The sequence below is a fragment of the Nomascus leucogenys genome, chromosome 3, assembly GCF_006542625.1.
Source record: "Nomascus leucogenys isolate Asia chromosome 3, Asia_NLE_v1, whole genome shotgun sequence".
Taxonomy (NCBI): domain Eukaryota; kingdom Metazoa; phylum Chordata; class Mammalia; order Primates; family Hylobatidae; genus Nomascus; species Nomascus leucogenys.
The window spans coordinates 123,527,832-123,599,920 of NC_044383.1; the positions used below are offsets into that span (position 1 = coordinate 123,527,832).

The following is a 72,089-nucleotide window of genomic DNA, read 5'->3' on the forward strand; positions in this document are numbered from 1 at the left end:
TGTGATGCATATGATGGCCCCACAAGAACCAAAAATTGACCCCAAATGCCAATAGTGCTGAGGTTAAGAAATCCTACTCTAGAGAATTGAATGAGCTAATGAGAAATTATGTTGTATTTTTTGCGAAAGCTCTCTTTCTCTCACTCACTCGACAAATATCAGTGAAGTTTCAAATACTGCCAGGTACTACGTTAGCGCTTTAGAAATAAAGACGTCAAACATCACCAAATATGGTCATTGAATGCAATAGGTGTTATACTTTATAAAGAGCTGAAACAGGGCAAAGGAAAGAGTCATCAACTTTGCTTATGTTTTTATCCACTACAGAGTTAACATAAAGTCTTGTATAGAGATGAGTAAAAAGGAAAATAAAGGAAGGAAAACAAACAAACAAAATCAAGGCAAAACCAGAGGAATTGGAAGAAAAAGCTTTTTGAAAGAAAAGAAAGACAATACACTAATTTGATAGACAGGGCAGGAAATTGAAAAGTAAGGCAGAGTGAGATGGAATCTAAGTAATATGTGGAGAAAACATAAGAATGGCCGGTGACATTATCCACTGCTGTCCATATTCAAATATTCAAATATTGCCCACTGTTTTCCCTCTCCTTTCCCGGTGGACGTTCCTAAAGGACCCTCTCAGAAGCTACCTCCAACAGTGAGTGTTCTATTTCTTTTTTCCTTTGAGAGTAAAAAGAGCTGATTTTCTGGAAGTATGTCAAGTTGCTCTACACTGGGATTGGAAGGCAGGCCGATTGGAGATACAACGGGGTCAGTGTCTGGACAGCAATCTGTCATGAAGCAAAGCCTGTCATAGACAGCCCTGGAGATGCAGACAAAGACGCTGGACTATTATTTTCCAGAGACAGCCTTTAAAGCACCTTGGGGCCAAAGCTCTGCACAGCCCTGGGCTTCCACGTTGGACCACCTGCCAGGAACTGTGCGTCAGGCTGACCTCTCCCACCCAATGTGAATAACTTCCGAGAGGTAGTCCCCACATAAGGGCAGGGGCTACAAGCTGGCGAAGAAAGAGAAGAGATTTATAGCTCTAGAATATCTCTCCCTTTTGAAAATGAAATGGCACATTAGCGGGGGAGAGGGGCTTGGCTGAAAGGGCCTATCCCCAGGCATGACCAGTTCAACCTTCATTACCCAGTGCAAAAGCTTGGGTCGGTCCAGGCCAGTCTGCAGAGGAAAGAAAGGATTGGTGTGTTTACTAACAGATGAGAAGAGGCTCCCTCAAGACTTATTTGATCCATTTTTTAAAAGCCTTATCTCATGTGATTTTTTCCCAAAAGATGGTGTTTGCCTGGGGGCCATCACCACCACAGGCCAGAAATCATACCAGCATGGAACACTCCTGTTATGGTCTACTCTACAGTATACTAGAATTGGGAAAAGAACTCTATATACCATTTAAAAATCTCCTCCCAGTAAAGAGAGAACAAGTTTTTGTGTCTTTTGCAGTCTTTTTGATTCTTCCAATTTTGAAGAAATTGCTTAGAATCTTGAAAACCCTGATTATTCTTTTAACTACTAAAAAGATCAGCTATTTAAAAAAAAATAGGATAATGATGGCCTCTTTGATGTGGTTCCTGCATGAACATGGTTTACTTCCTGTCAAGTCATCTCTGCTTTTTGATGACTAGCAGGAAAGTTTCGCCATCAGAAAATACAGCATTCTTGGCGGATGGTGCCTTCTCTGAAGTTTTGAGGGACAAAGAGGAGCTCTAGGCAGAAAGACGGAGGTTAAATTCCAGAGTTCTACCACGACGCGGCTGGACCAGGAAAATCCATACACAATGAAAACACAGACACAGGAGATTTGCACAGCTTTTAACTTAGGTCAAAAAAACTTGTAATTTGTTAAGTAAGAGGGCACTAACACGTGCCATGTCACGCTAGATTTTCTTGAAAAATAAAAAAAATAACAAAGTTAAACTTTCAGTCAACCTGAAAATATTAGCTTTCTATGGGGGCAGGGCGGAACGAATGGAACAGCAGCGCCTTTTTTTTTTGGATTGCCCATTTTCCAAATCTTCTCAGAGAAACACTGATAGGGGAATCAGGAAGACAGGAAATAGAAATAGGAAAACAAATATTGGAAACGTACTTATGAAAGATATGGCACAAGGAGAAAAGATAGGCCTCTGTTACTGGTGACTAAGGTATACAGTAGGGCATAGTGATTGATAAATGTTTTTCTGAGATTGAAATTTGCAATGTTTTAATTGAAGGAAAAAAGTGCAAATGAATGAGAAGCATATGGTATGTTATACGCAAAGCAGACTGAAGCAATATTTTATCATTTTTAACTCTGCAATGGCAAATACTTTTCAGGAAGTATACATCACATGGGTTTGGGAAAAAAGAGGTTCTAATTATAGGAAATTTCACTCTTTAAACCGTAAAACAATATTTTGAAGAAAAAAGAAAAGAAATCCTTGCCCACAAGCATGATAAGATCAAAGATCAGGATCCAGTAGACAAGATTCTTTGTGTTGGCCAAAATTTTATCCAAAAGTGTACATAAGACATTGTGAAAGATTTATTTATTTATTTTAGCATTATAAAATTACTTTATTATTTAGAATACTTGTCATATACAGCACATAATTTCTCAAAGGTGTTCCAAAAAAATCTGAATCCTGTGTAATGTTACATGGTTAAAAAACTATGCAAATGAAATTGTTACATTCTATATTCTATTTTTGAAGTGTCACTATGCATTAAATACCCGATAAACATTTAAATACCTTAATAAAGATCTAGATGAATGTGACAATAAAGAACTGCATTGATCAACTATGGCTGTATTTTATCCAGCATTTCCCAGATGTATTTGATTATGTGAATCTGTGTTTTTTTTCCCACCCACTGTGAGAAGTTTAAGAATGAGTTTCATACCTGGATGTAATTACTCATTGCTTAGTACATGCTTTTGATTGAAATGTTTTCCTTTCTTTTATTAAATAAAAACGGCATCATAAAATTTTAAATGTTCCTTACCTGGTATTAAATTGTTCTGACTTCTTCCTTGTTATTGACCAGGATTTTGTCAGAATAGGAAAGTCCTTTCTCCTCTGTGCATCTCCTTTCTGACCTTCAGCCAACAATCATCATGCTTTTTTAAAAAATTGATTTTTAAATGATGATGATAATAAAAACAAGGCCGAAGAAGTTGATAGGATATTTAATGTCTTGTTTTCTGAGGTTGGTGGCTGCTGATTTAAATCTGAAACAAACTCTAATTGTCTATCATTCATTCCTTCAATCACAATTTCCAATGTTCTATCTGGTCTCTGAACAGAAAAATAGGTCTCAAAAAACGTCAGTTCTACTGATGTCCTTGGTTTTATATTGAGACATAAAAGGTGGGGAAATGGGAGACCCACTAATAATCCTACATTTTTACCCACCTGAGGGTCCAGGGATTGTTTACTGTACTTAGCCTCGAACCTCTTCTCTCCCATGGTCTAGGCAGGAATGCAGAGAGAGTGCTGACCCCAGCGTCACACAAAGGGCCTTGGACAATAAAGAAGGTCGCCTCTTTCTATACAGACCTGCCTTTGTGCTCCATGTGGGGCTTGATCTTTGCGGCCCAGAGCTCAGTAGATGCCAGGGAGATAGATGTGATGTGCTCGCCTCATCCCGGGCAGCAGCTGAGCAACTTTCACACAGGCAGGCAGGTACAGCCAGCCTAGTAACAGATGAGAACCCCTGGGGAGTCCTTGACTATGGAGGATGAAAAATCAAAAGAAACCATATTGGACACAGATACAAAGGGAGTCCCCTGCTCCTTTTCTCTCCTCTCTTGTTTGCTTTCTGTCCTTCCTTAGGAAACAGCAGTGAATGTGGAAAGCTGGCTTCCCCCTGGAAGCGTTGTTCCTTGGAGGGCAGGGCCTCCAGATGCTGTTCTGTGCAAATGGTTCCTCCCTTTCCCTCCTGGGGAACAACGAGCTGTTCTTTACCCCATCTGCAAGTCCATCTTCTGTCTTTTCTGGATGGGAAAGGCAAATGAAGGGATTAAAAAAATGTTCCAGAGAACGATTTCCTCTGCCTCACTCTGAGTGAGCGGAGGTGCCATGGGGTTGCTGTCCCTGCCCACATCAGGATATCACTGTCCTGGGTTTTGGGAGCAAGGCTCAGAAGTGAGTGCATAAAGTACTAATGAAAAGTTTTCAAAACACTAGATGTTTTCCGCAAATGTGAAAGTAGGTGGTGAAGGCATTTGAAAGGACTTAGGCACCAAAATTATGTAACCACTTTTAAAGTAATGTAACAAAATTGTGTATTTCACTGTTAAGGATGGCCCACCTCCCCTTTTCCTATTTGCTTTAAAAATACTGCAATACGGTTTACAGTGATTTTTTTCTTTTTTTTGTATTACCTTTTTGTGAGGTAAAATCAATTTTGTACAGCCTAGTCATATGACAAATAAATAAATAAATAACAAAGAATGATAGCTCATTACCAGCATTCTAAGATAAGTAGTAATTGTGTGAACTCTTTTGGTGAGGTCAAACCGTGGCTAAAATCTGTATCAATGAGAGATCCTGGAATTTCCGTGTTGAGCATCTCAGTGCTCCTCATGCCTTCAGCCCACATTGACGTAAAAGAAAATTAGAACTAAAGCTCAGATAATATTAGTAAATTTGATCTATGCCAGAATGTGTAAGAAGTATTTTTATAGTATTACATGGCAATCATATATATTGCCTTATTACATACAAGTCTAATATTCTGATGAAGCAGGACACATGGGTATTATATTTTTAAATGTAGGATGATCATACAGGTTTCTGATACTTCTGGTAGTATTATTAGTCCGCCATTTTATGCAGATGTTTCTTAAGAGGAGTCAATAACTCACCATTTAGAAATAAATTAATTCTTTAAAAGGAATCAACGCTTCCTTGTTCTAAAGTGAAAACACAAATAACGCTGTCACTATGGGTTGGCCTATATGCCCATCCACATGTGCATATGATCCTGTAATTAACACAGCAGTATAGTGTTTTTTTGGGGATTTTTTTTTCCTTCTTAGAGAACAAACAACTCTAGTTAAGAAAAGAGCATTTAAGATAGTGGTAAATAAATCTCAATTCAGCTCCTGAATGCAATTAGGTAATAGTGGATGAATTTAGAAATACAAAGCATGGATTACATGTACTCCCTCCCACATTCATGACAGGCATCATAATCAATCCTGACATTTTGTAGCTGGCTACAACTCAGAATCCATCTCAATAATACTCCAAGGAATCACCACTATGTAATCAAGCTGCCGTATAGGATGACCTTCTATTTGCCACCCTTGGACTAGTTTCTTAATCTACTTGTGCCTTAGTTTCTTTATTAGAGAAATGATCACAAAGATTGAGTCCTGTTCACAGGATTGTGAATTTCTGGAATAGATTATCTAGGGATGATGATATATATCTTTTTTTGGAAAGTAAAAATAAAACATAATATCAATAGAGAAGAGTTTCAGTTAAGTCCATCTAAAAATAAGTTAAATTGCACATAATATCTGAGGACCTATCCATTTTTAGAATTCTATCATGGCTGCCTCGCCTCTTCAAGAAACTATTACTCCTAATATCATTGGTAATTAAAATGTATAATAAGTCAGAGATTTAATAAAAGTGGAGTTTCGTAGGCAAAGAATACTTCTCTACATACATTTATTTCATGAAGACAAGGTAAAGATATTATTGAGTCTCTTATTCAATGTTTTTCCTAAATAGCATATTCCTCTGTAAGTCAAAATATGACTACTGGGATATCTAACACCTAGAATACTCTTCCTTTCTCCTCTCAGGTTTGCTCTTGTCTTATTTCAAGTCTTTGCTGAAGTATCAGCTCCTCAAAGACGCTTCCATATTGCCTGATTTGAAGTAAATTGACAACATTCCTGTAATTTTATCTCATAGCATCCTATTCTTTCTCTTTACATTTACCACAAAAACTCCTATCTATCTACCTATCTGTCATCTATCTGTCTATCTATCTATCTATCTGTCTCTCTATCTATCTATCTACCTATCATCTATCTGTCTATCTATCATCTATCTATCTATCTATCATCTATCTATCATCTATCATCTATCTATCTACCTACCTTTCTTTCTATCCCTCTCATCTATTTCAGCTATCTTAACTTGTTTAGTAAGTTGTTTCTTTCCAAAAGGGTAGGGACTATATTTTTGTTCACCACCTAAGGCCCTAATATATTCTAGAAACCCTGGTTGTGCACTAGACTCACCTATGAAATTTTTAGAAATCTCCGTGCACAGACCAACCCCCCCCAAAATTATTAATACATCAGAGAGGATGTGTATTAGTCTACTCATGCTTCCAGAACAAAATACCACAGACTGGGTTGCTTAAACACCAAAATGTATCTTCTCATAGTTCTGGAGGCTAGAAATCCAGGATCAAATGTACCATCAGGGCTGGTTTCTGGTGAGGCCTATCTCCTTGGCCGGTAGACAGCCATTGTCTCACTGTGTCCTCACACAGCCTCTTCTCTGTGCACTCACACAGACAGCAATAGAGAACAAGCTCTGGTGGCTCTCTTTTTATAAGGACACAAATCTTACTGGATCAAGGCCCCACCCTTATGACTTCATTTAAATGTATTATCTCCTTAAGACCCTATCTCCAAATACAGGCACCTTGAGGGTTAGGGCTTCAACATAGGAATTTTGCAAAAGGGACACAATTCCATCTACAACAGGATGAAACCAGGCATGTCTGTGTTTTAAAGCTCTGTTCCAATGGCCAACCGTCTTAGTCCTTTTTGTATTGCTGTAATAGAAGACCTAAAGCAGGGTAACTGAGAAAGAAAAGAGGTTTATTTGACACACAATTCTGGTGGCTAAAAAATCCAAGATTGTGCAGCTACATCTGGTGAGGGCTTCATGCTGCTTCCACTCACAGAAGAGGGCAGAGGGCTGGGGGAGCAGACGTGTGCAAAGACAGAGGAAGAAAGAGAGGGAAACTGAGGAAGCCAGATTCTTTCAAACAACCTACTCTCTTGAGAACAATTTCATTCCTGGAGTGAAGGAGCCAAAACTCATTGACTCCAGCAGGCAGGCAGTAACATATTCATGAAAGATCCTCCCCTATGACCCAAACACCTCTCACTAGGCTCCATCTCCCAACACTGCCACACTGGAAATTCAATTTCAGCTAAGTGTTGGCAGGGACAACCCACATCCAAACTGTAGCACCAGCTAAAACTGAAAAACCACTATCATGCAGGGAGAAATATCAATATCAATTTTCACTGCAAGCCTTAGCTTTTTTCATGTAACCTTGTTAGCAGCAGCACTGTAAGTTATGACATCCACAGAAAAAATATGATGTAATCCAGCACCATCAAAAAGGAATGGAGAGGATGGAGATGGACACACTGACTGTGCAGAATGACGCCATTGCTGTGGTGCCACATTCACAGGCCTGTGAATGGACTGAATTCAGAAACAAAACACAAAGCACTCTCCTTTTCAATAAGCCTAGCAGTTTGCAGTGGTGAGTACAAAAGCTGGGAAAAGGTTTTATGCTCATTCACAATTGGGGCTAAGCTGGTGGGATCATATCTCTCCTAAGTGTGGCTAGAAGCGATTAAAAACAAGAGGAAGATTTAAAGCTTGATGCCTCCTAAATTTAATTGGAAGGGAGAGAGGGAGTCCATGCAAATACAGCCACCTGCCTGGAAGACATGTATTTAGAGAAAGGATTTGTGCAAAGCATCTGATTGTCTTTTGCTGTGGATACCCACTGAGTCTCCGAAGCAAGAAACTGGTGAGCTTTGGGTGGGCAGCCCAGAGTTTGGGCACAGTACTTCGTGTAGGAAGCAACTGTTTGGGGTGGAGGCCACAGATCTGGAGTCAGAAGAGACCAATTTGAGACACTGCTGTGCCATTTACCCTCTTTGTAACCACAGGGCAAGTTACCCATCCTCTGAGTCTCTGTCTCCTCAGTTTTGTAACTAATAACACATACCTAAAAGGATTGTTGTGAGGGTCATCTGTAAAGCCCAGGATAAAGCCTGGTCAGTATTATTACCATGCGCTTTACAGCAGTCATCACTCTGAAACTCCAATTTTCCTTTCATACAATGAGGGTCAGACCCACCTGCATTAGCTAATTTATGGGACTATTATGTTAACGGCGATGTACTGTTTTTGGAAAAACCTTTAGAGACACTCGATTTTGTCAAATTATTCAATAAAGATCCTTTGTGATTGGATCAAAATCATAAACTAAGCACAAGCTCCAGACACCCTTTCCTTCCTAAAACCCTAAAAATAACAAATTTAAGAAAATTTTTTTAACAAATCTGAGAAACAAGAAATGATGTCCGAGGTGGATCAGAAATTCTGTAGAGTCCTTGAAATAATTGGAAATTTTAAAATTAATTTGGACTTAAGGAGAAAAGCAAAGGCTGAAATACATATAGGAAGGCATCTGTCTGTAATGTAGGAGCAGCCTTGGAGGTGTTCCAAGTTTGGACCCAGCAGATATGGGGAGCAGACTGGGGCCCTTGCATGGCTGGCTGTGGAACACAGTGTAAGCAGCCAGGCAAACCAGTGTTAAAAGAAAAGAAACCTTAGACAAATCAAATTGAACAGAGTTCAATTAAGCAAAGAATGATTTGTGAATCAGGCATAGCCAAGAACCAGAACAGGTTCAGGAGGCTCCAGCACAGCCACATGGACAGAAAAAGGGAAATGAGGTACAGAAAACGGAAGTGAGAAACAGAAACAGCTAGATTGGCTGTAGGGTGGAGCTTGACTTCTTTGAACCCAGTTTCAACAGTTGGCCGACTTTGGCCGAAACATGAGTGTTTCGAAAGGTTACAGTCTGTTTAGACATCCAATTAGGTTACAGTTCACTATGTACAGAGAAACCAAAAAGGCAGTTTTAGGCTGGACTGAATTTAAAAATTCCCACCTTTTGGTCATCCTCTCAATTTTGAGAGATAGACCAAAACTTTAGGCATTGATATCACTCTGTCACCATGATAAATGTACTTATTTTGTCTCAAATCCCACTGGGAAATAGCAAAACAGTAGGTTTTGTGAGGTGGAAATAAGGACTTTGGTTTACTGTTTTTTAGAGGGCAAGAGTAGAGGGGACCTCCTTGTGTTGGAATCTCTTGTTTATAGGAGAAAACAAAACCTGGTTTGTTTTAGGATTTATCTCTTTCCCTAACATTTTAGTTTATGTTACATTTAGCATGAGTGACTCCATTTTGGTTTGGTCTGGTCTGTCGGGGCCTAGTACACATGCTCAGTTCAAAACAATGACCTTCCAAAATTTTGTTTAAAAAGCGCCCCCTTTTGGTCAGGTTCTCATTTAGGCGAATGTGTGACTAAAACTTAGGGCCTTAGCACCACTCTCATTTACCATCATTTTGGGTTTCTAGTCTTAGCATGTCATTCATAGGTTATGATATCCTCATGGTCACACAATTCCTTGAGTTTTTGTCATTCCAGTCAGTGAAAGACTATTTGACATTCTAGAGATGGCTGCATGCAAACATTTAAAACATTTGAGAGAATACAGTGTACCAGGGAAACTACCATTATGTTTATCAGGAGGACAATGCCAAGAGTTTGGAGTCTGCCCCTTAGCCAGGATCCCCTTGATCCAACTAAAATGAAATAGATCAAAGAATGAGCTAGATAAAGAGTCTACTTGTTTTAAACAAGCCTCTTGTTCTGTTTATTAATTTTTTACAACTGAATCTCTGTGATACTCAACGTATTCCTTTATGTGCAACTAGAAGTGTCAGGAATTGCATAGATACTTCTCTGGTTAGCCAGTAAATACTTTAGAACAAATCTATTATTTAGCACAACTTTCACAAAAGAATTTAAAGTCTGTTGTGTAATCATAGCCTTTGCAGTAGAATTTGCTATAGAGCCTATTATGAGGGTTGTATTTCTAACCATTGCTTCATTTATTCCAAACCATGGAAAAAGCAACCTAACAAATGATGCCCATCTAGAAAACTGAAGGCCTCCTGCCAATGTTCCCTTTAATGTATGCTGGCAATGTTCTCTTTAACCTATGATGTAAGTTAAAAAAGAGTGGGCCAATATTCTGTTTCTGACCGACTACGAAGCAACAAATGTACAACTAAAAGTTTTCACCTAAAGTGGCCCCTCTTCCCCCATCTATCAAGGCGTAAGTTTGTTCATGTATAAGGTTAGCTGAGAAATCCTCCATGACTAAAAGTATACCCCATGATTGCACACAAAAGACCCCTTTTCAGTTCATTGCTCATAGAGGCATAAGCAAGGAGAACAATGAGAGGTAAGAGTCTTATGATAGCAGAAAAATTTTGATCTGTGATCTTGGAGAAAAGCTGTCCACGTCTGGGATGCCACCTCTTTCTGGGGAGAAACTTCCCTGGTTAGCTTTATCTTAAGGTCTGCAAAGTGTGTACAGTTTCAACAGTCTGCAGTGGCCCTTCTGAGTGAGATTATGAACTCAATGTTCCAGGCCCCAAAGTTTTCCTGCAGTGTGAGTAATAAGGGCAGTGTTTGATGTTCTCAGAAGACCCAATCTCCAGGTTCTAGATTGTGAAAGGGTTGATTGTTTGGACAGTCAGTGGCACATGAAAAGCTTTCTTTACCAGATGAAAATACACTTTGGCATAATGAATTAAAACCTCGCAGCATTTAGTCATATCAGAGTCTAGTAGCAGAAGATACATGAGGTACTATTATTAGGTGCATGGGTCTTCCAGTGATCATTTAGGGCCAAACTTTTGTCTTCCACTGGAAATGGATCTGATTGTCATCAATCGGCAATACCTTTCTCCAAGGCAACCCAGTTAATTCAGCTAGTTTTGCCTAATGCTATTGTATCTGTAATACCTTATTTAACTATTTTATAATTTGTCCACTGAAACAAATGCCTTTATTACTAGAGATTTCTCTAAGAATGTCCCATGAGAAACACCTTTTCAAAAAACTTTTAGCTACTTTTATAACATCAACCCTCTTGTATGAGAAAGCTTTTATACAATCAGAAAACATGCATTGAAAATGACAATTGAATGAAAACTCTCTATAATGTTTAAATGGCACATCAGGTAGCAGAAATGTAACTCAAGTTGTGAGTGTCTTCCCAGGATTGTAGGGTTGACACACCAAATATTGGTCTTGAACCATTTTAGCAATTTACAGCAGTCAATATATATTTACTTTGAATTATTTTATTTCTTCCATGATGAGTCACAGAGTGCAGAGCTTTCACTAATGGAAGGTATAAGGACTCAGGAAGTGCCAGGCGGCTGTCCAGGCTCTCCATGTGTCCACACTTAACATTGGACTTATGTCTTCCTAAATACCCATTTTATTTCTTCAATTTAGGTGCATAGCACTGTTTACTAGATGGATTATCGTAGGTAACTTGACTTGAACCATGGGGTTTATTCAAATTGCATATCCAAAGAATTTAAGTACTGCCTGATTTAACATGAAAACCTGGCAATGTACAGGAAAGCTTGATATTTATTTAATTTTTGTCCTGCTTGAGTTAGCAGTTTTATAAGCCAGTCAGTCTTTTCATTAGAGTTTTGAGAATTCTTACCCCGTCCAAATGATATGATCCTAAAGTAATCAGAAACCGCCATTCAAGAGTGCTTGTCAAGGTCCTTTCCATCCTTTGATGAACCTCCTTGAAAACACAGACTCTAGGATTTTGTATGCTTGTGAAGAGTTTTCAGAAACTGTGTCAGAACTAAGCAATCAACTGTGGAGATGACTTAAAATGGTCATAAAAACACAATTGAAAAGAAAATTTAGTTATTTCTGTGTCCTACAATAATTTAATATAATAACCATAATTATGAGTGATACTATATATCCAGACATATCAGAATTATAGAAAACCCATACAATTTTGGAGCATATATTAATAATATATTCATAAAAACATAACTGGAGGGTTAAACATCATCTCTTATTTGACATTGCTTCACCTGTTATTTAACATATCAAATAATCCTGTTAATCTCTCCTTTGGATGCTACAGGGGCTGCAGGGGCTCTCTGCAGCATTCCACAGTTAGAGGTTAAAAAGAAAAAAAAAAGTTAATTTTGAAGTTCAAATTTGATTTTGAGAAGCTCGTCAAATATGTCAGAGGTTTAAACACTCTAGAACAAAATAAGATCACAGGTCACTATAAAAAAGTCATTTATTTAGACAAAGTAATAACCAAAAGATTTTAAAAAGCAAAAACCTTTACTCTTCAACAGAGAGGAGACAATTTTCCAAACAATCAAAAGACCTAAGAGAGACAGCATGAGAGAAAATCTCTGTCCTCTCCTCTCTTCTTTGTTTTGCAGTTTACTCAAAAGGTGAACAAAAATATTTGCTGTCTTAGTAATACTACATGAAACTTTTGTTCAAAAGAAAAAAAATAAATTTTATATTAGTGTATTATCAATATTAAAGAGCAAAATTATAAAGAAATTTGTCACCTTTTGACCACACAAGATTTCCAAAAAGTTTTATATCTTACATTTTTCCCCAACTTTATATTCATTTAGTCCTATCTATTTTTTATTCCTTCAATTTAAAACAACATTTAAGTAACTTCTAAACTAGACAAAATTATTTTTCTCAACACACATATTGCCATACCTATACCATCTTTTCACCAAAAGCATATCTTCCTTTTGTTTATGCCCTGTATACAGAATTGTTTTTCTCATATCTAGTAGTTTTAATATTAACTATAATTTTAACTTTTAGTAACCCTAATTTCTAGTGAAAACTCTAGGGAGAAATTTTGTTTTATATCAGTATTTGCAGATGAAAACCATTTATAAATTTTTAGAAAGATGTTTCCTTAAATTATTGTTTATTAAGAGATCTAAATACATTTAGCTTTTCTATACCATATAAAAATGACATGTGGCCGGGCGCGGTGGCTCACGCTTGTAATCCCAGCACTTTGGGAGGCCGAGGCGGGTGGATCACGAGGTCAGGAGATTGAGACCACGGTGAAACCCCATCTCTACCAAAAATACAAAAAATTAGCCGGGCGTGGTGGCGGGCGCCTGTAGTCCCAGCTACTCGGAGAGGCTGAGGCAGGAGAATGGCGTGAACCCAGGAGGTGGAGCTTGCAGTGAGCCGAGATTGTGCCACTGCACTCCAGCCTGGGCGACAGAGTGAGACTCCGTCTCAAAAAAATAAATAATAAATAAATAAATAAATAAATCCATTAAAATTTTTTTGAGACAGGGTCTCATTCTGTCACCCAGGATGAAGTGCAGTGGTGCAATCATAGCTCATTGAAGCTGGCAACTACTAGGCTCAAATGATCCTCCTTCCTCAGCCTCCTGAATATCTAGGACTACAGGTGCATGTCAACAGCCCAGCTAATTTTTTAATGTTTTTGTAGAGATAGGGTCTTGTTGTGTTGCCCAGGCTGGTCTTGAACTCCTGGTCTCCTCAAGTGATCCTCCTCCCATGGCCTCCCAAAGCACTGGAATTATAGGCATGTGACACTGAGCCTAGCTGATTCATTTTTTCTTTCTTTCTCTTTTCTTTCTTCTTTCTTTCTTTCTTTCTTTCTTCTTTCTCTTTCTTTCCTTCTTTTTCTTTCTTTCTTTTTTTTTTTTTTCAGAGTTTTGCTCTTGTCGCCCAGGCTGGAGTGCAATGGCAGGATCATGGCTCACTATAACCTCTGCTTCCCGTGTTCAAGCGATTCTCCTGCCTCAGCCTCCTGAGTAGCTGGGATTACAGGCGCCTGCCATCCCGCCTGGCTAATCTTTTGTATTTTTAGTAGAGATGGGGTTTCACCATGTTGGCCATGCTGGTCTTGAACTCCTGACCTCAGCTGATCCACCCGCCTCAGCCTCCCGAAGTGCTGGGATTACAGGCATGAGCCACCGTGCCCAGCCCCCTATTAATTTTTTCTAACATATTTTGTAATTATTTATAAGATACTTCTAATCTTTTGGGAAGAAGAAAAATGTATGAACATTTATTTATTAACATAAAGTTTTTACCTAAGTCGCTGGGCAGAAGCCAGAGTCTCAGGTATCTTTTGTGATCATTGGCATAAATCCAACAAATTGGACTGCTGTCCACTTGCAGAAAGAAAGTAGATTGTAGTTTCAGAGACAAATGATTTTGAATGCTGCCTCCTTGATGTGTGAGTCTGGAAGCACTTGTCCTCTCGTTGGTTAATGGACATAATATAAAGCATGGGTAAAATGATGCACCTATAAATAAAAATAAATTTTGAAATATTGATTTGTTGATATCCTCAGAATTTTCTTACTAATCTTGCCCTCCCCTCTCCAGCACCTATCAGCACTGATGATGTTTCTTATTTACTTCTTTTAGGGAAATTTCGTGCCAAAATGGACAGATAAAGTAGATTCAACTCTCTGTCTCTTTTTTTTTTTTTTTTTGACAGCATTTTACTCTGTTGCTCACACTGGAGTGCAGTGATGTGATCATAGCTCACTGCAGCCTCAAATTCCTGGGCTCAAGTGATTATCCTGCCTCAGCCTTCTGAGTAGCTGAGACCACAGGTGCATGCCACCACACCTGGCTAATTTGTTTAATTTTTATTTTATTTATTTTTATTTTTTGCAGTGATGAGATCTTGCTATGTTGCCCAGGCTGGTCTTGAACTCCTGGTTGCAAGCAATCTTCCTGCCTTAGCCTCCCCAAATCTTGGGATTATAGGCATGAGCCACTGCATCTGGCCAACTCTCAGCTTTTGAGTTTCAGTATGAACTTCTGAAACTCATAACAGAAGCAAGAATAAGAGAGAAAAGGATTTGGAGACACAAAAACCAAGGCCATAAAGAGCCAGTACTTAAATTTTTTCCATCAATAATGGATCAGACAAATGTAAATGATGTGATCATGAGTCTTCCCTTGGGAGAAGAGATGAAGATCGTCAGGGCTGGAGGAGAGAGAGAAGCAGAGTGGCAAAGCAAGATTGAAGCCATCATGAGCGTCCTTCATATAATGCCTTGAACTCAACTCTGGACAAGTCAACTACCATGGTGAAGGTAAACTGAGCCTCCATGTCTGAAATCAGAAGAACCCAAGCTGGTAAGCATAGCAGAGTCCCTCTACGTTGCCATGGTGCTATAGCAGGAAGGCAGAGAAGCTATGTCTAGATAGACAGAGCCTGAGACAGCCAACTGAGGGCATTGAAAAGATCCTTATGTCCCTTTGAGAGGAGGCTGAAGTAGCTGATGAAAGCTGGTTGACCTGGAAAAGTCTCGTGGACAAGGCCCAGGGTGATCTCTTCTCACTATGCATTTTATGTTATTACTATGCCCACACTACCTTGGGACTCCTGCTGGCTCAAGATACGCAAGTAATAATAGGCTGTGTAGTGTAATGATTAAAAGAATCAGTGTGGAGTCAATCTGTCTGGTCTAATTCCTAGCCTTACCTTGTACTAGCTGGGGAATGTTAGAAAACATTCTTTACCTCTCTGTGCCTTGGCTTTTTTAAAAATCATAATGGGAAAGATGATAGCACCTATCTCCTATGGAAGGATTAAATAAATGAATCTAAAAACTTAGAAAAATGCCTGGCCCAGAATAAATACCTTATGTGTTGGCAAAAATAACAATGATTAGGATTATTAGTAGTAGTGCTATTATTTTGTGATTTCTCTTATAACAACCTTCCTTTCTTTCCTGCCTTCCTTGCTTGTTAAACTCCGATATATCCTTCCAAACTATCAATTGTGTCCGCCCAAATTGGCAGCTCTCATCAGAGCCACATGACCAGAAGAGATCCAGGTCTCTAAAAGAAGAAAGGAGAGACTGTGGGTCAGGGCGGACACAATTTAGAGTTGTGGTCCAGGGGTGAGCGAAGGACTAGGGTTGGGCCAATCATGGGACTTCTTTAACTCTAAAATGCTCATAGTTCAGAAGCATGGAGGTTTGTGGAGATTTTATTTGTAAGAGCAGTTTTACTCTCTGAGGACTGAATGGGAGGGAAGTCTGTGGAAACAGCACAGATAGAATCCTTATTCAAGTTGTGTAGCTGTGAAGGAAGGGGAGATTAGGTCTTTGCCATTGAGGAGAAAGAGGAATTGGGAAACTGTGATTTTAAATGGGCCACACACATGGAAGTTGAACTGACCCTGGGTGATAAAAATGAGCCAAAGTCCTGAAGAATATGTGAAAATATCCAGGACATCAGTGGTCCAACCAGCTGAAAAGATCTGTAAAAGAGAAAGAATTTTTGCATAAAAATAAAGTAACAGTGACCTGAAGTAGTGGAGTTTACACTTCCAGTTGCAGGTTCTTGAGGAAGAGCCTCAGAGCTCTGTCCAGCTGGCATAGTGTAGTCGGTCCAAGTGAGTGGGCTGAACTGTGCCCCTCCAAAATCTGTATTTTGATGCCCTAACTCCCCAGTACCTCTCCTATATTCAGAGATCAGGCCATAAGAAGATGATTAAGTTAAAAATGCATTCATTAAGCATCGAGTAAGACACAGACAGAGGGATGACCATGTGAGGGAGGACATGGTGAGAAGGCGGCCGTCTGCAAGCCAAGGGCAGTCTTCAGAAGAAACCAAACCTATTGATGTCTTGATCTTGGACTTTTACCATCCAGAATTGCGAGTGTATCAGTCTGTTTTCACACTGCTGATAAAGACATACCCAAGACTGGGTAATTTATAAAGAAAAAGAAGTTTAATGGGCTCACAGTTCCACATGGCTGAGGAGGCCTCACAATCATGGTGAAAGGCAAAAGGCATGTCTCACATGGTGGCGGACAAGAGAAGAGAGCTTGTGCAAAGAAACTCCCCTTATAAAACCATCAGATCTTGTGAGACTTATTCACTATCATGAGAATGGCACAGGAAAGACCTGCCCCCATGATTCAATTACATCCCACCGGGTCCCTCCCACAGCACATGGGAATTGTGGGAGCTACAATTCAAGATGAGATTCGGGTGGGGACACAGCCAAACCATATCAGTGTGAAAATAAATTTCTGTTGTTTAAACCACCAGTCTGGTATTTTGTTATGGCAGTGTTCTCCCAAAAATAAACATAGATAGAGTTAGCCAAGGATAGGGAGTTTGGCTAGAACAGAAGAATTGAAGGATGTAAAATCCATCTCATGGAAGGCAGGCCCACACAAAAAGCCACCAGGTGGACTGATAGTCCCAAGCCAGACTTCTCTATGTCCTTTTGTAAAGGGAGCATGCTCTGTGGGAGGAAGAGGCCAAGCAGGACTGAGCTGCTCCATTGTAGGCACTGGTCCGAGTAACAGAAGGCTAGTTCCTTGGGTGGCGCTTCTGAGTATTTAGAGAAATATCCTAATTCTCAGGAGACACAGGATTGCATAATTTGCAAAGCTTTCTGAGACTCAGAGTAAGATATTTCGTCCAAATGGGAAGACTAACCAGTGAGGATAAAAGCCTCTCTGATTCAGGAGACTTAGGGTTCTTGCCAAAGCTGTGCTGGTTCCTGTAGTTCCTGCCCTGCCTAGAATCTTGCCAACATGGAATTGCCTGATGGTAGACTTTGAGCTCTAAACCAGGGGTCTCTAACCCCTGGGCCACAGCCACCGTTACCTCCTGCTGTGCAGCGGGGTTCCTAACAGGCTGCACAGCGGGAGGTAAGCAGCGGGCGAGCAAGAGAAGCTTCATCTGTATTTACAGCCACTCCCCATTGCTCACATTACTGCCTGAGCTCCGCCCCTGTCAGATCAGAGGAGGCATTAGATTATCATAGGAGCATGAACCCTATTGTGAACTGCACATGCGAGGGATCTAGGTTGCAGGCTGTTTATGAGAATCTAATACTTGATGATCTGTCACTGTCTCCCATCACCCCCAGATGGGACCGTCTAGTTTCAAGAAAACAAGCTCATGGCTCCCACTGATTCTAGATTAGGGTGAGTTGTATGATCATTTCATTATATATTACAATGCAATAATAATAGAAATGAAGTGCACAATAAACGTAGTGTGCTTGGATCATCCCGAAACCATCCCCCTCGCCCTGGTCCGTGGAAAAATTGTCTTCCATGAAACAGGTCCCCGATCCCTGGTGCCAAAGGGATAGGGACCCTGCTCTAAACCATGACCCGAAATGCCCCTGAGCACCTATGCTTACCCGACCATAAAGGTGCCAAGCCTGGTCCAGGACCCTGACCCACGGTGACCTATATCCCAGCAGGGAGGAGGAGCACTTACTACACGTCACCTTCATAAGAACCTAACCCAGAAGACTTGCATTGGACGGGTCACTGCCCTCACTTGGTGACCCCTTGCCAGCTCTCCTACAAATACATAGCATGTTAAGCAGAAACTCCTTGGATTTCCTCCCTTACAATTGCCCTGACATAAAAGGTATTGAACGGGGTTTAATTAATAGGGGAAATATAACTACCAATGATGACAGTCTTGTAAGTATCACACTCAGGGTATCCATATCATTATGAAAGCTCAATCCCAGGAGAGGAAAGGGAGGCACATGAGAGATTTCCTAATGTCAGGAATGTCTAGGTCTCTGTGTTTTTCAGTATTGATCCATGACTTATTCCAAGCGGGTTTTTAAAGTATTTTTCTTCTGGCAGTTGTCTCATTGTCATGTACTCTTGGTTCCTGGTTGAAAAACTCTTGGGTTTTTTCCCCACTTCAGCTTTTTTGGTTCTTAATTTGGTTAAATTGTTTTAAACCTTCCTCATCAGTACTGCGTATAATATCTAACAGTTTATACACTAATTAATATGCTTGTAATCTTTCCAGTACTTCTAACAAATCAGTAAATCAGCAAAAAAGAGGGTCAGGCCAGACATGGTGGCTCATGCCTGTAATCCCAGCATGTTGGGACACCAAGGCAGGTGGATTGCCTGAGTCCAGGAGTTCAAGACCAGCCTGGGCAACGTGATGAGATCCCATCTCTACAAAAATTTAAAAAATTAGCCAGTCATGGCTAATGCCTGTAGTTCCCAGCTAATCAGGATGCTGAGGTGGGAGGATCGCTTGAGCCTGGGAGACTGAAGATATAGGGAGCCAAGACTGTGCCGCTGTACTCTAGCCTGGGCAACAGAGTGAGACCCTGTCTCAAAAAAAAAAAAAAAAAAAGGAGGGTCAGATTTGTCTTCAACTTTAAAAATGTTTGTCCTTTGAGCTGGAGCTGCAAGTTAAAATTTTAAGAAACGTTTAGAGTAAAATGGAACAATTCTCCCTGGTGAGAGAATTCACTTCTTCTTCATTGCTGGTGCTATTTCTTTACAGAGTTTTGCAATAGGGATTAGGAGGAAGTGTGAATCAGAGCCCCTGCTCGTGGTTTCACTGTCTTATTTATCTCCTCGACTTGCTGAGACAGAAGGAGAAATCCGGGGAGGGGTTGGGTGGAGAACACAAAAGAGGTGAGAAGAGGAGAAACAGAGAAAGAAACACAGAAAAAGAGAGCAGATAAATGGAGAGAGAATACACATATTATAAGGCAGTAACAAATGAGAACAAAAAGAGGCAGAAGTTAGGCATTAACACTTTTATGTCATCTTGTATTTACTTGCTAGAATATAAGCATAGAGATTAGATGGTTTAATGGGTGTATGTGTTTGTGCACGTACACACGGATGCATGCTATTTTCAGCAGGGATAGTATAAGTCCTTGGAGCACTTAGCAGCAGGCTAAACAAATTGTCTGAACTGCCTTGAATGCTCTAAGCAAACTTGCCATTTTTATTCATGGGCCTCTGAGCCATGGCTCCCAGTGGATACATGAAGATTAAATAAATTATCTTTCTGATCATTAGTGAGCCCACTCTGTTTTTCATGGCAAAGGTGGCGCCTGCAGTAATTCTGTGGACAGAACCTTAGCTTTATGTTGGGCAAGAAAAGGTTTTGTCTTTACCCCTGTTTTAAGGCAAGGGGGCTATGCAGAGGATAAACAGGTGCATAGGCCCAACCCTAGCCCACCCAGCTGGTGGGGCAGGGCCAGGGCATGGAAAAGGGGATGAGGGGCCATCTTGCCAGCTGGGGTCTGATCACTGAAAGAGTGGCTTCAAGCAGTAATGCTCATTCTCCTCTAGCGGCAAGGCTCTGCTTCAGTGCAAAGAGAGGGAGACATGGAGGGAGGCTGTTGTGTGTTCCTCATGGAATATGTATTCCTACAAGACAAGAAGAACAAAGGCTTGCTCAATGTGACCAGGAAAGATGTGCATCCCCTGCAAGGCCCCAAAGTGCCTTTTCTTGCTCTGAATCTACAGCTTTTTATATCCCTCCAGGCCAAGACCTTCTGTGCCTCTGCTTCTTCCCTTCCATCTGATGATGACCTCCAGCCCGGACCCATAAGCGGGGTCAGCAGGGAAATGGAAGATCTATTCTGCAAACTGCCTCTTTCCCCTGCTGTCTCCCCCAACTCGGTCCTCTCCCAAAGGTTTGTTCTCCTGCTAGATGTTAAGTTGATGATTCTAAATCCCAGATGTGTCATGCTCAGTTAGTGAATAACAGCCTGTCAAATAGAGCAATAAATCTTCTCGCTCAGTGACTGCTGCGCAGAGCTGCTATGCCACAGCACTCACATACCCACTAATTCTGTGTGATGAGTGAGGCTGGCGGCAGCCCTGTGTCCTCCAGGGACTGGTATCAAGGTGCAAACATATTGAGATGGGATGATTGCTGGATCCATCCTTCTTTCCCAGCCCCTCAGTTCATGACTAGAAATCCAAAGGCAGCCTGCCAGGTAAGCTCTGTTAATTACGTTGGCTGAATGCCTCTTTGGAATCTCTATCCCTCCTGAGATTCTGACAACTTTTTCAGAGAATAGCCCGGTCCAGGCAAACTGCTGGTTTGGATTGTTGTATGAGGTTGTTTTCTATTGCAGGGATTCTTTTATTTTTCTTTATTAAGTGATAAGAAATGGAGCTTTTCTTTGGTATCTCTCCCTTAGGCAGACACCATTCAGAACATTGGGGATTCCTCTTCTCTCCTACTAGGTTTGACCCCTTAGCCAATCTTCTGGAGAGAAAGCACTGAGTTGGTTTTCGTAAGGTCTAGGGAATGGAATAAAATGGATTCATGGAATCCAGACAAATACATTCCTAGCTTCACAGCCCTTCTATGAATATACAGTTGCATTTTCCTAAGTGAGACTATCTCCAGCAAAGAGAGGCCTGAGTCATCAATTGCCATATTTGCCGCTAAGTGAATATGGCCACCGTGGTGACAGAATTCTGTGCATATCTGTGCTGTCAGGAATATTTGGAGCCCTGTATGAACATCCCTAAGACTGTAATGTAATGTCTCCCACTCAGTGACTAAGAGCAAGGAATTCTAGACAGACTGCTGTGGCTTGAATCTTGACTCTGCTATGCTGTGTCTTCCTCATGGAAAATGCATTCTTGGGGAGGAATTCCTACAAGAGGCACTCTGAGCCTCAGTTTTCATGGCATAATATTAGTTCTTACTACATAAAGCCAAATCACATATCAAATGACATAATGCATGTAAAGTGTTTAGTACCAAGTAAGTGTTTGGGATGTGATTGGAATTATTAGTATAATAACATTGATGATCAGGATTTCAGTGTGTAATGCTTACTGTCGCATTACAACTTATTCTTCTGCCATTAACAATCATTTACTACTTCTCTATGTGTGTATGTGGGAGGGGGAGTGTTTTGTAAAATCAGCATTTCTATCAGAATTATGAAATGTAAAATTGGGATTTGATTGTGCTGTTTTGGAGAAACTGAATGATTTTAACATTCAGCTTGTCTGGGTGTTATTTAGCTGGATGCAAGTATGAAGAAATCCCTTTATACCCTTACAGTATATTTGATATTTTGTTTTTTCTTCAGTTCCTAGAAGAAGAGACACACATCATGGGAAGGATATACACGTAGGGATCTTTAGAAATGGCATTACCATATTAATATTTATGTTCTCTAGTAAGATATAGGTTTCTGTGCAGGTAGGGAATAGAACATCCAAATATAGACTTTTCTAATCATGGATTTCACAATTTATTTGTGTCCCACAGAAGCTACTACAAATGAAGAAAAAAAAAATTTTTTTTTTGGATAGGAGTTCCCTCTGTCACCCAGGCTGGAGTGCAGTGGCCTGATCACAACTCACTGCAGCCTCAATCTCCCAGGCTCAAGCAATCTTCCCATCTCAGCCTCCCAAGTAGCTGGGACCACAGGCACATGCCATCATGCACCGCTAATTTTTGTATTTTTTATAGAGACCAGGTTTCTGCATGTTGACCAGGCCAGTCTCAAAATCCTGGGCTCAAGTGATTTGCCCACCTTGGCCTCCCAAAGTATGAGGATTAGAGGCACAAAATGTGTTTTAATCTTCCCAGTTTGACTTTCTGACAAATCTTTTGTGATTCATTCACTATGTATGTGGGTCCAGAATTTGTCCTCTTTAGGTAAAAGTCTTCAGTTTTCACACAGAAACTGTTAGATAGCCAACATACCCCCTCCCTAGCTCAACTATTAAATGTGTTGCTTCTGAAAGCATAGACTACTTGCTCCATGCCAAATTTTATTTGCCCCCATAAGCTCCTCTATAGTTAACAATCCAAAATATGCCTCCTGTAGGTTCCATAATGAACTGACTACTCAACGGAAACTGAGAATTTCCATTTCAAATGCAAAATCCCAAAGACATCCATGTATTTTGTGTTTTTCTTGAAAGTCTATCCTCTCCTACCTTCTGATGTTCTATTATGACAGCCTATGTTAAAGTAATTTTTCAAAAAGATGCATTAGCTCAGGCCACATTTTCACTGTGTGCCAAAGGGAAGCCAGTGCTGGTGCTTGTCCATGAGTGGCTTCTGCTTATAGAATTATGGAATTCTTAACCCAAAGAGCGACCAGTGTGACTTCTTCTAGAGGAGGCCTGAGATAGTAACAGGAAAGAGTTTTGACTCTTACTTATTGCTCTGTGTCTCTAGGAGCTCACTTAAACTCTCTGAATCTCAGTTTCCACCTCCGTGAAATGAGAAGATGGTGAAAATATGGTGATAAGCTGATTGAATATGCATCCCTTCTGGGCATGTGGTAGTAGTTCAACAACAATAGCTATTATGAGGGTTATCACTCAGTGAACCATAGTTACTTTGGAGACAGAAAAAGTTACACCAAGGCAATGACTTACTTGTAAGCAATTCATTCATTCATTCGTTCAGTTATTCAGTGTTCAAGTAAGCATGTGTAGATCACTTATTTCATGCGGTTACAAGGTTTGTGTTGAGTAGGGACCCTGGCTTGAACATATTTGATCAGGGTGAAAAGGCATTAAAAAACAGAAGTGTTTCATTTAGCAACATACCTTTTTTCAAGGTCAGGATCCCCAAGTCTTTAGAAGCTACTTATTTGAAGACAGGGACTTGTTAATGAGTTTACTTCTTGTCTCAAAACCAGAATCTTAAGATAATAACAAAATATCAGAAGCAACATGAATGTCCACCAGCAAAAAAGATGAAAAGCTAAATTATGGTTGATAATATAGTATAATAATACAGAGCAGTTAAAAGTGAACAAACTAAGGCAGGGCACGGTGGCTCATGCTTGTAATCCCGGCACTTTGGGAGGCCAAGGTGAGTGGATCACTTGAGGTCAGGAGTTTGAGATCAGCCTGGCCAACATGGTGAAATCTTGTCTCTACTAAATACAAAAAAATTAGCCAGGTATGGTGGTACGTGCCTGTAATCCCAGCTATTTGGGAGGCAGAGGAAAGAGAATCACTTGAACCCAGGAGGCAGAGGTTGCAGTGAGCCAAGATTGCACCATTGCACTCCAGTCTGGGCAACTGGAGTGCAATGGTGCAATCTTGTAACACTTTAGGCAGAGTGAAAACTCTGTGTAAAAAAAAAAAAGATGAATGAACTAGATCTACGTGTATCATTCAGAGATATGTTGAGTGAATAGAGCAAGTTGCATAATACTAGGTAAAGAAAACTACAGTTCATATGGAGGTTAAAAGAGAGAAGGTTGTGTATTATTTATGGATGCATAATTATGTAGTAAAGAGAAAATCCACACCTTGATGGATGTAGTAAAAGTATGAAAACACCAGGGAAGGGCATCCCCCAAATTCAGGAGACTGGATAACACTGGACAGGGAGGAAGGACTGTCATAGAGACTGTGATTAATCAGGCCTTGCTGATATTTCCAGTATCTTGTTTATTTAAAGAAAAGGTTTGATGCGCAAATAAATGTACAAACTAAGGACTTGAAGTAAAAGAAATAATTTTTAGAAACAGTTTTTAGGTTATTTTTGAAGATTTGTTTTAGAGATTGAAATAACACCCTATTTCTGCTTAAAGCTGTTATATTCTGTTTAATCCTGCTTTAGACATTTAAATTTCAGGTGCATCTTTAAGTCCATGATAAGGATATGGCCATGCAAGAAACACTCATTCCCTGCCTCATCCCATGTGATGGACAGCTGGTTTCACAGCAGCTGGATGGGAACATTTGCTCTGCTTTCACTCTTATTCTTTCCATCCCTCTCAATTCTGGTCTATTCTCAGCTCCTGGCTTTTCTCCTGGGGGTTGCCATTTTCAAATGAAGACACGTTTGTTATTTTGTTTTTGTGTTTTTGACCCTCAGCATCGCTTCTAGATATCACCGGAGCTCTTACTTGCCATTGGAGAGCTTCCTGTCCTTGTCCTTCTAGGGCAGCACTCCTAGCTCCAGGACCACAGAAGTCCCCATTCGCTAGGACTCCACATTCCCCTTTCCCTCAGATCTCTACTGGACCAGTAGTGAGATCATTCCTGGTGAATAGGTTCAAGGAAATCAGTCACCCATATAAGCAGATCAATTTACAAGCCACTTATAAAGAATATGAATTAGAAAAAGATAATTGTTACATTTCCTCACTGACCAGACCCGCTTAACTTCTACTTTCTGCTTTTTAGACCATCGGAGGTAGGGGACAGAGTGACATAGGAAAAACACTGACCACCTTCGGATGAAAGAGACAATTAAAAGCTAGAGAAATGTCCATTTCAAAACCACCTTGTGCAGAGCTAACTTAAGCTCTGAGGCCAAAAATGAGTCCTGAACACAAAACAAAAGTTTTAGGTCCAGGCAGAGTGGCTCATGCCTATAATTCCAGTACTTTGGGAGGCAGAGGTGGGAGGATCACTTGAGCCCAGGAGTTCGAGACCAGCCTGGGCAACATAGTGAGACCCCGTCTCTATTAAAAAGGAAAAAAGAAAGAAAGAAAAGAAAAGCTTTACAGGGAATTATTGTTATGTATTCTACTTAAGAAGGGATTTTTTCTCAAAATTCAAGAAAAAATGGTATTTAGGAACTTCTACATATTTTAAAATTTTATTCTAAATCGTGTGTCTTTTTTAGAATACATTAATTGGTGATTAGTACAACTTTAAACAGAGGTGCTTAAAGACTTCTATTGCTGGAACAAACTGTCCAACACTAACAATTAACTGTGTCTATGAATAACTGAGCTGTGCAGTCCATGAGGACATGATCGAAGTGCCGATATTGGCTTGGTGGGAGTGTGCCCCAATTATACATCAGTCTCACCAACACTGTTACTCTTATAAATTAAAACCAACAGAGAAACTGGCAGACACAATCGATGAGTCTTTACAACTGAGGTGGAAGAGCGAACATCAGCCAGTGTGAGTCCACTAAACCACCTGACCCATGTTATTACCCTGAGCTTAGTCTGGCTGGCTTTTGTTGTCTGTTCTTGACTGTAAGTTTCTTGAGGATGAAGAAGCCCCGACTCAAGTTAGCATAAACTGTAGTCATTATCTCAACAATTTCCATTTTAAAATCCAGACCCAGTTAAAGGATATCTACTGCTCCACTCTTCACAGAGGTAAAATTTCTTTTCTTTTTTTTTTTAGAGACAGGGTCTTGTTTTGTCACCCAAACTGGAGTGCAGTGAGTGGTAGGATCATAGGTCACTGCAGCCTTGACTTCCCAGGCTCCAGCGATCCTACCACCTCAGCCTCCCAAGTAGCTGGGACTAGAGTTGTGTGCCACTATGCCCAATTAATTTTTGTATTTTTGCTAGAGACGGGGTTTCACCACGTTGCCCAGGCTGGTCTCGAACTCCTGAGCTCAGGCAATACACCTGCCTCTGCCTCCCAAAGTGTTGGGATTACAGGCGTGAGTCACTGCGTCTGGCCAAAATTTCTTGTTTTTTTGTCTTTTTTTCCCTGCCCCACAAGAGTACTCCACCACTTCACGGTGTGAGATGACAAGCTATCCCAGCATTGTGGCATGGTGAATTCTCACCCACTGGTGATATACAATAAAGTCAATGGGAATTTTCTTTAAAGAAAGATCAGATTTTGGGTGATATGTAAATTTTCAGATTTCGATTCAGGTTTCAGCAAACTTGTAGAGACCAGAGTCCTGTTGATCTACAATTCCTTGTGAAATTCCATGGACAAGTTTATAATATTAAATTTACAAAAAGATTTTCAGAGCCTAAGAGTCCATAAAGAATAATGCATAGTTCTCTTATTTAAAATGTAAAAGACATTAAAATTAGAATCATTTTATCTTCTCCTGCATGCTTGTTTCTTCAGAGGGTAGAAATAAAGAGAGAAAATCTCCGTATATTCAATATCATTCCTTTGGAAATTTAACTTGGAACCATGCAACAACCCACAAGTCACTTAATTTCAAATTCTGGTTCCAGTTCAGCCTTGATGGCTTGCCCAGACTTGTATAACTTTATGGACTCTCGTTTCTTCCACACTGTGTCCTCTTCTTGTCTTTGGAGAAAATCAGAAGTAAAAGAAAGATATACTCTCAGGAAGTGGCAAGCTTAGATGGAGAACGCCACCTCTCCATGTAAGAGACAAAAGCAATTATCTTTCCAAATTCTGATTGCAACCAGTGTTCATAACCTTCTTTCCCTTTAAGTCTGTTACTAAATCTAAATATAGCAAAACTGGTTTGCTTAATTCTAGTCTTCTCTTAGTTCCCCCTGACCTTAAAAGGCAACTGGAATAAGAGAATTCATCTAATTATTATTTGTGAAAGTAAATAACGGAGGGAAAAGTAAATAAATGGAAGGGAATGAGGTGGCTGAGGAGCACAGAGTTCAGGCACTAATAGGAGAGGCCATTTCACAAATAATTTTCTGCAATGTCGTGTTAAAATTCCATGGACAAGTTCATAATATTAAATTTAAAAAAGAATTTCAGATTCCAGGAGTCTAGAAAGAGTAATGCATAGCCCCGTCAATTGTTTGTAAAAGTGAATAATTATTTGTGAAAGTAAATAATGGGAAACTAAGACATCCCATTTTCCCTTAAGAGAAAATTCACCAAATATGAGTTTTGGCTATTATTTAATGCTATTAAAAAATGTGACTTATTTCTCTAGGTTCTGTCACTGAAGGTGACTGTAAGAATTTTTTTTTTTTTTTTTTTTTTTTTTTGAGACAGAGTCTCTGTTGCCCAGGCTGGAGCGTAATGGCGCAATCTCGGCTCACTGCAACCTCTGCCTCCTGGGTTCAAACGATTCTCCTACCTCAGCCTCCTGAGTAGCTGGGACTACAGGCGCATGCCACCACGCCCAGCTAATTTTTTTTATTTTTAGTAGAGACAGGGTTTCACTGTGTTAGCCAGGATGATCTCGATCTCCTGACCAGGAGGCCTGCCTTGGCTTCCCAAAGTGCTGAGATTACAGGCGTGAGCCACCACATCTAGCCGACTGTAAGATATTTTTAACATCTGACCTCATCTTGCATCACACTGTCCATCACTCAGGGTGCTTCAGTCATGTTGGTCTTCCTTAGGTCACTTTAACATGCTGCACTTGTGCTACCCCCAGCCTTTGCATCTGCTCTTCCCTTGCTTGGGACACCATCCCCCAAGATGTCACACGGTTGCTTCTTCCTCACCATTCTGATATCTCTCAGGGAGGCCTTCCCTAACAACCTATGTAAAGTATCTGGTCCCCTTCAACCCCTTCCCAGCAATCTCGTTAGCTTTCTACACTCTCTTCACAGCATTTGCTTTTCCGAAATGGCTTCATATGTATGTTTATGTATAAGCTGCATTGTCTGGGTTCTGCCTTTATAATATGTTATCTGGGGTCAGAGCCTTGGTCAGCTTTGTCCACCTCTTTATCCCCAGTGCTTGGTAAAACCACCCAACAGGGAGCAGGCTCTGGATCAATACTTGTGAATAAACTAACAAAAGAATGAATGAATAAAACCCCGGGCAGGTTGCTTAAGCTTCTTCAGTTTCCTCATTGGTAAAACAAGGATAAATAGCACTGACTTCATGGTGGTATCGTACAAATGAAAGAAGAAAATGGCTATAAAATCTAGAACAGTGTGTAACACATAGCAGCTGTTCAATAAATGTTTGTTTCTTTCCCACCTTCTCTCTTGATTTTTCCCACAGTGGCCCTCATAGCTTAGCATGGAATGGAAGTATTCCTTCCTCACCACAGCCCAAAGTTGCTCTGGTAGTAAATATAAACCTCATTCCACAAGTTTCAGTATGCAAGGATATAACCGTAGTTTTACAATTCAATTTAATTTTTACCGTGAGCCTATTCTAGGTAACAGAATTATCTCAGTCAACTGAGGTTTTAAACTCTCCTTTTCCCCTGGGCTGTCTGTAAATTCCAAAGGACTTACAGAGTGCAAAAACTGGCAGAGGGCAGACTGAAGTCTGTTATGCTAGGCCCTCTTCAAAGGGGTAAATCAGGAATTATCCTCCACACATGTTCTCCGAAGGTCAAAGTGAGAAGAAAATGGAGGGAACCTCTGAACCCCCAGGGCCTGGCTCCCCTCAAGAGTTAAACTCAGAAAAATCCTCCTGATAGCCCACAGCAGAAGGTCAAAAACTGTCCCACTCAGTTGAAACCTGTAGGTCAAAGAAATGGGCTGGTTGTGCATAAACTAAGAAACATGCATATATGATGGGTGGCCTAAGAGTCTCTGGATCGTAACAAACTGGGTCCTCAGACAAAGCCATTGTGGCCTTTTCCAGGTCATATGACCCTGCCCCTTTCTAAAAGAAGCGACACCACCTTCCTGGACTTACTTGGGACAATAGAGTGACCCAGGTTTGTGCCCTGGTAAGTACTACAAATGGAATCCTAGTGCCAAGAGTACATAGGTGAGCATTTGTCTTCTAATCTGTCCCAGCAGATAAACCTAAGATGAGAATTATAAAAAATGGAAGACAAAATACATTGGTTTACAGTCAATTCAGATGCAGTCTGTTAGTATAAATAATGGCTACAATGTGGTGGAAAAGCCATCTGTCACTTTAAGGCAAAAATGCAGTTACTTTTAAGAAAAGAAGCTCAGGAAGAGTAAATTTATCCCAAGGCTCTTGAGCTTGGAATGTATTTGAAGAAAAGTGGATGAGTTTTTCTCACCCAGAAAATAAATCACGTTGTCATGATTCCAGGTTTTTGCTTTGTTTTGTTTTTTATATCATGCAGCATCCTTCTGTTTAGGGCTTACACCCTGGTGATTCTTCTGGTTCCACCAGGATATTTGAGCAAGTATCATTTTTAGTGAGGCAGCATATGGCAAGGCACTTGGTTTGTTGTTGTGCACCTATGCATGTGTGTTTGCTATACGTAATACACACGCGCGCACGCACACGCTCATCTCTTCAGTTCTAAATCCAAACCCTCTTTGTAAATTAAGTGAGCCTAGAGAGTTGGAAACACAACAGCAGCAAAAGGCCGGGGCTGGCAGCCACTGCTTAAAGCTGCGTATGACACAAAACTGGATTATAATGTCATTCACTAAATGACAGATCATTTAGTGTCTTGGAAGAGCCTGTTTTCACACTGCTGAAGCTCTCGCAGGGGAATTCCGTGTGGGCTCCTTATTGTCAGAGCTATTTTTCACCCAATTTGTTTCCAAATGATGTCTAACCTGAGGTCTCCCCACTGAGAGAGGTTTAAGCCATGATTAATGAGGGGTGCTTGGCCAGGCCCACCTGGGAAATGGCCCATCTGCAAACTCAGGTAAGACGCAGAGGCCTACAAGGCATCAGCTTGTGAACGGCAGGCAGCTTCCTGCAGCTCGAGGCTCCCACACTGCAAAGGCAAGGTGTTCAGAATTAGCAGGATAATGTTTCAGGAGACGCTGGAGACAAGTGTCACTCCTGCTGTTTTTTCCCTGAGATGTTCATGGGCGAGGTGCTCTCCATCTTGGTATTAAAAGATACATTTTCTGTTCCTCAAGCTTATTTACTCTCTTCAAAGCTTTCACACATATGTGTGGCAAAACAAGCAAATAGACTTATACATGTACACAGAGACTTGGCTTTGTCTCAAAGGACGAGATCACTGAGCAAGCAGGAATTAGATTTATAACACCGTGGTCTGTTTTGACGCTGTACATGAACCTATATGATCATTTTTATTTCCAGTGCCTAAACTGCTGTTTGTTATATTCAAAGGTATCCATATTTCCGTGCATAAAATGTATGTTAAAATAAATTCTCTTTTCTGTAAATTAAATATTGGAAATATTGGAATACATTTTTTTAAATACCAGGTCCGTGAGTAGTATAGATCTTCTAATAATTTGAAATCTTTGGAAAGGGATAGCCTTTCACTAAAGGAATAGAACATTTAAAATAAGCAGAATAGAATGCCACATTTGTTCTAAGATAAAATTATATAAGCACAAATTGGATAAGGAATTCCATGTTCTTTTAAAATACCTAGCTGGAAAAAAACAAAAACAAACAAACAAACAAAACCGAGGAAACAGGTCATTCTTCATAGCAAAGTCCATTCCTTCCCTTATTCAAGATGCACATTCTAGGCTTTCTCTCTAGGCTACCACTAACGATGACATCCCACAATTCCATCTGTCAGGACTAAAACCTAACAGATCCAACTGTCTCCAAATAAAACAGATTGTTTGCTGGGAACCTTTATGACCCATAAAGAGTGAGAGTTTATCCTGGTGAAACATTTCTTCTTGTAAACAACCAACATTCCCTGAATCTCACCAGCTGACTTTGAATCCATCTATTTCTCACTTGGCATTTGGCTTCATCCGAAGCTTCTTTGATGGCATTTTGTTCCCAACTGTTGTGCAAAAGATGCTTTCCATTGAGTTGCTTCTGTATCCAGACACCAAAATGATCCCACACTTTCTTTAACTACTTCTGTTGCCAGCAACATGTTTACCATGATTTAGATGTCTATTATACGCATGAATGACTTGTCTACTTAATTTCATCAAAAAATGAACCCTCATAAGTGGCACAGATGCTGGTATGATGGTAATCAAATTAGTTTTTGGACAGGTTTATGGCCACTTGCTGTCAGTTAAGCTCTCTTTGGCTATCTTCACTCCTAATACAGTTTTGATGGTGATTAATGGCTCCATTAATACACAGTTTGTGTTATGACAGACCTAATATTACAGTCTTGTTTGCTGACCACAGATGACAATACACTTGGTAAGATTCAGGTCTGCAAAGTATTAGCTGTACATCTAGTGTTAGATTTTTACTTCCTTGGTCCTAGTGTATGTATATTTAGACCCAACCACAGTGAACACTCTATTTGTGCCAAAACTTTGTTTTAAGTTAAAGTTCCTTTCATGATCCTTTTCTTTGTTATAGGAATGCTGTTGCCTTAAATTATTCTTGCTAATGCTATGTTTCATTCACAGTCTTTGCATTCCTAGTCTTATTTGCTTCCACCTCTAAATTCTTAAAATCTTTGCTGTATACAAAGTTTTTCTGTTTTTTTTTCTTAGATTTTTCATTTATTTGACTGCTTGAATAATTTTCAAAAACATCTCTAATTATATCTTCTTATAATCTTTGTCTTTATTTTTTTCTTCCAAACAGTGCACATCATTCCATTCATGGCTATTCTATCCTATTTCTGAGACTTTTCTGAGAGTAAATTTTTAATTGAAATCTCTTGTGAGCAGCACACATTTATTTGTGTTCATTCAACAGGGCTGCTAAAAGGATGAGAACAAAATGGGAGCCTTGTAGGCTAAACTATGGTAAACACATTTGGATTGTTTACACAGCTTTTTTTATGTTTAAACAAACATGGTTTTTTTATAATGAAATTGAGCTTCCTCCTGCACATATTTGATTTTTATGTTCATCTGTGCACTTGCCTAAACTCCACCCACTTGCTGCTATGCAAATACAGATTATGCAAATTTTGGTTTTGAATTGGGTGAGCTGAGCAGATGCCCATTTTAGCATAAACAGTTCAGAAGAAAAGGCTTGAATAGACAAGCACTATTGTAAAAGTACCTAAATGGACATAAAGATGAATGTTTGTTTTCACACAGACAAAAATGTTAAAGACAGCTTTTCACTCTTATGAGAAAAATCTAAGGTCATTTTCTAATAAGGCTAAATGCTGAAATTCAATTCCTCATTTAATAGCAAGACTCCAGACTAGACCCAATCTACTGTGGTGGATCTTTGAACCTATTAATTTATTGTAATCCTCTCTTCACTTAAGTCAATATGATCCCAGCTGTCTAGTAAATTATCTTTATCTGAGGCTGGCATCTCTGCTGACTGATTTTTCTTTTATTTTCATGGATTCTTTTTTATTTTTAGTTGTTACCGCATAAATTTACTAATACATAAATGGTTTTATCTGTGTGTGTTGTTAACACAACCCCATAAAAAGGGAAGCTTTACAAAAAGCTTAGCAAAACTTAAGGCATGCAGGGGAAACCTAAATGAAAAGGAGTTTAAAATCTAATTCTTACATACAGTTACCATTTTTCCTCGAAATTTTTAAGGAAGGCATCTGACTGAGTTGTGTCTTTGCCATCTGCTGAGCTATCTCTCTGAGAAGCAGTGCTGATTCAATATTGTGAGCGTTGCAGCCTCAAGAGTTGGTTAGAGGATTATGAGTGACTTAACAGTCAGCCAGAGTGCATCAGAAAGAAACATCTCAGCATACTATGGCAAACTTTACTTACTATATACTGTGAATCATGACGTTTTCCATTTTTTCTAATTTGTTAAAGTTATTGACAAGTTCTTGAAAAATTCTGGAAGATTGGTGCCTTTGGCACCTCCCTGATCTGGGTGGCGCATTTGGATGGCTCTATGACAATGGGCCTATATCTCTTGTATATCCATGTACGGTAGCGGACCACAGTAGATGCTCAATGAGTGCTTTGGGGTAATTCTCCAAAGGATATTTGAATATCAGAAAACACATTTGATGCACAAGGTAAAGTCTCCAGTGAGTGGAGGTCCAGGGTCCACGTCACTAACAGCAGCGACTGCTGGCATGCCAAAGATCCCTCAGGCTGTTGATATCATAGAATAGGGTGTGACACAGTCCTTGCTCATGGTCACTCAAGAGCCTCTTAAACTTTCATGACTGCCTCAGGTGGTCGATCTGGTTTGGGTACATCTTCTAGTGCCCTATTGGTCTGGAGCCAAAAGTTCTTCTCCAAGGTGACCTGGCCCTGGTTTAAGAACTTGGTCATTTATCAAGTGGAACCTATTCTGGATCCTTACAAATACATCTTCAGTCTCGTGTTCATTCAGTCATTTAGTCATCTGTTTAACTAATAACCAAGCATTAGGCACTGTGCTATGGACTGGGGATTTAAAAAGGAACAGGGCACAGTTTCTGTCCTACCAGGATTCCGTGCTGGGAGGGAACTTAACAAGCAGGCAAATATTGTAATGGGGTCAGTGTTGTACTGGAGTCGTGTGCCAGGTGCTAGGGGAAGGGAAAAAGAAACAAATTCAACTCTCCTTGGCAGTCAAGGTACTTTACCTGGGGGAGGTACCTTTGGGTGGAGAGTGAGTAGGGTAGGAGTTCTCCAAGTAAGAAAGGCAAAAAAGGATATTCCATTCCTCAGCACTCCTTTCCCCTAACCAAACTTGAAGATCTGAATTCATTCAGTCAAACAGTTGGAGATTCTGGGGAAGGGAGGGACTAGATCCAATATTAACATGTGTTCTTTACGTTGCACGATATGGTCAAAACCCACTTTTTATAGACTGCCCTTGCCTGCATCTATCTCTCTGGCCTGCCTGGGGGGTATAAGCTGATGATGCTTCACAAGCTGAGAGTAATGCTGCAAAGTGGACCAGGGAAGTGCTTGCTTACAGGCTTGCTGCCATACCATGAACCAGGTAACAACTCAAGGATGGGAACTGTGGCTTCAGTGTCTCACTTACCCTACAAATCCCTTTACTATGCCTTAATAGGAACTCACTGATTTGACTAAGAGTTCCCGATGATTCATGATTAGAATAAGCCTGTTAAAGCAACTGAACAATAGTTTACTAAATGATATCTTAGTGGCCTGAAATTGATAATGCATTTTCCAGTTTTATTTCTCTTAAATTATACAGAAGGCATAAATAAAGTAGACCCAGTGGGAATAAATTGAAAACTGAAGTGAAAAATTTCTTTTCATTTTAGAAGCCCAGTTATTTAAAGTACTATGGTTACAAGTAAGAGCTCTAATAACCTAGGGAAAAAATCATACTAGAAGAGTTAGTAGGTTGTGAATCAGTGATGAAGAAACCACTGCTTCCTTTTTAAATAAAGGGATAAATGCCATAACTTATAATATATGTGATTAACTCCATATGTTTCATCAAAAGATACAATCCTGAGGGTTAAAATAATATACCACATTTTCATCTCGCCTGGACATCAAATTGAATTCTTCTTTTTTATTTTTATTTTTTCTGAGATGGAGTTTCACTCTTGTCCCCCAGGCTGTAGTGCAGTGGCGCAATCTCTGCTCACTGCAACCTCCGCCTCCCAGGTTCAAGCCATTCTCCTGCCTCAGCCTCCCAAGTAACTGGGATTAGAGGCACGCACCACCATGCCCAGCTAATTTTGTGTGTGTGTGTGTATTTTTAGTAGAGACAGGTCTCACCATGTTGGCCAGGCTGGTCTCAAACTCCTGACCTCAGGTGATCTGCCTGCCTGGGTCTCCTGAATTCTTCTTAAAATCTGTAGTGCAGTAGAACAATCTGTCAAAATGTCATACAAATTGACTTTAGACCAATTATTCTAAGGGAAGTTGGGCAAGAGTCAGTACCAATCAAGAATGAGAAAACCTTGCCATCTTCTGATACATTCACTGGTTCCAAACACTCTGATGAGATAGCTACACTATGAAGTATTAAGGGACTGCCACTGTTGTAATCTGATGTCTCACTTAAGCTAAGGCAATGGTGAATAATGGATTAAATAATGGACTCTCATGCATTGTGCCTTTAGTGATCTAATCCAATATTTACCACTGCCTTAGCTTAAGTGAGACATCAGATTAATCTCTAACAGTGGCAGTTCCTCAACACTTTATAGTGTAGCTACCTCAGTGAAGTTTTTGGAATCAGTGAATAGCTGTGTCTGCAGGTGCTATGCAAATGTGATAAAGCTAATCTAATAATGACCTGAAAAATAAACCAACTCAGCAAGACTCCCAGGATTTCCTTGAAGAATAATCAGCAACCATCTTAAAGATGGGTGTCTAGCCTACAGGAACATAAAGGTGACAAAGGGGTTCTCTGGCCCCTAAGAGAAGCAAATAGCATCTTGCAATCTCTCAAGCACGCATGAGAGGCTTTGTGATGACAGAGCAAATATGACACCATCATGGCCTAAGATTAGAGGACAAAAAGGAGGAAATTTCCCTTATCAACGAGGAAGTGGAGAGTTCATGAGAAGCTAAAGCCTGTAAGAGGTGATGTTTCCTTTAGTTCTTCATACTTGTGGTAGTTCACCCACACCTGTGACCACCCAGTAAGGAAATCTAAGTGAAAGTAACTGGAGTAAGATAAATTTTTTAAAAACTTTTATTTTAGGTTTGGGGGTACATGTGAAGGTTTGTTATGCAGGTACACTCATGTCATGGGAGTTTGTTGTACAGATTATTTCATCACCCAGATATTAAGCCTGGTACCCAATAGTTATGTTTTCTCCTCCTCTCCCTCCTCCCACCCCCCATGCTCAAGTAGACCCCAGTGTCTTTTGTTCCTTTCTTTGTGTTCATGAGTTCTCATCAATTAGCTTCCACTTATAAGTGAGAGCATGCTGTATTTGATTTTCTGTTCCTGAATTAGTTTGCTAAGGATAATGGCCTCCAGCTCCATCCATGTTCCCACAGAAGACATGATCTCATTCTTTTTTTGAGCTGCATAGTATTCCATCATGTACATATACCACATTTTCTATATTCAATCCATCATTTATGGGCATTTAGGTTGATTCTATGTGTTTGCTACTGTGAACAGTACTGCAATGAATATTTGCATTTACGGTAGAATGATTTATATTCCTCCTGGTATATACCCAGTAATGGGATTGCTGGATCAAATGGTAGTTCTGCTTTTAGCTCTTTGAGGAATTGCCATACTGCTTTTCACAATGGTTGAACTAATTTACACTCCTGCCAACGTTGTATAAGTGTTCCCTTTTCTCTGCAACCTCAGCAGCATCTGTCATTTTTTGACTTTTTAGTAATAGCCATTGTGACTGGTTTGAGATTGTGGTTTTGATTTGCATTTCCCATTGTGGTTTTGATTTGCATTTCTCATTGTGGTTTTGATTTGCATTTCTCTAATGATCAGTGATATTGAGCTTTTTTTCACATGATTGTTAGCTACATGTATGTCTTCTTTTGAGAAGTGTCTGTTCGTGTCCTTTGCCCATTTTTTAATGGGGTGGTTTTTCTCTTGAAGATTTGTTTAAGTTCCTTATAGATGCTGGGTATTGGACCTTTGTCAGATGCATAGTTGGCAAATATTTTCTCCCATTCTGTATGTTATCTGTTCACTCTGTTGATAGCTTCTTTTGCTGAGCAGAAGCTCTTAAGTTTAATTAAATCTTATTTGTCCATTTTTTGCTTTTGTTGCTATTGCTTTTGGTGTCTTTGTCGTGAAATCTTTGCTCATTCATATGTCCAGGATGGTATTGCCTAGGTTATCTTCCAGGGTTTTTGTAGTTTGGGGTTTTACATTCTTTACAAGTCTTTAATCCATCATGAGTTGATTTTTGTATATGGTGTGAAGAAGGTGCCCAACTTCAATCTTCTGCATATGGCTAGCCATCTACTGATCTCAGCACCATCTATTGAATAGATCCTTTTCCCCATTGCTTGTTTTTGTCAGCTTTGTCAAAGAGCAGATGGTTGCAGGTGTGGCCTTCTTTCTGGGCTCTCTATTCTGTTCCATTGGTCTATGTGCCTGTTTTTGTACCATGCTCTTTTGGTTACTATAGCCCTCTAGTATAGTTTGAAGTCAGGTAACTTGATGCCTTCAGCTTTGTTCTTTTGGCTAAGGATTGCCTTGACTGTTTGGGCTCTTTTTTGGTTTCATATCAATTTTAAAATAGCCTTTTCTAGTTCTGTGAAGAATGTTGTTGGTGGTTTGATAGGAATAGCCCTTGAATCTATAGATTGCTTCGGGCAGTATGATCATTTTAATAATATTGATTCTTTCTATCCATGAGCATGGGCTGTTTTTCCAATTGTTTGTTTCTTCTCTGATTTCTTTGAGTAGTGTTTTGTAATTCACATTGTAGAGACCTTTCACCTCCCTGGTTAGCTGTATTCCTAGGTAATTTATTCTTTCTGTGGCAATTGTAAAGGGGGTTGCCTTCCTGATTTGGTTCTTGTCTCAGCTGTTGTTGTTGTATAGGAATGCTAGTAATTTTTGCACATTGATTTTGTATCCTGAAACTTTGCTGAAGTTGTTTATCAGCTGGAGGAGCATTTGAGTCAAGGCTGTGGGGTTTTCTAGATATAGAATCACGTCGTCTGCAAACAGGGATAATTTAACTTCCTCTCTTTCTATTTGGATGCCCTTTCTTTCTCTTGCCTGGAGTAAGATAAATGTTTAATTCATTATAACTTATATCAATACTCCTTCCTTGATGATGGAATAGTCCTGTCATGCTTATCACCACTCTATTTTAAAGACATCAGTATCATTATCTTTCCCAGAAGAATAATAGAGGACTGAACATATTCACCTCAAAATAATCATACTCCTGTATCAAGGGCAGCAGCTCAACCCATCCAAGAGTGTGCTTCCAAATCCCAAGACAAGGAACATGGTACAGGCACAAGCTTTATTATTCATGGGTACCTAGGGTATTGCAGAGAAATAACTCTAGTATCTTGATAGTTGGAAAGGATCTAGAATAAAAAGCAGCAAGAGCTGTTCAATTAAAAGATGCATGGATTCTAATTCACACAGTTCTTTTTTTTATTATTATTATACTTTAAGTTCTAGGGTACATGTGCACAACGTGCAGGTTTGTTACAATATGTATACATGTGCCATGTTGGTGTGCTGCACCCGTTAACTCTTCATTTACATTAGGTATATCTCCTAATGCTAACCCTCCCTGCTCCCCCAACCGCATGACAGGCTCCAATGTGTGGTGTTCCCCACCCTGTGTCCTAGTGTTCTCATTGTTCAATTCCCATCTGTGAGTGTGAACATGCAGTGTTTGGTTTTCTGTCCTTGAGATAGTTTGCTCAGAATGATGGTTTCAAGCTTCATCCATGTTCCTACAAAGGACATGAACTCATCCTTTTTTATGGCTGTATAGTATTCCATGGTGTATATGTGCCACATTTTCTTAATCCAGTCTATCATTGATGGATATTTGGGTTGGTTCCAACTCTTTGCTATTGTGAATAGTGCCACCATAAACATATGTGTGCATGTGTCTTTATAGCAGCATGATTTATAATCCTTTGGGTATATACCCAGTAATGGGATGGCTGGGTCACTTAAAGCCAGAGAGGAACCAATTATTGGTTGTTTCTGCCAATTAACATCCCATGTAGGTAGATAGCAGTGGATCTGCTTTGGAGTTGGCAAGTCCTGTGGCTTCATCCTTAGTTCTCTGCCCTTCTCTCTACATCTTGCCTATCGTCTTCCAAACAGCTCTACTCTTTCACCAGCAGGGCCCCCTATATTTCTCTACCTACCAAATCCCTTCCACCATTCAGGACCCAATTGAAACCTCATCTATTCTGTGAAGACTTCCTTGGCCCCTCTCACTAGACCTCTCACCTTTCAGAACTCATGACATGTTGTTTCTGTGCTGCCATTTGACGCTTATCATACACCCTTTGACCATTTTTATGATTTATGGTTTCTAGAGTGCCTTATGTTTTGTGCTTATTCTTCTCAACAATATGGTGAATTTTTTGAGGTCTAGACTAAATCTACTGTATCTTTTTTCCATGAGCAATGATTATCTCTTGCCACAGAACTTCCACCCTAGGCAAAGTTCAAACTACATGTTGATTGGCATTTTCTATGGCCACATGTGTATAGTTCAACTTCCAAAAGCATTTAATAACATTAGTAGATGGGTCTCTGGCAGCTTTTAAGGAAATTTGGCAGCCCAAGGAGATTGACGCAGAGCTTAAGCCTGTTCCTCCGATGATGTGCCAATTGTGTCAGAATTGATGTTCTATTTAATTCATTCTCTGTCACCAAAAATTACTTCTGGGCTATGGATTAGATTCAGTTTTATTAAATCTGTTTTACAAAGCCTGGCTCTAGACTGCAACAAGGGAGCTGGAAGCTGGAAGCTGGTATTGAACTCCTCCGGGAAAGTTCCTGGACTCTCTAAAGATCCAGTCAATAAGTCATGTTAGAGATTATAGAGAAGTTTCAAACCCAGAACTGTTATGAGCTGGTGATTCACCTAAATAAATTAGCCTGCAATTAGGGAAACCTTTATCCAATAAAAGTTTTACCTCTGGAATAGTGAACTAAACCTGTTACTTTGGCAGCACTTTGCCAAATGATGCCAATATCAACCAAGAAGTAAGAAACAGAATTCAAAGTAAGGCCATTTGGTTTGATCAAGTGCCAAAGCAACAGTTAGGGCTCAGAAAGCAATCCTCCAAAGCATGGAGCTTTACATGTTGAGTGTTTTGAAGTAAGAAGCAGCCTTACAAGCAAGGTCTCTCTCTGACCTTCTCCCAACCCCTGTCTTTCAGCCCTCTGTCTCTTCCAAAGCACAGGGAAAGTCTTTTCTCTAAAGTTTCTTTACCTATCTAAAGATTGGATCCACTAAAGAGGAACACAATAGACTTCAGTCTTCTAACTGAAATTTCATTAACCAAGGCAGATTAAATTTATATCACAGAGGAAGAGACTGAAAAATCAAATGTCATACCTGGAGCCCAGACAAATATTACCCCAGGCCATTGTCTGTTCTATGGGCCCATTCATTTCCCCTAAAAATCATTTACTACCCCTCTAAAATTGCCTACACCTCCATTTCCTTCTCTCCTATGAAGAAGGGTATATAAACTTCTAGACGTCATGGGGTTATTGGGCACTCACTTTCTTATGATGCCCCCATGCATGTAAATAAATTTATATACTTTTTCTCTTGTTAATCAATCTATTGTCAGTCTATTTCTCAAACTCAAATATCAAATGTCAAGAGGTGAAGGAGGGGGTTCTTTCACTCCTACACAAAAATAGAACAGTAAGCAATAGACTGAACAAAAAACATACCAAACAATGGCAGTGGCCTCTTTCTATTGTGGAGACCATGTCTTAGATCTACCAAAATGTCATGCATGACTGAAACTTGCAATGTGAAGGGCAAAGAATGTAATCTACCAACACTCAAGTGATGGCTGCTAACCTAAATGTGTCTAGGTAATAGCAGGAAACCCAAGGAAGTATTTTCTGGGGCCCCTAAGTGAGGAGAGGGCAAATAGGGAGGACCTTTTAGCAAACATTTTTCCAGCAACCTTATTACAAAGGACAAACTTTGTAAGATTTTGACAACTACAAAAGATCTAAGTTCTCCTCTTGGGCAAGCAGCCACCAGCCAGTTTTTAGCATTAAAACACTGCTGGTTCTAAGGTTGAATAGTGGAGTCAAGTTGATTTGGAAAAATCAAATTATAAAATGAAACTGGGGATTGGGGAAAGCAAGCAGGTACTAATGAGTGGGTAGCAGTGGGCTTGAGCCATTCCCTGAGACTCTAGAATGTAGACCCAAGCACTTTTTATGGGTACCCAGTTATGTATTCATGGATGAAAAGGAAATTATTAAAGGTACTTAGTCAATGTGGACACACGTATTGACTTTGTCATCTTACATATTTCCAATTCTCTGCTCATATCCCTTCTTTTTCTTCTGTGCAATACTCAAATTTAGAGATCCATTTGGATCCTAATTCTTTCTGTGATCTCCTTAGGGGTACATATTCCTTTATTTTCTTGTAGATGTTGCCAAGCAAAGTCACTCATAATTTAATCGTCGGGGAAAAAGACATTTTTCTTCAAATTTATCAAAATTTTTTTTTATTTTCTTAATATGTGGTTATTACTTCATTCATCTACTCTTTCCAAAGCACTTATTAAGTATCTTCTAGTTCTTATGTTTGCAGAGTAAAGTATTTTGGCAAGATCTGAAATGGATCCTTGACCAATAATACTTTAAGGAGTCTATGTGCATAGTATTTTGTAGAACATTTTGTTGGTCTTAGTCCTAAAATTTCCTCCTCCTGCATTAAAATTATGCTATATGCCACATGAGAAATTATCTATTAACTTTGTTCTCTTACAGTTTTCTTTACTATTGCTAAAATCAGTTCTTAATAATACAATTCAAACATGCAGCTCCATTGTCATTATTTAGAAATACCTCTTTAAAAACTCTGGTTCTTTCAGAACATGAATTACCTAAGTTTTCATTATTTAATCCACTATTCATTCCAGCCTTTAAAAATTGTCTTTTACTTTTAAATTCCTCTTTTTTCTTTAAGTTAACAATAACATATAATTCTGTAATCTGTCTATGATGATTTGCTTCAAAAGCATTATCAATAATGTTATTTTAATCTATATAACAGTGTTACTCTTAAAACAAGTAACTCGTTTAGAAAGCACTCCTATGGTAAATTTACTTTTAATTAAAATATTAAGCACTTCACTTACATTATGTTTACTGAGCTTTAGATTAAGAACTTTTTAATTTTTATCTATGTTCACTAGTCAGAAAAAGCGGATGTTTTTGGAAACACTGCTTGCTTGAAACATCTTTTTTCAAGCTCCCTAGGCTTCATTGTTTTGTGGTTGTTTGCCTTAAGCGGCCTAAAGTGTGACAGTCTTTCCTGAATTATTTCCAAAGATATTACTGAGAATTCTGTTGTCTTCAAAAAGCCTGCAGAAGTGTCTGCTGGTCTTTTACATTAGTTTAGTTTTCTATGGAGGAGAATCATCATCTGAGTAATATTCGGGAATGCGAATTCTCTCCAGTGTTATTAAAAAGTCGGTATGCATTGTTTTGAAGGCCTATGAGTACAGGCATGTTCTGTCAAAGCCGATCTCTTAGCAGTATCAATGATTCCCATATCTTGGTCTTGGTTCAGGAGTGGGAGCTGCTGAAGGTGGATTTAGGAAAATGTCGCAGGCTCCCTTGCTCAGACCTCACTTCCACTGGACTAATGCCCTGAAGCCAGGCTTCCAGGCTGGCTGGGGCTTGCTAGCTCAAAAAAGGAGGCAAGGAAACAGAACCAGAGGAACACGGCAGGAGAGGAAAAGTCTTCAAGTTTTTCTGGTGCCTGTTGGGGTGATCTACAAAGGACTTTTTCATTCATTTTTAGCAAAGTTTAATGTGTCCTATAATATCCATATTTGGAATGCATGTTTTAAGTTTTGCCTTTTATAAAAGCTTTCCCTTCTAATATATTTGTTTACCTTTCCAATGTCTGTAAACATACTTGAATAATGATGACCCTAAAATGAAAAAAAAAAACAAAACTTTTCTGCATCCTCTACCTGTTTTGTTCTTTTTTTAAAACAGGTCTCAAAAATTAAAGAAAGCCATTCTCCAAATGACTAAAACAGATCTCATGTTTGTTACCATCCTTTATTATTTTTCTTCTAAACATGTAATTTAACATTACATGGTCATGAACAGCAAATTATATTATCTACTCATACTTGCGGAGGTAAAAGGTGAGAGAAATTCATGTGTTTAGACTTGGGTCTTTATTGAGTTGTCTCCTGTCCTAAGGATAATGATTGCTAAGGAATCAGATTCTAAAATGTATTTTGATATACTGTCCATGTTCAGATCGGTTTATAATCATATGAAACAAAACATTTATTATTAAACTCCGAGAAAACCTCTCTCAAATTGCATCTGACAACAAAAACTTTAACTTTGGCACCCCAAATGTTAGTTTTTGCTTCTTCCATTGTTGGCCCGAGTGGTTTCTTCTGTAATATGTATACTGACTGTTTGCAGCCTGGCAACAGCTCCAAGGAGTGAGGGGGGCTAGAAAACTATAGCCCCTTGTTAGCTGCAGTCCAAACTTCAAAGTCTTTGAGAACACTGAGCAGACAGGTTTCAGCAGCCGATAAAGCAGCCAGGCAAACAAAAGGCAGCTCCCCTCTCGCCGAGGTGTCTCCTGATCCAGGGTGATTTTCAGCCCACTTTTTTCTTTTATTTGTGATGAAACTTCTGGCAATGAGAGACTCATTCTGCCCATGGTTGTGTGCCCCCTTGATTCGCCATCAGAGGGAGAGATGGGCATTTATGGCACCATAAATCAAGGGATAAACCATACACGAGCAGCTGGCACATGTGCTAATAACTATAATTATTAATCATGTCAATTTCACACCCTTCAAATTTATGCTATGTGCTTTCTGTAGGAAAGCTATCCCTGGCGCCTTGAGCTGTTTATGGTATGAAAATATGATGTGCTGATGGTCTTTGATAATTGTCTTATGACAGTATTGATCTGCCTACAATTGGGTTTGTGGGGCATCGAAGCCCTGCAAAGAGGTTGTCCTTGTCTCCTGGTATATATCATTGTCACACATCCCCCATTGTTAGTGAGTGGCGTGAATTACTTTCAGCATTTGGCCAAGTCTCTAGCTGCTAGGTCACCATTATTCTATCCTTATGTCACTGTGAGGACTTTACTTTGATGTTTCCTTTGTACCTCTTCGAAGGCAAAATCCTTTAACTTCAGGACGGGAGCCTGCAGCAGAGTTTCAGAAAGAAAAGACACTACAGGTTTGGGGTGGGCAGAGGCCAAAAAATATGGAAAAATGTGCTCCCTCAAAGAAGGGCCATTTTTTACTTGCCCTTGTCAAGGCTTGTCTATATCCGAAGAGGTGTGGCAAACGGGGAGCTGGAGATGCCAACCAATTGCCAAGTCTTGTGCTCATTCAGTAGCCCTTTCCAGAACACCCCAAAGTTGCTGCCACACACCAAATTATGCAAATTATTCTGCTTGTGGCACAGATGGTCAAGCTAAGAAATCAGACTGGCCAGGAGCAAGCAGTTACCCGTGGCCAAAGTGGCCTTTTTAACTCCAAGCGATTCATCCATTTGAAACCATAATGTCTCTTAAAGACAAACCCGTTCAAGACCAAAAGCAGAGCAGCACCTTGCTGGTTAATCTGCATGTTCATTTGACCTTGCAGCCAATCGTCTGGGAGAGGCCAGGAGAGAGCAGAGTGCATGGGACTCTGCCCACTTGTTGGGAACGCTGCACGGCCCTCACTGGGCAGTGTCAAAATCGCTCCTGCTGTCTCTACAGCTGCTCTGTTCCAATGACCCCTGGAAGGTTCTGGGGATTGTTAGAAGAGATTTCTATTAATCAACTACAAACCGACTGTTACAATTTCACACTTTTTTTCCCATCATTTCACACATTTAATGAATTTGGGTGTCTTTTACATTCAAAACATTTACAATCAGGCCAAAAAAAAAAAAAAAAACTCACCAAAAAAAAAAAAAAAAAAACCCAACCCTTCTTTAACACAATAGGCAGCAGCAAGACAGCAAACGCCACTTCAAGACTGAATTTCTGAAACTGGCCCTTTAGCTGAGAGTGGCCATCCTTGCGGGGGCGGGCGGTTTACTAGTTTACTAACATTATTACCAGGCGGCAGCCTTGGCAGCATTTTACTAAATCCTCAACAAGAAAACTCGCAACTCGTCTGAAGTTTCAGTTTGTTTGTTGTTACTAGAGTTATATCAGGGAGTTCTTTTCTATGCCAGACTGGAGTTCAGATTTAAATCTTGCCCAACTCAAAAGCAAGCGCACAGGAAACACGAACCTCGCCCCGGTGAGAGCAGCCTGAGTGAGCCAGCACTCACCAAGGAAGGGGCTGCAGGTTCGCTTGAGAGGGAGGATCAGCCGAATTCCTCACGCTTCTCACTGAGACTTCCCCTGGCTATCGGCCGACAGGAGATCTCACATCCAAGTCACAAAGACCCAGAACCTTCTTCAGCAAGAAACGTCACTTCTAACGTGTTTGCTTCTTCATCTCTAAGCTCAAAGTGCTCCGTTTCTCTACAGCAAATTAGACTCTTTGCCTACTTTGGCGCCGAGAAGCCCAAACTGCCAACCAAGGCTTTGGTTTTCTCTGAGGGCTGTCGGTACACACGAGAGGCCGGGATTGTTCTCTAGCAACCCCCGCTGGTTGACAATAAATGCCGGAAACTGACCCAGAGGCATTAGTTCATCCCCACGTTGGAGGGAAGTAAAAGATGTCAGGTTGAGGGAGAGCAGGTAGCACCTGAACACGTCGGTGATTTCGTGTCGGCTCATCTTACATTAGCAAGAAAAGTAGGGTCGAACTTGATTCATATCAATATTTGGAGTGATGAAAATAACAGCCTATCAACTGGGGAAATCTATACTGTATTCCACAAAGTCATTAGATTTTATTATTGATGACAGACTACTGAATATTTAAAGTTTGCTAATTTTCTCTCTTTTCATTTGTATATTCTTTCTGTTTTTAAACTTTGGCTTCTCTTCACATTATTACTTTGGTGGACTGTGGGCACTTTTGCCTTCGTGGGCCCCTCCCACCATAACGATAACAACATAATTTTAAATATGTCAACATTTTTTTCCTCTTTTAGATAAGATGTAATAGATTCTTGTGGGCCCTTAAAATTATCGCGGGCAGCATGCCTTGGGGCCCAGTGGAGAAGGCGGCTCTGCTCTCTTAAACGTTCCCCTAAGGGGCCTGGAATACTTTTCTTCTTCAAGTTGCCTTTGAGTTTGAAGATGTTTTAGTGTTGCTTTACTCATTAGCTAAGATACTGGTCCTAACATATCTTTACATCTATTTTCTGATATACTGTAGCATGTGTCTTTTAAACAAAACATTGCTTACTGGCAAAGAAGCCACTGAGAGGCCAGTTGTTCGTTTGTGCACAGTTGGGTTTCGTCTTGCCTCTTGAAGACCTATGCTTCATTTCCTGAGTGCATTTCACCATACCTGGAGATGTTTGGACAAAGCCGCAGACACAACTTGCACACTCACACCCAGTGCCCATACGTCACCAACTTACATTCATCTATTCATTTGTTCAGGAAAAAAAAAACACCTAGTTTATCTTTTTAAAATTTCCCCCAATTAAACTGCTACTTCTAGGACTTAAGAAACAAACGGAGGAATTTAATTTCTTGGGAATTTTTTCCAGAGGCAAATCAAGAACGCAGCCCGTCTAGTTCCCTGAGCTACTGATGTTCTAGGAGGAGGGATGGTAACAGTTGAAGGGAAAGCCTGTAAAGTGATTGTACTCCCAAGAGCCTGGATGATTCAGCAAAAGCAGGCTAAGAGGCTGTGAGTGCAGAACTATTTTGCCCCTAGAAATGAGACATCCAAATTCAACAGGGACTTTTTTTTTTTTTTTTTTTTTTTTTGTCCTTTTGAGGATGGTTCTCCCTGACAAGAAATACCGGAGAAAAGCACAGCTCCCTTCAGCTGTCCCCTTCTGTGGGTTTTCCCATACGAAACTATGCCCAGCCTGCCACCCTGCACTTTGTTATTATGACAGGAAAAAATGAATTTCTAATGTGCTACCTCTACCAGCTGCAAGGAGCTTGTGGATCTTCAGTCACTAGGCTCCCCTAGGGGAATCAGCCTGAATCAGGGTAGAAGGCCAGGACAGGGAACAGCATATCTAGGTAAAAAAAAAAAAAAAGTCTCTTTCCCTCTGATATTGGCATGAAGATGTTCTTAAGAACAAAGGCAAATTTACAAGCACATGTTGGACAGGAAGGGACAAGCATCAATGTCCCTCGCTGAGCACCTGCCTGTCACATAGATGATTTCATTAATTCTCACAATACTTTCAGAGAGTATTAGTTCCATGTTTATATACTAAGAAACCGAAGGGCAGAGGGAGACCAAGTACCCTCCCCCAAAACTACACAGTTAGTAAGTTGCTGCACTCCGGCTTTTCCCTCTCTGACACACTATTTAATAATGTATTGCATTGTAATAAGCAGAAATGAGTTGCTCTCTACCCTGTCATATGATAGAAACAGCTCAGTCCATGCTCCTGACAGCATTTGGTGTTTTATTAACATCCACTGAGTCCATGTGTGTGGGTAGGCTCTTTTTAAAAACATGCCTAGACCTCTCCAGAATTGGTGACCCATAGAAGTGAGCAGCTACTTAGAAGTCTGATATAAAGAGGAGAAAAAAGGTCTTAGAGGGCATGTATTTCAACTCTTTTATTTTATCTCCAAGGAGACCTTATTCAGGCCTTCAACATTTCACATTTGAATGATTCTTAAGTGGTGAGTCTGTCTCACTTTAGCTTCTTTTCACACTCAAGGAAAATCTCTTAAACTCAAATGGGATCATCTCATTCTACTCCTTTGTTTACTGAATAATTCTACCAGAGTTTTATCATCCATGGCAAATTGCTCTTTGCCCTAAAATCTGTTCTTCCCTTCGTCTTGGACATACCCATTCCACCCCCAGCTAGAGACTACATTTCTCAGCCTCCTTTGTGGCTAGGTGGCCATTGACTAAGTTCTCATCCACGGAATGGGATGATGTAATATGTACTCTTATTTAAAAAGAAATTGCTACTCTGACCTTCGTCTCTTTCTTTTTCCCATGAGATAAAACATGGATATGTTCGTGACCCAACTTCAACCAACCATGCAATGTCAATGGCCCAGGGGATGCTGGAGCAACAGGAAGGAAGGAATTGATTGAACAATCATGTGGAGCAAAGCCACGTTGTTATTTAGGGCTACTGCTTAAATCAGAGATCATCTCTGTCTTCTTTAAGCCACTCCAGTTTGGAGGCTCTTTGTTCTAACAGCTTAGTGTTTACCTAAACTAATGCAGCATTGCCCTTCTCACTAGCATTCCTGCCTCCCTTTCAATCTTATCAGTGGTCACACCTCCAAATGCTCCCTGTCCTCCAAATGTAAATTATAAATCTTCCAGTTCTGTAGTGAGACCACACATAAAAACACTTTCCTGCCATTTACAGATGGTGTTGGTAACTGCCTCCCCGCCATTCATTCTCCCTTCTCCTGGCAACAATATTTTGATATCCCTTGGAGGAACTTACCTCTCTCTCATTCTTTGCCATGTGATTAGGATGGGACTGAACCCCTTCCAGTTCTAGGGATAGTTCTTGATTGGCTGAAGCCACTGAAATAGCTTTTTCCTGTGGAGGCTCGGAAGACAATACTCCAAAGGACAGCATTTTGGCAAGTGAGTACTTTGAACTCAAGGAGATTGGAAGGGCCTCAGAAGCAGGAAATCCTCTCTGACTTTCTCACCTCTTTTTTCCTTCCCCCATTTCTTCCCCAAAACAGGGCATAGAAACTAGAACTCCTTTCCCTCAAAGCAAGCCATAAAACCTAGAAATGTCACTCTCTGACCTTCTCCTTGAAGACCCTGACCCTCATGCGACAGGTATGTCTGTCTGTAACCAGAGGAAGAAATTGCTACACAGAGAGGCTGAGAAGAAGCTGGACAAACAGGCCTTGCTGGGTTTCCTTCTCAATTACTTACCATTAGATCACGCCCTTTTGGTCCAATCATATTTCTACATGGCTGTCCATTGTTCGTCAAGTCTAAGTATGAAAATAGTTTTCCCTGGGTCTTTGAGTCTTTGTTTCTGAAGGCTGTCATCTCACATGAAAAACTCTGTCGGCCGGGCTCGGTGGCTCATGCTTGTAATCCCAGCACTTTGGGAGGCCAAGGCGGGCAGATCACGAGGTCAGGAGATCGGGACCATCCTGGCTAACACGGTGAAACCCCGTCTCTACTAAAAAATACAAAAAACTTAGCCGGGCGTGGTGGTGGGCACCTGTGGTCCCAGCTGCTCGGGAGACTGAGGCAGGAGAATGGCGTGAACCGGGGAGGCGGAGCTTGCAGTGAGCCGAGATTGTGCCACTGCACTCCAGCCTTGGTGACAGAGCGAGACTCCGTCTCAAAGAAAAAAAAAAAACAACTGTGAAGTAAATTTGTTATTTTTTCTCTTGCTAATATGTCTTTTATTAGAGGAGTGTCAGCTATGACCTTATACTCCGCCATTAACTATAGTGATAAATTCAGAGATGTGTACATAACCCAGTTAAATCTCATGAGCAAAAATGAATCCTAAGACTTTTACCACATTTCCCCCAGAGAGTGGTGGATGAAGATGTGAGATCTGGAACTGCGATGGTCATTTTGTAACTACGAGCAGACCCCGCCTGACGATGAAGGAATGTAGAACTGACAAAGACACAGAAAGATGGAGCCAGAATCCTGGTAAGATTGTTTGAATCTTAAGTCAAACTACATGTAAGATAAACCTACTCGTATTTTGACTTCAACCAATTTGAGTTGGGGAGTCTGTCACCTTCAACATAAAGAATTCTAACATGCTTTGGAGATGATCTTCCCTAGGAGCAATTTGTTTTTAGTACTCCTCCATGTCAGCAAAACTCCATTCTTCAAGCATTAGGTAATCTCTCACCTTTCCTGTAAAACCTTGCATGGTTCTGCCAACCTCATATCCCTCAGTCAGAGTTAGCTGCTTCTTTCAGTGATCTTAAAATGCTTTGCATAGATTTTATCATTTTTGTTATATGTTGTAATAGTAGACCATGTATATTTTCAAATAGCTGAAAGAGAGACTTTTGAGTGTTCTCAACACAAAGAAATGATAAATGTTTGAGGTGGTGGATTTGCTAATTACCCTGATTTGATCATTACACGTTGTATACATGTATCAAAATATCACATTGTACCCCATAATTACATGCATTTATTATGTGTCAATTAAAAATAATAACTGTTAAAAAGAAGCCAGGCATGGTGGCTCATGCCTATTATCCTAGCACTTTGGGAGGCCAAGGCAGGTAGATCACTTGAGGTCAGGAGTTCACGAACAGCCTGGCCAACATAGTGAAACCCTGTCTTTACAAAAATACAAAAATTAGCTGAGTATCGTGGTGCATGCCTGTGATCCCAGCTACTGGGGAGGCTAAGGCAGGAGAAATGCTTCAACACAGGAGGTGGAGATTGCAGTGAGCCAAGATTGCACCACTGCCTTCCAGCCTGGGTGACAGAGTAAGACTCCATGTCAAAAAAAAAAAAAAAAGAAAAAAAAATTGTTATAAACAGTATATCTTCCTCAGAAGGCCTAATGATTGTGAGTAACTTTAGGTCAAAGAACACATCTATTTTTGCCATAAATTTTAGCTTAGCAGAATGACTACAATATAAATACTCAACATCTAACACATTTGTTATTTTTTACTAAAGCATGAAGGAAACAACAAAGTTTATTTCTACTCATACTAAGAAAACAATGACTTAAAATTAGATCACAATTAGAATTTGTTGCTTTGTGAGGTAGTGAGCTACCTATCACTGGAGGAGATGAAGCACTGGTTGTGAGCCACATCAAAACCCTGTCCTGGGGAGACAATTGAGTATGTCCGGGTGCAGTTGTTCAACATGATTTAGTCCCTACCAGGAGGTCTGGTTGCCTGGGTTCAGAACAGCAGAGGGAAAATAAGACAAAAGACACATTCAGAAGTCAAGATGCTCTGACAGTTCAGCAGAGGTATGACCTAACTTCAACCAGCAGACAGGATCTGACCTAGGAAAGATGAAGACAAAAACCAGATCTGAAACAGATGTATTGTAGTTCAAGGTAGGGCAATCAGACCTGTAGGGAGACTGAGCAGGCCACTGAATTGGGTCCCCGAAAGAGAAGCCCAGACACGAGGACTGGACCCACCCAAGAACTGGGAGTAAAGCAATTTGGGGACAGTTGGGTCCTAGGCCTCGCCTCTAGGAAACCTGGATTGCTCAGTTGGTGCTGAAGGTGTCTCAGATCTGCTTGGATCTATAGCATTGGACCTGGTAAATATAACTTGATTCAGACTCCTGTGGACTCTGGAGTGAAGGCTATTGCATGTGCTGCAATGTTGTTAAAGTGAACTAAATATGGCCTGAGAAGGACTCCGTACTTCTACAGTTGAGTTCTTGTGGAGGAACCGTAACTTAGCTTAATAGGCAGACAAGATTGAAAACCTAACTTAGGAGTACGCCTCTGTAACAACAGCTGAGTGTTGGCCAATCCCAGCAGCCATACTTTAACCACTCATAGGCTGCTGAGTGTTCAAATAAGGCGAATGCAGAGCTGTAACTAATCCCGCTGTTTCTGTACCTCACTGCTGATTTCCTTACGTCATTTTACTTTTTTTGTCTATAAATTTGTTGTGCCCACAAGGTTCCCCTGGAGTCTCTCTGAATCTGCTTTGATTCTAGAGGCTGCCTGATTTGCAAATAATTTCTTCTTTTTTTGTTGTTTTTGTTCAATTATACTCCTTCAAATTTAAATTGTCTGAAGTTTTTTTTTAAACAATGTCTTTCAAGACTAGCTTGAAATATAAGATGGGCCTCCTTCCACATGGGAGTTATGAGGGTAGATACCATTTTATGGAACTTTGTTAAGACCAAGGAAGAAGAAATGAAAGCAGAGATAGAAAGGAACTATCCTGCTGGAGAAATCTAAAGCTTTCCTAAAAATCAATTAATAGGGACATTTGGCAATCAACTGAGTACAGTTTATGGGGTTTGGGTCCATCTCGATACTGGCAATGATTTTAAATTTACTAGTCTCCATCCAGGGGCTAAGTTTTGATATGCCATGACCAAAGTGTTCATACATAAAATTAAAATCAATATGCAGATTTCCTACTTCTGCCTTTCCTTCAGTGTTGGGCTAGCAGTATTTGTATTGCAATGACCCCTCTATGGAATAGAAGAGTAAATCAGACTCCATTAAAATTTGGCTAACACACAATTCAAATATGTCTAGGATTTTTTGCTGTCTTGTAATAATCTCTCATATAAATTCTTTTTTTTTTTTTTTTTTTTTTTTTTTTGAGACGGAGTCTCGCTCTGTCACCCAGGCTGGAGTGCAGTGGCACAATCTCGGCTCACTGCAAGCTCCGCCTCCCAGGTTCACGCCATTCTCTTGCCTCAGCCTCTCTGAGTAGCTGGGACTACAGGCGCCCGCCACCACGCCCGGCTAATTTTTTGTATTTTTAGTAGAGACAGGGTTTCACCGTGGTCTCGATCTCCTGACCTCGTGATCCACCTGCCTCGGCCTCCCAGAGTGCTGGGATTACAAGCGTGAGCCACCGCGCCCGGCCTCATATAAATTCTTATACTCCTCTCTCTGTAAGACTGGACAATCATTTCTCCATTAGAATATAAACTCCGTGAGGGCAGAGAATTGTTCACTGATTATTGTGAGAACATAGAGCCTGTACCTAGCATGTAGCACTTTCTCAAAAAATATTTGCTGAGGGAAGCTAAATGTTGGCAATTGGGAAGTGGGGAGGCTTTCTTTTATTCCATTTTCTTGTGTTTTCTTCTTTCATTGGCTTCCTGTTTGTTAAGGCCATACTAAGTACATGAGATATTTTTAAAGACCTACTCTGACTTCAAAATTACATAGATAATTTTTCATTAATTTTAAAAAAGTGAAACACCTGCTATAAGCCATATGTCATGCCAGGTACTGCAAGAACTACAAGTATGGAAAAGACTAGGATCTTGTCTTTTGTTTACAATTCAATGAAAGAGATAAAAATATACATAAGTTACTGTAATGTGAGGTGTTATGAGTTACGTGATTGGAAAAGAAGCATATAATCTATATTGTGATCTGGGAGATGGTTATAGTGATGTGTACATGTGCAAAAGTCATAGCACTGTACACCTGAGATTATAAACTTTATTTTATATTGTGGTATAATTGATAAACCTCAACTTAAAAAAAGAGGCACTAATTAGGGGTTCAGAGGAAGAGAAAGTTTATGACAAAGAGAAAGCCTTAACTCATTAGTACCTTGTCTAATTAGGCAGCCATGATTTAGTCTAGACTTGCTTAATATGAAAATCTAACACTACAGTAAACATTACGGTTTGCCACGCATGAAAGTGCCTACTGTTCTTGCCGTAACTGCCCAATACTTGATTTTAAGTGATGATCCACCATAATTTTAGGTAAATACAGAGCAAATCTTCCCACTGATTGGCCTGACTCTGACCAGTTGTCACAGAGGCAAGTAAAATCACAAATATGTTTAATAATTCTGAAGGTGGAGACCTTCCTAGAACCTACAGGTCTTAGCAAAAAGAGCCTCCCCAATAGCTAATACCTTGAAAGCTTAGACATATCCCCCACCTGGGACTGATGGCCAGCTGTCAGGCCTGAGTGACTGACTGCCCATTGGCTGGGTCCCTGCAGGTGGTGGTGACATTGATGGAGGATGATGGATGACTCTGACATAGCCCCACCCCACCCACTTACCCATATGCATGACAGAAGGGTTCCCAGCCTGGATGCCCTGGCTGACAATGCCTCCAAGTAGGCATGTAGATGTGTAAAAACAATGCATTCAGAGCCAGCTACAAATATGGAGGCATTTAATGAGTTGCTAATGTGAAAATAATTTTCTTTTCTGACTTTTGAATTGTTGGAATAAAGACACGGAGAGGGAAGCCATACAACTGGTAATGATTCTGCTGAGAAAAGAAAATAGCTTTCAGAAAATGCAAAACAGTTGCCGTCAGAGGTTGATAGGAGTTTACTGAAACATCATTCCTTTATTTTTCTACTTCCTCTTCTCACCCCAGCCCACCTTATTTTGAGCATGTGTGTTTTCACTATCTCCTCTTTCTTCCTTTTATGTGAGCTGAATTCTCTTTGCCTCTTTGGTGCATTTTTTCTCTCCCTTCCCTCCTCCATTATTCTTTTCTCCCCTTGCTTCTCTTCTCCTTTTGTCTCCTCTACTCCTCTCTCCCTATTTCTTAATCCCTCTCACATGAGTTTTTTTTCCTTTTTTTATTACTTTGTTATCATTTTTGTAAGGATTTCAGGGGAAGTGTGTATCTGGAAATAAAAATCAGAAAATTTGGAGAATAAAAGAACAAGGAAAATTAAGGAAGGATTTTTTTTCAACCTTAAAAGCCACCTCGAGAAATGAGAGGAGAGAGGATTAGCTACTCGGTATTGTGCTTTTTGCTGTCTACCTAGGAGACTTGAGGAAGAAGCCCCTTCACATTCACCAGTCACTTGAATGACATGAAAGATAGGATGTTTCTTGCACTAACACCCATGTGTTCAAATGGAAAACCTCATGTAACAAGAAGCCTAGCTAACAAAAGACTAATTTTCTGTGAAGTTCTGGCTAAACTAAGGAAAAGTCTGATTAAGAAAGCACTTCTAAAGAAGTAAGCCTTTATTATTTTCAAATATACACAGTAAAAGAACTAGAGGCTTCTCTACTTGCAGCTTCTAAGAAACTACTTTTATTGGCTGGGGGGTAATATGTTAGCAATAGATGAAATCTGATTGTGACATATCAATTGTATATAAATTAGCATTTCTGCTAAGGTTGTTTGAGAACAGTTTACTTTCATAATTAACTGAAAAATGCTTCTTTCAATTTTGCTCACACTAGTAATGCATTTGGCAAACTTTCCCTTCAGAGAAATGTCAGGTTAAGCTTTATCCCAGGTACTGTTTCAAACAGCATAAACTCTAATTTTGTGAGGCCCATATTAATAAGTCTTTTTTAATTCTTTTTTTGTTTGAGACAAGGTCTCACTCTCTCACCTAGGCTGGAGTGCAGGGGTACAATCACCATTCCACCGCAGACTTGACATCCCAAGCTCCACTGACCTTCCCACCTCAGCCTCTTGTATATCTGGGACCACACCCACAATGCCCAGTTAATTTTTTAAAAAAAAGTTTTTTGTAGAAACAGGTTTTACCATGTTGCCCAGGCTGGTCTCAAACTCCTGGGTTCAAGCGATCCTCCCACCTAGGCCTCTCAAAATGTTGAGATTACAGGTGTGAGCCACTGCACCCAGCCAGGCTTTACAACCTTTAAATAACTTTCCGTACAAATACTTGTGAACCAGAAACAATGGTTAAAAATATCTGTAACTTCTTTCTCATCTCTAAATTACTGAGAAGCAAATGGAACCACATGTTACAAATATTTCACAAGAACCAGCACCATACCTTTAAACATCTTGACTATGATCTACTTGACAGTCATATTTGAGTTGCTGCTCTGTATAACATAGGAGTTGGGCTACACTTTCAGAATAACTGGCAAAGCACCACCAACTGGCTGTGTCCTGAGAGGCTGCCCAGCAACCTGGCTGTTTGTCTGAGTATCAGACGCCCACTCTTCATCGGACCATAGAGGTTTTTCTCCCTAGTCCTCACCTCCAGTTCACTCTGCCAAGTTATTAGGGGTCTCTGAAAGAAACACAGAACACCCAGTGCAGAAAGCCATTGTCTAATTGGGCCATCAGATAGGGAAGAAGTGACAACTTTAACAAGACTTCTTGTGATCCTTGAGGGGTAATTTTAAACCCTTTCCTGTTGGTTGCAGGAGAGAAAAAGTAACTTATTTTCCTTACTCATCGCAAGGTTCATGGCTGACGCTGCTATAGCGAAAGACAACAAGACAAAAGCATAACCAAATTTAATTCATATAAGTTTTATGTGACATGGGGCCTTTAGAAATGAAGACCCAAAGATCCAGGGAAAACTATTTTTATGAACAATCTTGCAGAAGTGTGATTGGAGGACAAAGGGGTATAATTTAATGGTAATAAACGTGGGGGAACTTAGCAAGGCCTATTTGTTCAGATTCTTCTTGACCTCCAGGACTGCTCTGGAAGGAGGGTCTTATGACCTACTTTCAGGGGAGTAGGCCAGATAATTTTTTTGTGACCTTCCTCAGGGGAGGAAGGTGGAATAAGGTCAGAGATAAAGAAAGAGGGTCAGAGAGTGTTCTTCTGCTTCTGTGGTTTTCTCCATTTCTTTCAGCTGTAAATACTCAGTATGCACAGGTGTCATTGTAGAAGATGATAATGGAAGGCATAGAAAAAATGTGGCATGAGTAAGAAGGAGGAACTCAAGGCTTTTCTTATTTTACAACCTGAAGAAAGGAACCCACAGAAATCATCCTTTATTTCAGTGGTTGTTTGTTGGTGAGGGTCTCCCTGGCTTGGCCCACCTAGATCTACAGTATATAGAGACCCTTGGTGCAATCCAAGAGGAGGGGAGAAATGCCAATTGCTGTATCAGCATAAATGCACAAACTCAGAAAGCTACCGGCAGCAAGCCATGGGTTCAAATCTGAGCTCTACCAGTTACTTTCTATGTGACCTCAGACAAGTTACTTAGCTTCCAAACTGTTTCCCTGCCTCCTGTATTGCACCCCTTTTAATGAGGCCAAGGCAGGACAGAACGTGCAAGGCACAGAGCTTGAGAGAACACCATGAGGTAGACATCTTCATGGGGTTGGCATGGCTGGAGCTGAGGATGTATGTAGGGATGCGAAGCTAATGAGAAATCCAAAAGTCAAGGGCAGGAGAGAGACCGGAATCAAGGCCATTTTGGAGGTTACAGTAATACTCTACAAATGAGATGATGAGAAACTGAACTTGGACAGTGGCTGTGAGAAGGGAAAGGACTCTACCTTTAGGAGACAGACTCAGTGAAGGGCAGTACAAGGTGACTTCCAAATTTAGGTCTAGATAAATGGGGGGGTGGTGGGGGGTGATGACTTTCACTTAGGTAGGACCATAAGTGAAATTGGGGGGGCTTGAAGGGAAAAGACAGGTTTAGTTTTCCTAATAAGCTAAATTTGTAGTGCTAGAATATCCATGAAGAAGTCAGGAAGGCCGGTAGAAATGAGAATTTGGTTCATCATTTTTCTTTTTTTTCTTTTTTTGTTTGAGACACGGTCTTCTTCTGTCAACCAGGCTGGAGTGCAGCAGTGCAATGGTGTGATCTCAGCTCACTGCAACCTCAAGCCTCTGAGGCTCCAGCAATCCTCACACCTCAGTCTTCTGAGTAGCTGGGACTATAGACACATGTCACCATGCCTGGCCAATTTATATATTTATTTATTTATATATATTATTTATATATAAATATATAAATAAATATATAAAAATATATATGTATATTTGGTAGAGACAGGGTTTTGCCACGTTGCCTAGGCTGCTCCTTTTTTCCATTTGTATCACATAATGTGTTAAAAATATACAATCTTCTTAAAGTTGAGGGTAATTAGGATAAATAAAATAAATATTTAATTAAGAGAGTCCTCAGTACACCAATGCTGAATATAACTGATTCAAGAAAAAATTTAATTCTGGGAAGTATGCTTATAGATAGTAAATTGTATTTTATGTGTACATGTGTGATGGACACATCCAGATTCACACACACACACACACACACACACACACACACACAGAAACTGTTTCCCTATTCATTAACAGAGCAGAAGGAAACCATGGTGTTGAGGAAGGAGTAGATGATCACACCCAGCCTCCTGGCTTGATTAATAAGCGACAGAATCATGTTCCTGTTTTGAGGGAGCTTTCCTATCATGGCTGTCGTCTCTGGAGAGCTCCAGCCTACAAAGCGATAACATCTGGTGCCCATTATTTCCCCAGATCTGTTGTGATTAGTCCATATGATAAGCCTGGCCAATTGCTGTGGGCAAGGGATTGCTACATTCCCCCCATCAGGGTACTGGAGCTGTCACTTCTGGTTTGTGGCCCCTGCTAATTTGCCACCACAATTTCCAATATCTGCTAGAATTCCACGAGGAAATCTCAATGCCTTGGAGGGGCAATAGGCTGTGTGGCTGTAGACAGAAGGCCAGTGCTGATAATAAAGAGGCGAGGTTTATCAATTAACTCAAGCAGCACTGTGTAGACAGTGACCAGCAGTCCACTCCCACTTCCGTTGTGTCATGTTGATGAAATGGTCCAGGAAAACTTCAGATTTGCTGATGAGAGAAACAGTGAAGCATCTGAAAGTTAGAAGAAAAAAAAAGGTTTAGAAACTCTTTACTATTTGACTAAAGTGAATTTTCTGGCCTTCCAGATGCCTTTTCCCTCTCCCTTCTTCCCCCTCCCTCTCAAGCTATGATACATGAGGATAATAGTTGGAACCCATCCAGGTGGCAGAATGGCTTGTCATTTCAGATGGTAGAAAAAGATTCAAGCTCCTAAAAAGGGCAGTTGCACTATCTGATAGGACTCATTAATATTGGAGCTGGATATTATATTTTATGTTCCTTTAAAAACTGACCTAGAGCGTACTTTTGTGAGAGTTCTTCAAATTTACTTGGAACAACCAATACACTGACTGCAAAAAGTAAAAGAAAAAAAAATGCAGCCAATCAAACGACTATAATTTTTAAGAACTGACATTCATTGAATATGCTTTTCACTGAAATGAAGGCGCATTTTGTCACTAAATAATTTCTGAAGATGAAATGTGGGACATTTTACCAAATTGATATTTGAAAGGACAGAGAGCAAATTAACGCTTTCTATATGTTTTTTGTGATTTTAATAAACATTTAAAATTATTTGGTTCAAAAACAGTCTTAGAAACGTATACTTGTTTTGATACTTTGGAAAATAATTTCAGCAAATAATTCGGAATTTAAAATATATGACAATTTATCACTTATTCAATTGAACCTATAATTTCCTACTAATCACATGTCAAGTGTTATGACTAAAAGTTGTCATAGATAGCTTAAGTTCACTTGCCACTTAAATCTGCATAAAGGAAGTAAAATTATTAACTACATGAGAAGTTACTATGTGAGAAGAAGATCGTGTGATGGATGCCTGAATTTCTCCTCTGTTGTCTAGATGTTTTGCTGTTGTGCAAACATGGACCTGAGATCCAGAATGGAGAAAGGTTATTTTGTGACCAAAGTCACAGATGTTAGAAGCAACAGATAGCCAGATAACCAAAATCAGGTGCTGAATTTTGTAAGCAAAAGTCAGATTTGTTCAGCCAGAATCATTCCGGTGAATGTAAATATGGGTGAAACAAAATAGCAGTGGAAAGATAGAAGGAATCATCTGGCCTGAATTATCAAGTAATTTTGTCTAACTTTATTTTTCTATTAACAGAAAAAAAATGGAAATGTTGATTTAAGGCAAAAATGCAAACAATCTTCCAGTCTTACTCTGCCTGAGTCGAAATAGCCTTTTTACTTTTTCTTCTTTATGTTAATCCCATTTTAATCTTGCTCCTGCTGCACAGAGAACCTTTAACCATGGAATGCTGGTCTGGCTTTAGTAGACATTCACTCCCCTAGTTCCACTTCCAGCTGAGCTCTGCGTCTCCCCTCCCAGTCTCTGGCTTGTCTCCAGGGCTCAGAGATCCCTTCTCATACAAGGACCAGGTTTACCTGGTGAGGACAACCAAGCTAGTGATGAAGCTGTTATTCTCTGAAGTGTGGTACCTAATAATTTAGGCTCCAGCTGGATTTGGAAAGGCCTGAATGCTATCAATTAGTTGTATGCAAGCAGCATTCCCTCAGTAATGAGCTCTTTGTCACTTCACTTTGAACGCTGGTGTCTTAACCAAGAGGTATCCTACAGGCAAGTTACTGAAGAAAACAGAATGAAAAATCTGTCATTAATGAATTTGCCCCCCCAGCTAGATCTAAGAAGACAGACTGTGGCTCCATCTAGGTCAAAGCTGAAGTCCAGTGAGTATACAACCTTGGGCCATGACTTTGGATAATGGAAGCCCAAAAGTCTTCCCTCAATCATGAGCCTCCTTCTATTGTGTTTGAATTACATATTAATTAATCATTTCCTTCAAAGAGAAACTATCTTGGAAAAAAGGGTTTGCTATTCACATGGGTAAATCAAAGTGTAAAACTGATCTATAGAACTATATAAATGATATCAATAATAACATAATGAAAATGCTTCATTTTATTTATTTTATGTTTTTCTAAAGTTGATAACTACTGCTTCAATGTTGCATTTCAGATTTTCTATGCAAGTGTGGTCACATTTATGTCTTTTAATAATAGAGTTCATCCATCATACAAGTTGATGATCCCTGCAGAGGTTAAAAGTCTAGGAATCAGAAATTTGGTAAGTTTTTACAAACAAAAAACAAAGTCTGGTAATGGTCAGACCTCCAAAAGTAAAAGGCTATGCTAATTTCTTAGAGATGAATGAACGAATTCCCTGTGGATATTATCAGTAGTTAAGTTTTTGGCTTTGCAAAATCTCTTTCCTTTTCTTTAATATTTTCCTTTTATTTCCCATAGTTTTCCCTTAGAACGATTAATTTAGTAAATTTAAACATAGTAACAAATTTAAAAAACTACAAGTTGTTTTCATAATGACTCCTCGAAATAATATCTCCCATTTTTCCAGTGAATGTGTTTTGCCTCTTCAATTGCCTCTGCTGATCAAGAAAGCAAAGACTAAACTTCAGGACAAAAAGTGAGGAATAAATCTGATTTGTGTTAGTGCCAATAGTTTTGAGTATGTGTGTAGCTTTGATGTGATTAAAAACATGGTCATTCTTCTGGTTTAAAATATTGAAAATTACTAAATAGACTACTTACAACTATTTTTTAAAATCATGAGCATTTGGGTGTGTTAAAGTACTTATTCAACTTTGCTAAATGTATTCATCCCAAACTGAAAGTAGAATTACTCCTGCTTTTGCATTTAATCCATAATAACATAGGGTAAAATCTCCTGGGGTAGAGAGGCAGGCATAGTCTTCAAGTCTAAGCACAAACCCAGAAGTTCCACTTGACTAGGCTTACAGAGAAGCCCTCTCCTCTGTGAGAGGTCAGACCCTCTCCATTGACACTAATGGACCGTTTTATGCAAAACTGTTCATTTTCCGGAAGGGACCATGTTTGACTTGTGGAGTGATTCACAAAAATCACTTCATTAAACGAATACTCTTCATGCATGGCCTTACCCCCTTTAGTGGGACAGAAACTGTGAGCCATGCATGGGTACCCAAGAAAGGAGAAGCTCATTTCCACAGTGTGAATCCAACCCCGAGTTCCAGTCCCTGCGTTCAGACAATGACATCCTGTCGCTGGCACACAGGCTAATGCAAACCTTGCAACTCCATTTGTCCCTGGAATGCCTAATTCCATGTAACTGAGCACTACACACAACGTTAGGGGATCCAAATCCACAGGAAAGCCCCCCAGAGCCCCAAGTCCCCGCACCAATGCTAGGTTTCTTTTCCCCTAGTTCTCCATGGAGCAGCAAATGGTGCTGTTCATGACAGGTATGGCCAATGGAGCTTCAAGTTTTCCTCCTCTGACCAGGCCCATGAGAGCTCTGTTCCCTGTGAACCTACGAAACCAAAACAAGCTGCATGTGCTGTCTCCTCTTGAAAGAGCACTTGCTCCCACGAATTCTCTCACAGTCTCCAACAGCAGAAGTCCAAAGACATGACAATATCAGAGAGGAAGTTGCTTTCATTTGCAAAAGGAGAAGGGATAGGGCCTACTGAGGTTTGGAAGGCAGAAAGGAAGCAAAAAGCTGAGATGTTGGTGAGACCATGGTGAAAATGCCAAAAGATTCTGGTACAATGTCTCTAAACCTTTTGAGCTTCAGCAGCCTACGTCGTTCTTCCGAAGTTGCCTTGCTTGGTCTGTCAATGCACCTAGCTGCAAATGCCAACACTTCACATCCATCTGAAGGGTGATTCTGCTTCTCTCATCAGGACATCGCTCTCTTATTACTTCTTGGCTTCTGCGTTGGACGTGGTAATAGCAGATTTCATTTAATGTTTGGAGTCTATACCCTTCAACCTTTCAAAATACTAAAAGGCAAGTTCGTTGCCTTTAAGAGTGCAGTGACCAGCAGGCTGTGAAAGGTCCGTTTTGCTGTGATTTGCACAACCCAGGACTGCTCAGAGCTCAGCTGCACCAGACTAATTTCCATAAGCATCATGTGGTGTTACAGAAACCACATTTTGCCAAGCTGTCAACTATACAGCCTTCTCTTTGCTAAACAGACTCCCATTAAAACTGTCTGCACAATTTGTCAGTTAAATGAGGTACAAGAGGGATGCTCTATTTGCCCCTAATTAGCTGCACAGACTACCTTTGTCTGTTTGATTAAGCATTCACATTATCAATTTTGTTTAATCTGATTCATTTCACACACCTCCCCTGGGACCCAGCCCATACGGTTAACTAATCTCTGATATCATCTCTCATATCAGGCAGCTATCATCTCCCCCAGAACACATTCTACCCACAGGCACCATGCTCGTCAAGCTCAGCAGAGGGGAGTTGGTCTGGTGAGGGGCAGAAGTGGAGCCCAGGAACTGAAGCTGAACCCTGACATGCTTAACTTGAAGCAGAGAGCAGATTCTTCCTTGGTGCCATCTGTCCGCCGTCATCCATCCATTCGTTTATTCATGTTCACTCATTCCAGCAGTAAACATATTGTCTGCCTACTATGCACCAGGGGCTGTGGTGGGAGCTGGGAGGGATACAAAGTGTACAAGATAAGGTTCCTGCTCTTGGATTGCTTATTATCTCAGCCCTGGAGAGTACTATGGAAACCGCCAACTAGCGTGCAAAGCACACTCCTTCCCTGAGGCCAGTTTACCTAATATCTGTCACACATGGCCTGTTCGGCTGGGCTACCAAACAACTCTCTGAAGAAAGCTTTTAGATAAAGGCATTAAAGCAAGTGGTCATGGCTTCATGAAATAATCTCCCCTCCCACTCCCAGCTTGGAAAATGATTGGCAATGGGAAGCAGTTTTAGGAATTGGAATTAACAAATTACTTGATCTTTCACAGTTCTGAAATTTCAATGCATCTCATGCATGATTGAAGTTATTCCTTAATTAAATCAAACTAGTTGTATTCAACCTTATATCTTCAGTACATTGACAGAGAGACTATTAAACAGTAGTAGAGCACAAATAAAAATGTTGAGAGAAAAAGTAATTCATTTAATTTAGATGAAAGTATAAAACTAATCTGAAAATGGGAGTAGTTGAAAAATATACAGGTATTCTTGGCTTGTGAAATACTTGCGTTCATAAAAATCAATATCGAAACCTTATGCTGATTAGATTGCAATCTCAGAAACATACTCCGTGGATATTGGGGCAAATATAGACTGATGAGACCCGAATAAAAGCAAAATGTGAAGAAAAAACCCAAGGGTTTTAGGACAACATGAATCCACAGAGCAATGAGGTTGTCAAAAGAGTCAACGTGCTTTTAGATTACATCCATAGAGTCAGGCAGAGTCCTGCTCCAATTTCCACAAGTCAGGATGTTGTTCTAGGGATCATGCTAGAAGGCTCTTGGGTCCTGGCAGGTGATAAACACTTGGGAATGAATATTGGAACTTCAGCATTGGAAGTGGAGGGCCTTAGAAGTTATCCAGTGCCATCCTCTACTTTTTCTGGGAATCTCCTGGATGACATTCCTAGGTAAGGGAATTGTCAGATTCTGTATAGGTGCCTTCACCAATGGGTCCACTATTCTGCTGAGTTGCCCCCTCCAGTCTGTCAGTGCTGGCAAGTGAAAATGTAGTTATTATGCTGAGCTGAAATCTGCCCCTGTAAAACTCCATTCACTGACTCCAGTGAGTGGATCCCTGCAGTAAGTCTAATCCCGTCTTAATAATTTTGAAGACACCTTTAGTGCTCAACCTCAGCTTTCCTTCACCAAGCACAGCACCCTGGATTCTTTCAGCATTTCTTCATGTGGGGGTTTCCAGTCCTCCCACCCTCCCTTCTCGCTTTCTTCCAAATATTCTTTGGTTTGTTACCCTTCCTCTCATAGTGTGATCACCGGAACAAATTCCTCACATGTGGAAATTGAAGCAGGACTCTGCCTGACTCTATGGATGTAATCTAAGCAAATGTGGACTCTTTCAACAACAACCTCATTGCTCTGTGGATTCATGTTTTCCTAAAACCTTTGAGTACTTATTTTTTTACATGTTGCTTTTATTCAGGTCTCATCACTCTGGATTAGACCTAATACTCAACTTTATGCATTATCTCATAATGCATTATCAATAAGATAATACATATCTATTATATATTATCTTATTGACATCAGTTCATCATTTTAGTTTATGGGTTGAAATCTGATTCTGCCATTTCAATTTTGTGTCGTCTCCCAATTCGACAGGGATGGCATGACTGTCTTTATCCAAGTCATTGATCAAAATGTTAAAAGACAGAAGAATAAAAATGAGTAACCAGAAGTCTCTGAGGTTTCTAGAATAAAAAAACAACTAGTACCAACACATGCTGGCAATTATTGATACCAGAGAGACTACAGTGAATGAATGCTTTATATGTCTTCTCCCATTTAATACTCACAAAACTTATTCAGTATCATTAACACCAGATTATAGATGAGACAACTGAGGATAGGTGCCTAAGAAAATAACTGCCCGACGTAGTGGCGGGCGCCTGTAGTCCCAGCTACTCGGAGAGGCTGAGGCAGGAGAATGGCGTGAACCCGGGAGGCGGAGCTTGCAGTGAGCCGAGATCGCGCCACTGCACTCCAGCCTGGGCGACAGAGCGAGACTCCGTCTCAAAAAAAAAAAAAAAAAAGAAAATAACTGCCCGAAAGAAGGTAGTTAATAATTATTTGGAGTTAGAATTTTAACCAAGGGCTGACAATGCCTGAGCCTGACTTATGAAGCACTTTGCTATATTTGCTACCTCTTTACTGCATCACTAAGAGAAAGGAATCAGACCATAGGCAACGACAATGACAGAAATGGAAAGTAAGATTTCCTGAACCCTCGTCATCTCACCCATGTTTGTTAGCATGCCACACATCCCACTCGGGTGAAAAGGGTTGAATTAACCACATCCCTCTGTGAAAGTCACACTATCACCGTTGTTGGGCTCCTTTCATGATTTATTTATTTATTTATTCTTTTGATCGTCCTTTCCATTTTTCCATTCTTCTCCCATCACAGAAAACTTTTCTAATGTGCGTGGTCTATAACCTTGAATTTGTACATATCCTTGGGAAATGTGTAGTTCTATTGATTTGGATGTATTTATTTGTATAAAATACAACGGGCTATGGACTTCTTTCTGTGTTTTATTCTTCTTCCAGAGTACTAAGGTAAAAATCTTAGCCCTGCTTACATCTAGCTCATTGCCTGTAATGGCTGCATGGTAAAATCTGATGCACATCCACCACATCTTATTTTGTCCATTCCTCCAGTGATGGAGAACTGGATTGCCTCCACCTCTCTGCTATCACAAACAACGCCAAGGTGAACTTAGAGGTCATTACGCTAAGTGAAAGAAAACAGACAGAAAGACATAGTGCATGATCTCGCTCGTATATGGAGTCTAAAAAAGTTGAATTCATAGAAGCAGAGAGTAGAATGGTGGTTGCCAGCAACTGGGGTGGGGAAAATGGGAAGATGTTGGTGGAAGCGTACAAAGTTTTTTTAGGCAGTATGATAATTTCTGCAGATCTAATACACAACCAAGTAACTATGACTGTAGTTAATAGTACTGTATTGTATACTTGAAATTTGCAGGGTAGGTATAAGTGTTCTCACCACACACACTCATACACACACAAAAAAGTGACTATATGAGGGCATGGATATGTTAATTACCTTGAGTGTGGTGATCATCTCATAATATATACAGACATTAAAACATCACACTGTGGCCCAGCGCCGTGGCTCAGGCCTGTAATCCCAGCACTTTTGGAGGCCGAGGCGGCCAGATCACTTGAGATTAGGGGTTCAAGACCAGCCTGACCAATATAACATGGTGAAACCCTGTCTCTACTAAAAATCCGAAAATTAGCCGGGCGTGGTGGTGGGCAAGTGTAGTCCCAGCTAGTTGGGAGGCTGAGGAAGGAGAATCACTTGAACCCAGAGGCAGAGTTTGCAGTGAGCTGAGATTGCTCCATTGCACTCCAGCCTGGATGACAGAGCAAGACTCTGTCTCAAAAAAAAAATCCACATTGTATACTTTAAATATATAAAATTTTTATTTGTCAGTTATACTTCAGTAAAGCTGGAAAAAATAAAAAGAAGAAATACAATTACAATGTATGGAAATGTAATCTAATGATTAAAATAAAATATGAAGATATATGTAATGATTAAAAATCTCATTCTAGAAATATAGATACCAAATATACTTTACTATGGGAAAAGTAAAGTAAAATAGTAGAATATGGAAGAGTCTTCAAATTTTGATAGCAAATTTGCTTTTAAAAATTAAAATAGTATGAAAGTAACTAGAGAACTCTAAAAGAAGATAACCCAAAATGTTAATAATATGTTTTTGTGAATTTTAAATATTTTCATGTTGTATAATAGTAGTTCTTTAATGAGATTTTTTAAATGTTAAAAAAAGAAATGAGAAGGCCCAAAACATTCTAGTACATGAGCCTTATCATCTCAAATGAGAATTTCTCTGGGTTATAGACCCAGAGTAAAGGTTCTAGGGCATAGTCATGATTACTCAGTGTTCCCCAGAAAGATAGGATTTCTGTTTTTCTGCGTACTCCATTTGGCACTGAAAAACTTTTAATGAATATGATGTCACTTCTCATTATTGTAGTAACATGTGCTTATCTCATTATTAGTGAATTTGAGCATCTGTTCAAATACTTGTTAACCATTTTAGTTTCCTATTCTGTAAAATGCCTTTTCGCTTCTTCACGCATTTTTCTATTTGGTTTCTTCTACTCGAAGGGTACAAAGTTCCTCTTAGACAGAAAGAATAATTTTTGAGATCTATTGCACAGCAGAGTGAGTATAGTTAATAATAGCATATTACATATTTGAAAACTGCCAAGAGAATAAATTTTTTGTTATTATTTTTAATTGACACATAGTAATTGTACATATTTATAAGGTAGAGTGTGATATTTCAATACATGTGTATAATGTGTAATAATCAAATCAAGGTATTTAGCATATCCATTATCTCAAACATTTATCATTTCTTTGTGTTGAGAACATTTAAAATCCTCTCTTCTAGCTATTGGAACATGTACAAAATATTGGTAACTATAGTCGCTGCACAGTACTATAGAATACTAGAGATTATTCCTCCGATCTCGGTGTAATTTTTTATCCATTAACCAGTCTCTGTCTATACCCCACCCCCCTCTCCCCTTTCCAGTTTCTAATAACCACTATTCTCTCTACTTTCATGCGATCACCTTTTTCAGCTCCCGCATGTGAGTGAGAACATACGGCATTTAACTTTCTGTGCCTGTCTTATATCACTTAACATAATGTCCTCGAGGCTCATCCACGTTGCTGTGAATGACAGGATTTCATTCTTTGTGTGGCTGAATAGTATTCCCTTGTGTATGTAAACCACATTTTCTTTATCTATTCATTTGTTGATGGGCACTTAGGTTGGTTCCATAACTTGGTGATTATGAATAGTGTTGCAATAAACATGGGGGTGCAGATGTCTTTCCACATAGTGATTTTCTTTCCTTTGGGTATATACCCAGTAGTAGGATTGCTGGATCACATGGTAGTTCTGTTTTTAGTTTTTTGAGGAAACTCCATACTGTTTTTCATAATGGCTAGACTAATTCACATTCCCACCAACAGTACATAAGAAGTCCCCTTTTGCTGCATACTTGCCAACATTTGTTATTTTTGTCTTTTTGATAATAGCCATTCTAACTAAGGCAAGGTGATATCTCACTGTGGTTTTGATAATTTATTTCCCTGATAGTGATGTTGAACTTTTTTTCATATACCTGTTGATCATTCGTATGTCTTCTTTTGATAAATGTCTATTCAAGTCTTTTGCCCATTTTTAAATACTTTTCGCTGTTGTTGAGTTCCTTATATATTCTAGATATTAATCCCTTATCAAATGAATAGTTTGCACATATTTTCCCCCATTCTGCAAGTGGTTTTTTCACTTTGTTGATTGTTTCCTTTGCTATGCAGAAGGTTTTTAGCTTGTTATAAACCCATTTGTCTATTTTTGCTTTTGTTGCCTGTGTTTTTGAGGACTTATTCAAAACATCTTTGCTCAGGTCAATGTCTTGAAGTGTTTCCCCTTTGCGTTCTTCTAGTAGTTTCACAATTTTGGATTTTACATTTAAGCCTTCAACCAATTTTAAGTTGATTTTTCTATATGTTGAGAGACAGGGGTCTAGTTTCATTCTTCTGCATATGAACATCCAGTTTCCCCAGCACCATTTACTGAAGAGACTGTTCTTTCACAATGCATGTTCTTAATGCCTTTGTCAAAAATCAGTTTGCTGTAAATACATGGATTTATTTCTTGGTTTTCTATTTTGTTTCATTGGTTTATATGTCTGTTTTTTATGTTAGTGCTATGCTGTTCTGGTTATTATGGCTTTGTGGTATATTTTGAAGTCAGGTAGTGTGATGCCTCCAGCTTTGTTCTTTTTTGCTTGGGATTGATTGGCTATTTTTTGTTCTTTTGTGGTTTCATGCAAATTTTGGGATTTTTTTTCTATTTCTGTGAGAATGTTACTGGAATTTTGATAGGAATTGCATGGAATGTGTAGATCACTTTGGGTAATTTGTATTTTAACAGTACAAATTATTCCAGTCAATAAACATGGAATGTATTTCCTTTGTTTGTTTTCTCCTATGAACAGCCTAAAATGGAAAAAGTCAGCTCTAGTGTTACATAACAGACTCTCTTGTTATCACAATCACCAACCAACCCAAGTTTCTACCCAGTCAAATTTCTTAATTATTGGCTTATATAAAATACATACAGGACAAATTTTCAAGATGAAATAAAAATACATGACGTTGTAAAAGGTAAAATTAAATTATTGGACTAGGTAAATATCTCTTATGATACAAAATAACTCATCATTAAATCACTTTTTAGAGACAAACATGGCAACTGATGGACCTATTAATTTGTGAGGAAAAAATAGTATTAAACTGAGATGACACTGAAAATGGAAACTTAAGTTCTCTCTTCCGAGTTCTAGCCTTGGTCTGCTTTGCCTTTTTGTCATTTTGATTTTACTGGTCATTTCTTCTAATGTGTGGCTACTACTATTGCTATATGAAAACAGTTCATATTTCCATCATTAATTTCTACACTAAACTCCAGTGCCGTATTGCCAATTGTTGACTGGATAATGCCAGCTGATGTTCTACTATCTACAAATAATCCAATTTAAATTTTACTGAGCCCAACAGTTCTAAGCACTTTAACTTTGTGTATTTACTCGTTCCATCTTAAACAAAACTCTGAGGGTGGCACTATTATTATCTCCATCTTATATATGAAAGTTAAATAAGTAGCCCAAACTCACACATTTAGTCAGAAAGGGAACCAACGCTTGAGCCTAGGCATTTTTGCCCAGAACTGGTGCACTTAATCTTTACCACACTGCAATAATGCCTCAGTTCTGTACCTAAAACCAATAGATACAAAACAAAATTCATCATCATCTCTCTCTTAGATCTCACTGTCCTACTTCTAGTGAAATGCAACTTAAATTTCAGTCACCTGGCCCCCAAACTCAAGTCATCTCTTATGCCTCCCACAGGCAATCCATCCCTGCGGTAACCCATCCTGTCTTTGTGCCAAAATTTCACTGGGCACAGGCCATAGGGATCAGGCCCAAGGAAAGCCTGCCCCCCAAATGCAGGGTGTGTGTCAGTGCACTTTCCCCAGGTGCCCTTTCAGAAGCTGGCATTCTACTCTGGCTATTTGCTCTCAGAAAGCAACTTTCACAGCCTTACCCCACCTTGCCCTGCCCTAGGCCTACCTTGCCTTCCAGCAGCTTCACATCTCCACACATTCCTTTCCACAACCCCCCATACACCTCACCCTTGTCTTCCCTTTATTGTGTCCTGAACTAGGGGTCACAGTTACAACCTCCTCTCATCTTTCCATTTTGTGTGTGTCCTCTCCTATTTCTTTCTTCAGTGTTTTATAGTTTTTATTGTATAGATCTTTTACTTCCTCAGTGAAATTTATTCCCAGGTATTTTTTGTAGCTATTGTAAGTGGGATTGCCTTCTTGATTTCTTTCTCAGCTAGTTCATTACTGGTGTATAGAAAAAGTACACCAATAACAATGTACTATTTTTGTACGTTGATTGTGTATCCTATAAATTTACAGAATTTATGTATGGCTGTGTTGCTTAGGTTTTGGTATGTAGTGCTTCGATTTTCTCATTTCAATAAATTTTTTATTTCCTGCTTAATTTCTTTCTTGGCCCAGTGTTCATTCATTCAGAAGCATGTTGCTTAATTTTTATGCATTTGTACACTTTTCAGTGTTCCTCTTGTTATTGATTTCTAGTTTTATTCTATTGTGGTCTGAGAGGATACTTGATAGGATTTTGATCTTTAAAATATTTATTGAGACTTGTTTTGTGTTGTAACACATGATCTATTCTGGAGAATGTTTCATGTGCTGATTAGAAGAATGCCTACTTTGTAGCTACTGGACAATATGTTCTGTAAGTGTCTGTTAGGTCCATTTGGTGTAGTGTGCAGTTTAAATTCAATGTTTCTTTGTTGATTTTCTGCCTGGATGATCTGTATAATACTGAGAGTGGGTTGTTAAAGTCTCCAAATATTATTTTATTGGAGTCGATCTCTCTCTTTAGATCTAATAATATTTGCTTTATATATCTGGGTGCTTTGGTGTTGGGTGCATATATGTTCAACTCTTGTTGAATTGATCCCTTTATCATTATATAATAACTTTGTCCCTTTTTACTGTTTTTGACTTAAAGTCTGCTTTATCTGATATAAGTATAGATACTCCTGCTAACTTTTGGCTTCTATTTGCATGGAATATCTTTTTCCATCTCTTTACTTTCAGTCTATATGTGTCTTTGCAGGTGAGATGAGTATCTTGTAGGCAGCATATAGTTTAAAATCCACTCAACCAGTCTATATCTTTTAAGTGAAAAGTTTAATCCAGTTATATTCAAGGTATTATTGATATGTGAGGGCTTATCCTATCATTCTATTATTTGATTTTGGGTTTGTATTGTTCATTTCTTACTCTCTGATTGCTCATTATTGTGGTTTGGTGGCTTTTCGTAGTGGTAACATTTGAGTCTATTCCTTGTTTCTGTGTTTGCTCCACCAGTGGTTTTCATATTTTTATGCATTTTCATGATGATAGATACCATTAGGGCCAGTCTCATAATGATAAATTGCCTCAGCTTTTGCTTGCTTGGGAAAGACTTTATTTCTTCTTCATTTTACTGTGTATGGTATCCTCGGCTGACAGTTTTTCCTTTTAACACTTTAAATATATCATTCCATTCTCTCTTGTCCTGGTGAGTTTTCTGCTGAGAAATTTACTGTTAGCCTGATGGAGGTTTCTTTCCAAGTGACTAGATTTTTTTTCTTGCTGTTTTTATAATTCTTTTTGTCTTTTATTTTTAACAGTTTTACTGTAATGTGACATAGAAAAGATCTTTTTGAATTGTATCTATCTGGGGATCTCTGAGCCTCCTGTATCTGAATGTATAAATATCTTGCTAGACTTGGGGAAGTTTTCATCTATTATTTCCTTAAATAGGTTTTCCAACTCTTTTGTTTTCTCTTTACCTTCTGAGACACGGAGAATTTCAAAATTGGGTCACTTTATGGTACCCCTTATGTCACATAGGCTTTGCTCATTGTTTTTTATTCTTTAAAATTTTTTTTGGTCTGAACCGTTTATTTCAAAGCACCCGTCTTCAAGTTCTGAGATTCTTTCTTCACTTGATCTAATCCATTGTTATAGCTATCGAATGTATTTTGTACTTCATTCGGTGAATTCTTCAGGTCCAGAATTTGTGTTTGTTTGTTAATGATATTTATCTCTTAGATAAATTTCTCATTCATACTCTGAATTGTTTTTCTGATTTCTTTGTACTTTTTTTTGGAATTCTCTTGTAT

The 72,089-nt window shown here is 39.7% G+C and overlaps 1 long non-coding RNA gene across 1 annotated transcript; it reads left to right on the forward strand.

Moving 5' to 3' along the window:
• Positions 1 to 20,275: 20,275 nt before the first annotated feature.
• On the forward strand, positions 20,276 to 49,563 carry LOC115834460. The gene is made up of 3 exons (XR_004029372.1): positions 20,276 to 20,424; positions 21,847 to 21,887; positions 49,444 to 49,563. It is a non-coding gene; the product is annotated as an uncharacterized LOC115834460 (long non-coding RNA).
• The last annotated feature ends 22,526 nt before the right edge of the window (positions 49,564 to 72,089 follow it).